At 46.0% G+C, this 72,089-nt stretch overlaps 2 pseudogenes; one reads left to right on the top strand and one right to left on the bottom strand.

Annotated features, from left to right (window-relative positions):
• Positions 1-56,826: 56,826 nt before the first annotated feature.
• On the bottom strand, positions 56,827-56,945 carry LOC134939113 (5S ribosomal RNA; annotated as a pseudogene).
• Positions 56,946-58,128: 1,183 nt separating this feature from the next.
• On the top strand, positions 58,129-58,247 carry LOC134939111 (5S ribosomal RNA; annotated as a pseudogene).
• Positions 58,248-72,089: the final 13,842 nt, after the last annotated feature.

The raw sequence follows: 72,089 nt of genomic DNA, 5'->3' as shown, positions 1-72,089 counted from the left end.
ATCATCGTCCGATTCATCACCCCTTTCACTGTGTACATCCCCCTCCTCACAGATTATTAATTCGTCCCCACTGGAATCCACCATCTCAGGTCCCCGTGTACTTTCTGGAGGCAATTGCTGCTGGTGAATGTCTCCATGGAGGAATTGATTATAATTCATTTTAATGAACATCATTGTCACAGGACGGTACCGTACGAAAGCACTCGCCGCTTTCGCGTCCCGTTGACTGCGCACAGACTGGAAGGTCAAGCCGCACGAGGCCTGACCACATAGGGGATTCCCGCTTACCGCCAGTAACCGCCTGTTACTGACTCCACCCACTGCGTTGTGGGCGGGTTCTCGCTGCCACCACCAAACTCCTAACCTGCCGTGGCGTTTGGAACCACGGTTCTGCTCTGTATGTGCCGACGCACTGCCTTACCACAGCTGTGTGGTGCTGACGAATCCCCACTAGCCACTTGCTAGGCCTCTACCGGTAGCTGGCGGAAGGCGGAGCTTGGAGACGCTAGGTACTTCCCTGGACAGCCGGAGGACGGGGCTAGGTTTGGCCTAACCCTGTTGGTCACAAGATGAAGCAGTCTTCTTGAGGCAAAGATGTTTATTTGCTCAATAGTTCTAAAGAGAACCCTTCCCTATTGCTAGGGGCAACAGCATACAATCAGATGTTTCAGCAGAATAAAGATGGTACAACTACAACTCTGGAGGCACGCAGGTCTCCTTTTTATGTCAGTTTTCCACACAGTATCACAGGGGGGTAAGCCCTCCCTGTCTTCTCCAACCAATCAGGTTATTTTACAAAATACCAATAAATTACATTTTACAAGGATATAAGTGCAATAAAACAATATCCTCCTTCCTGTCACCCAGACAACGTTTGGTATCAGATTAACATTCACTATTGATAAATTTATCACATATCTTCAAAATACAAATGTGTCTGGTCATTCCCATCTGCAGGCAATCCCAGTGTTTAAGATTACAACAGGAATAGCTACAATACAAACAAACAGTCTTCCTTCCTTTATCTGCCATTCACGGATCGTATATCAATTACATCCCCTACATGAAACAGATTCCAAGCCCATAGACCCAGTGATTAGTATCTCTCTCTAAGGAACTTACACATCAAAAGGTATTGTCCTTCACACCTCACTGCTAGGACAGGGCCCTTAGCATGCCACTTCCTATTTCCAGAGGATAAGAGTTGCTTATTCAGACAGCTATAGTAACTGCATTTTTCCTTTAAATATACACCAAGCCTGTCTTGAATATAAAATAGATACAGTTAAACATGCCTTCCTGTAATGGTGCACAGAGCACTACATATGACATGTTAAAAGTAAAACACATCATTAAACAAACTTTTAAACAGTCCGTAACATGGCGCCGGGCACGAGGGTTAACCCCTTCAGTGCCGCAGGCGCCATTACACGTGTGGCTGGCTAGTCTCTCCGGCCACATTCCTCCCCCCCCATTCAAGCGGGTCAACCAGGGACCCATGTCCCAACGATTTGGGTCCTGGTCCCGCAGTCCCTTGTGTTGAAGGGGACGCTACCTAGGGTGTGTAGGCTCCGGCCTAGACAGTTCATCCATAGTGCAGTGGGCCTCTCTTCGTGGGTGCACAATGTTCAAATAGTCCACCTGAAGTCCAAGTTCAAGGCTCCACCACAAAAGTCTGTCCAATTTCCCCAAGGTAGGTTGCAGCCACCTAACAGGTAGGTGGTAAGTCACCACGGTGGGGGGCCGGTTACAAACAAGTGCCACCCACGGTGTCCCAACTGTGGCATACCCCACCTCCCACAATAGCAGTATACTGCTCAACCAGGCCACAGAGTGCTCCTGCCCATATGGCTCTTTCTGGCTCGGTACTGCTCCCAGTCCGTGCAGTGGCGCAATAGTTTGTAACACACAGTCCTGGTCAAGAATGTGCGCCATCAGCACTGGAGCGGGTACCCGAGCCTCCTTTAATGACTGGAATGCCAACTCGCAAGCGGGTGCAAAGTCCACTGACTTGGGAATGCCCTTCCTAGCCATCTCTGTCAAGGGGTTCACTACAGGACTAAAGTCAATGACAACATGTCCGTAGAGCCTTACAGGTTCTAAGGTCAGTACCAGTCTGGGTGATGTGGGTCGGGGACAGCCTCTGGTTGCCTCCACCCCCTCTGGGTTGGGCCTACCCCTGTCTCCTCCCACATGGTGCCCCAGGCACTGCACCTCCGTCATACCTATCTGGCAGCTGTCTGCCCTAACTGTCAGACCTGCCCTCTAATCCTCTTCTGTCGACCTATGACTCGGGAAACCTACCCTGTCACCTAGGCCTACTCTTCCCTCCTCGTCCGCTACCTGTGCCACAGTGATGGCGGCCAGACCACCAGCCTCTGGATCCTGTGTGGCATCCACTACAGGGAGGCTGCGTGTCTTCCCCGATCTACTGTGCACAGGCAAGGGACCTGCTATGTCCACAGCAACTTGCTGCAAGGGTTCTCCTATGGGCAGAGGCCCAGAGACAACACAACCGCTGGAGTGCCCCGGCTGCCAACGCATGGCACCAGCCTTACATTTGGTCTGGGCGTCATCCGACATTCCAGACCAGGGTAAGCTCTGTGTCAGGCACTTCAGGGTACGGTCTGTCTCCGGGTTGCTGTCCAAAGGGGTTTCGCTGGCAACAGACACCGGTTGCGCAGGAACGTTCCCTGAGGGGACCAGTTGGACACATTCCCTATCTGGTCTATCCCCTCCCACTTTCCTGGCTACCCTGTACCTTAACCCTTCCCGCCAGGTCAACCTTCCCGCCCCAACCCTGTCAAGGCCGCTGCCAGAGTGGCGCCTCATGCCTTTCGGGGATGGGTCAGAGAGTTGAGCCTCCCTAAACTCCTGCCTGTGGCCCTCAATCTCTCTAAATTGGGACACTCTACAGGGGGATCTAGGTGGGGACTACTAGGGTCAGTCTGGTAGGGGTCAGTCATGGAAAAATCAGTGTGGTTTCTCATACTCACCGCCGGAGTTGGCAAACCACTTGGGTCAGGAGCATCATTGGGCACCCCCACAGGATCACACGAGCTGGAACCGACATCCTCTGCGTTGCTAGGGGACGTAGGCATACCAGAGGCAAAAGGCATGCGGGGTCGATGTACTGATCTAGCTGCTGTAATCTTTTCCTCTGGGCTGGTTGATGCTGTGGTTGGCTGTGCTGGCAGTTGTATAGCAGCTGTAGTCTTTTCCTCTGGGCTGGGCTGTGCTGGAGTAGCTGATGTCAATGGTGGTTTTGGAACTTGACTCCGGGGAATGGCGCCAACAAACATAGTGACGATCCCACCACCCAGATCATTTCCTAGGACCACATCAGTTGGGAGACCATCCATGACGGCAACTTCTCGCAACTCTGGTCCAGCTCCCCAGTCCAGGTAGACTCTTGCCATGGGAACCGCTTTTTCTGTTCCTTCTGCCAGGGTGACCGTGGCAGTGCGACCCTGCAATACTGCAGCAGGATCTATAAGGTGGGGGCTCACCACAGTGATTGAGGCCCCAGAGTCTCTTAGGCCTTCTCCCTGCAGGGGTCCCACGTGGACTGGCTGCAGGTGCCTCCACATGTTGTGTAGGGGCTGTTTGGCCATGCAGGTGACTCTCTCCGCAGAGTGCACCTGTCTCTCGCCACACTCCATCGGACTGACTGGAGGGGGAACAGTCTCTGTAGGCTCATCTCCTCTCGTCAAACAAGCGATCCGGGCTCCAGCACTCGGATTTGGGGCACGAGTCTGGGGTGCTTGGGATGCAGGACAGTTCATCCTCAGATGTCCAATTTTCCCACAGCCGTAGCACTTCTTCTCCAGTCGTGGCACCGATGATCTCTGATCACTTGCAGGGACGCTGCGGTGCGGTTGCTGGCCAAGAGCACCCGGGTTGGAAGATGCTTGTCTTTGGGGTTGATGAGCTGAAGAGGGGGGTCCCCTTGGTGGTACAGTCTGTTGGAGCTGGCTGCTGGCGGGGCGCTTCTGCCCCCGTGGCCGAATTGCCACATACTTGTCTGCTAATTGGGCAGCCATCTTTAAGCTGGGTGGCTCCCGATCTAGCACCCACTCCTTCACTTCTTGGGCGCACCGGCGGTAGAACTGCTCCCTGCAGATCAGGTCGATCAGTGCGTCCCATGTAGTGGCTTCCGAATCCTTCACCCACTTCACCACGTACTGCCGCAGCTGGGTGGCGAACTGCTCATGGGTGCTGCTAGGATTCTTGGGCAAGTCTCTGAACTTCTTCCTGTAAGACTCTGGAGTGATGAAGAATCGCTGGAGGAGGGCCTTCGCGACTTCGTCGTAGTTCCCACAGTCCTCCGTCGCCACTCCTCGATAGGCCTCCAAGGCCTCTCCATGCAGAGTGGGCACAAGGTGTCTCACCCACTCTGACTTGGGTAGATCGTGTAGTTTACAAGTCCTTTCAAAAACTTGCAAATGTCCATCAATGTCCCCATCACTGTCTGCAAACTTGGCAAACTGTATACGTCCTGATCTGTGTACAACAGCTGACAACGGCTCCCGGGGTACCACGGCCTGTGGTGCCCGCTCATCACGCCACATCTGGATGATGATCAAGCGCTCTTGCTCCGTTGCCCTTTCCCCCAATTCCGCTAGCCGATCTGCTAGGGTATCCGGGCCGCCCCCCCTGGGACGTTGGGATCCTGGCCCTGCTAGGGATTGCTGGGAAACATTGCTGCTGTGAGAGAGGGCGGGGCTTGTGGTTCTCACCGGTTCCTTACGAAGGTCCACTGTTGGGCCGTCCTCTGCGATGCTGACGCCGTCAGTGCTTTCCACCTCCGCCCCATGAGACTCCTCCACGCTCCTGAGCGCCGCCTTCATGACGCTTCTGGACGCGTTGGAAGGGATATCCACACCCTTCCCCTGGCATACGATCTCCAGATCCTCCTTGGACATTCCGCTGAATTCCGCCATCTTGTGCGTTCTCCTGCGCTGCAGTTACTCCTCTCCTGAGTAACTCGGCTTCTCCAATCGGGTGTTGAAAAGCCGCCTGGGAATATCCCACCACTATGCCACCAATTTCTGTGACAGGACGGTACCGTATGAAAGCACTCGCCGCTTTCGCATCCCGTTGACTGCGCACAGACTGGAAGGTCAAGCCGCACGAGGCCTGACCACATAGGGGATTCCCGCTTACCGCCAGTAACCGCCTGTTACTGACTCCACCCACTGCGTTGTGGGCGGGTTCTCGCTGCCACCACCAAACTCCTAACCTGCCGTGGCGTTTGGAACCACGGTTCTGCTCTGTATGTGCCGACGCACTGCCTTACCACAGCTGTATGGTGCTGACGAATCCCCACTAGCCACTTGCTAGGCCTCTACCGGTAGCTGGCGGAAGGCGGAGCTTGGAGACGCTAGGTACTTCCCTGGACAGCCGGAGGACGGGGCTAGGTTTGGCCTAACCCTGTTGGTCACAAGATGAAGCAGTCTTCTTGAGGCAAAGATGTTTATTTGCTCAATAGTTCTAAAGAGAACCCTTCCCTATTGCTAGGGGCAACAGCATACAATCAGATGTTTCAGCAGAATAAAGATGGTACAACTACAACTCTGGAGGCACGCAGGTCTCCTTTTTATGTCAGTTTTCCACACAGTATCACAGGGGGGTAAGCCCTCCCTGTCTTCTCCAACCAATCAGGTTATTTTACAAAATACCAATAAATTACATTTTACAAGGATATAAGTGCAATAAAACAATATCCTCCTTCCTGTCACCCAGACAACGTTTGGTATCAGATTAACATTCACTATTGATAAATTTATCACATATCTTCAAAATACAAATGTGTCTGGTCATTCCCATCTGCAGGCAATCCCAGTGTTTAAGATTACAACAGGAATAGCTACAATACAAACAAACGGTCTTCCTTCCTTTATCTGCCATTCACGGATCGTATATCAATTACATCCCCTACATGAAACAGATTCCAAGCCCATAGACCCAGTGATTAGTATCTCTCTCTAAGGAACTTACACATCAAAAGGTATTGTCCTTCACACCTCACTGCTAGGACAGGGCCCTTAGCATGCCACTTCCTATTTCCAGAGGATAAGAGTTGCTTATTCAGACAGCTATAGTAACTGCATTTTTCCTTTAAATATACACCAAGCCTGTCTTGAATATAAAATAGATACAGTTAAACATGCCTTCCTGCAATGGTGCACAGAGCACTACATATGACATGTTAAAAGTAAAACACATCATTAAACAAACTTTTAAACAGTCCGTAACATGGCGCCGGGCACGAGGGTTAACCCCTTCAGTGCCGCAGACGCCATTACACGTGTGGCTGGCTAGTCTCTCCGGCCACATTCATCTTCTCCACATTTTCTGGAAGTAACCTCGTACGCAGATTGCTGACAAGGTGAGCGGTGGCACTAAACACTCTTTCGGAGTACACACTGGAGGGAGGGCAACTTAGGTAGATTAAAGCCAGTTTGTGCAAGGGCCTCCAAATTGCCTCTTTTTCCTGCCAGTATACGGACGGACGGTCTGACGTGCCTACTTGGATGCGGTCACTCATATAATCCTCCACCATTCTTTCAATGGTGAGAGAATCATATGCAGTGACAGTAGACGACATGTCAGTAATCGCTGGCAGGTCCTTCAGTCCGGACCAGATGTCAGCATCAGCAGTCGCTCCAGACTGCCCTGCATCACCGCCAGCGGGTGGGCTCGGAATTCGTAGCCTTTTCCTCGCACCCCCAGTTGCGGGAGAATGTGAAGGAGGAGATGTTGACGGGTCGCGTTCCGCTTGACTTGACAATTTTCTCACCAGCAGTTCTTTGAACCTCTGCAGACTTGTGTCTGCCGGAAAGAGAGATACAACGTAGGTTTTAAATCTAGGATCGAGCACGGTGGCCAAAATGTAGTGCTCTGATTTCAACAGATTGACCACCCGTGAATCCTGGTTAAGCGAATGAAGGGCTCCATCCACAAGTCCCACATGCCTAGCGGAATCGCTCTGTTTTAGCTCCTCCTTCAATGCCTCCAGCTTCTTCTGCAAAAGCCTGATGAGGGGAATGACCTGACTCAGGCTGGCAGTGTCTGAACTGACTTCACGTGTGGCAAGTTCAAAAGGTTGCAGAACCTTGCACAACGTTGAAATCATTCTCCACTGCGCTTGAGACAGGTGCATTCCACCTCCTTTGCCTAAATCGTGGCCAGATGTATAGGCTTGAATGGCCTTTTGCTGCTCCTCCATCCTCTGAAGCATATAGAGGGTTGAATTCCACCTCGTTACCACCTCTTGCTTCAGATGATGGCAGGGCAGGTTCAGGTGTTTTTGGTGGTGCTCCAGTGTTCTGTACGCGGTGCATGTACGCCGAAAGTGGCCCGCAATTCTTCTGGCCACCGACAGCATCTCTTGCACGCCCCTGTCGTTTTTTAAATAATTCTGCACCACCAAATTCAAGGTATGTGCAAAACATGGGATGTGCTGGAATTTGCCCAGATGTAATGCACGCACAATATTGCTGGCGTTGTCCGATGCCACAAATCCCCAGGAGAGTCCAATTGGGGTAAGCCATTCTGCGATGATCTTCCTCAGTTGCCGTAAGAGGTTTTCAGCTGTGTGCGTATTCTGGAAAGCGGTGATACAAAGCGTAGCCTGCCTAGGAACGAGTTGGCGTTTGCGAGATGCTGCTACTGGTGCCGCCGCTGCTGTTCTTGCAGCGGGAGGCAATACATCTACCCAGTGGGCTGTCACAGTCATGTAGTCCTGAGTCTTCCCTGATCCACTTGTCCACATGTCCGTGGTTAAGTGGACATTGGGTACAACTGCATTTTTTAGGACACTGGTGAGTCTTTTTCTGACGTCCGTGTACATTCTCGGTATCGCCTGCCTAGAGAAGTGGAACCTAGATAGTATTTGGTAACGGGGGCACACTACCTCAAGCAATTGTCTAGTTCCCTGTGAACTAACGGCGGATACTGGACGCACGTCTAATACCAACATAGTTGTCAAGGCCTCAGTTATCCGCTTCGCAACAGGATGACTGCTGTGATATTTCATCTTCCTCGCAAAGGACTGTTGGACAGTCAATTGCTTACTGGAAGTAGTACAAGTGGTCTTCCGACTTCCCCTCTGGGATGACGATCGACTCCCAGCAGCAACAACAGCAGCGCCAGCAGCAGTAGGCGTTACACTCAAGGATGCATCGGAGGAATCCCAGGCAGGAGAGGACTCGTCAGACTTGCCAGTGACATGGCCTGCAGGACTATTGGCTTTCCTGGGTAAGGAGGAAATTGACACTGAGGGAGTTGGTGGTGTGGTTTGCGCGAGCTTGGTTACAAGAGGAAGGGATTTACTGGTCAGTGGACTGCTTCCGCTGTCGCCCAAAGTTTTTGAACTTGTCACTGACTTATTATGAATGCGCTGCAGGTGACGTATAAGGGAGGATGTTCCGAGGTGGTTAACGTCCTTACCCCTACTTATTACAGCTTGACAAAGGCAACACACGGCTTGACACCAGTTGTCCGCATTTCTGTTGAAATAATTCCACACTGAAGAGCTGATTTTTTTTTGTATTTTAACCAGGCATGTCAATGGCCATATTCCTCCCACGGACAACAGGTGTCTCCCCGGGTGCCTGACTTAAACAAACCACCTCACCATCAGAATCCTCCTTGTCAATTTCCTCCCCAGCGCCAGCAACACCCATATCCTCATCCTGGTGTACTTCAACAGTGACATCTTCAATTTGACTATCAGGAACTGGACTGCGGGTGCTCCTGCCAGCACTTGCAGGGGGTGTGCAAATGGTGGAAGGCGCAAGCTCTTCCCGTCCAGTGTTGGGAAGGTCAGGCATCGCAACCGACACAATTGGACTCTCCTTTGGGATTTGGGATTTCGAAGAACGCACAGTTCTTTGCTGTGCTTTTGCCGCAAGTCTTTTCTTTTTCTAGCGAGAGGATGAGTGCTTCCATCCTCATGTGAAGCTGAACCACTAGCCATGAACATAGGCCAGGGCCTCAGCCGTTCCTTGCCACTCCGTGTCGTAAATGGCATATTGGAAAGTTTACGCTTCTCCTTGTCATGACTGAGGTTTTGTGAACCCGGTGTTAGTGAAGTCTGTGCGGGCGACTGGAGAATTATATGAATACTACCACTGACCTGGTTTGGGAGTGTTGTGGACTCGGGGCTTCTTCCGGTGACTGGGAAGAGGAACCGCAGCAGAGATGGCCGAATCTAGGTTCTCCCCATGCAGGATTAGGTCGGCAGACAGGGGGCACGTGTGAACGCTGAAGGTCTCCTGAAAGACAGAACTGGAAAGGCGCTGATGAATCAGTGAAGAATACCAGGTACAACTGCGCTAAAGTGCACTGGATGCTTGGAGACACTGAGGTGCTAGGAGGCACGGAAGTGCTTGGAGACACTGGGGTGCGTAGAGACACTGGGGTGCGTAGATACACTGGGGTGCGTAGAGACACTGGGGTACTTGGAGGCACTGAGGTGCTTGGAGGCACTGAGATGCCGGAAGCACGGAGATTCTGGAGGCACGAGGTGCTGAGGCACGGGGGTGCTGAGGCACGAGGTGCTGGAAGCACGGAGGCACTGGAGGCACGAGGTGCTGAGACACTGAGATGCTGGAAGCACGGAGGTGCTGAGGCACGGAGGCACCGGAGGCACGAGGATACGAGACACGGAGATGCTGGAAGCACGGAGATGCTGGAGGCACGAGGTGCTGAGGCACGGAGGTGCTGAGGCACGGAGGTGCTGAGGAACGGAGGTGCTGGGAGGCACGGAGGTGCTGAGGCACGGAGATGCTAAGGCACGGAGATGCTGAGGCACGGAGATGCTGCAGGGATACGGGAGCTCTGGAGATCACAACTACAACAGCAGTAAAGATGAACCACGGCAGCTGTGGTTTTCAGTTGAGACTATGGAATATAATACTGTGCCTTTAAGATGAACCACTGCAGCTGTGCCTTTACTTTGAGACTCGTGGAAATAGTGATCATCAGTGGCAACACAAAAGTAAACCAAACAGGGTAACAAGGAACAGAGTTTTCACAGGAACTAGAGTATAAAGGTTACCTTTAGGGAGCTCAGCTTGAAGACTCACACATAGCTGTGAGTGTGACACAAGGAACTGGCCCAGTTTCTAACTCAGCCTCCCAACTTATACTTCCTGGTTCTTGGTGATTGGTGAGCAGGATTAGGTGATGCAGAGAGTCTCAGGCTGGCAGAGGATTGGACAACTCTGGATCAGGTGAACAGTCACTGTCATGTGACTACTCCAGACTAGGCTGTGATGTAGAATAAGGCCTAGCAGGCCGAGAGAACACTGAAGCCTGAACTTCATAATACTGAATTCAGCCTCACACAGGAGATCACCACAGGTGGAGCTAATTAACTATTACCTTTCAGGCAGAGAACTCAGGAAAACTCATAGTGCTGACAAGCTGTTTAACTCAGTGAGTAAAAAGACACAGGATCCGGGACAGATGGCAGGGGTAAGTCACCAAATATGAAACCTACAGTCAGGATTGTGACACTCCTCAGACGCTTTTAATTTTGATTTTTGGGTCATTTTTTTACTGATCTTTTGTGTTTTGGATTTTACATGCTCTGTACTATGACATTGGGCATCGGCCTTGGCAGACGACGTTGATGGCATTTCATCGTCTCGGCCATGACTAGTGGCAGCAGCTTCAGCACGAGGTGGAAGTGGATCTTGATCTTTCCCTATTTTTTTAACCTCCACATTTTTGTTCTCCATATTTTAATGCGCACAACTAAAAGCCACCACAGGTATACAATGTAGATGGATGGATAGTATAGTATTATATTCCTTATGGAGGACGAGTGCACTGACGACACAGAGGTAGGTACAGCCGTGGCCTACCGTACTGCTTATATATATAATATACTGTATATAACGGACCTGGTGGACACTGTCAGCAGACTGCTAAACTAGTATGAAGAAAAAAAAACCCACCACAGGTAGGTAGGTATACAATACAATGTAGATGGATGGATAGTAAGTATAGTATTATATTACTTATGGAGGACGAGTGCACTGACGACACAGAGGTAGGTACAGCCGTGGCCTACCGTACTGCTTATATATATAATATACTGTATATAACGGACCTGGTGGACACTGTTAGCAGACTGCTAAACTAGTATGAAGAAAAAAAAAACCACCACAGGTAGGTATACAATACAATGTAGATGGATGGATAGTAAGTATAGTATTATATTACTTATGGACGACGAGTGCACTGACGACACAGAGGTAGGTACAGCCGTGGCCTACCGAACTGCTTATATATATAATATACTGTATATAACGGACCTGGTGGACACTGTCAGCAGACTGCTAAACTAGTATGAAGAAAAAAAACCCACCACAGGTAGGTATACAATACAATGTAGATGGATGGATAGTAAGTATAGTATTATATTACTTATGGACGACGAGTGCACTGACGACACAGAGGTAGGTACAGCCGTGGCCTACCGTACTGCTTATATATATAATATACTGTATATAACGGACCTGGTGGACACTGTCAGCAGACTGCTAAACTAGTATGAAGAAAAAAAACCCACCACAGGTAGGTATACAATACAATGTAGATGGATGGATAGTAAGTATAGTATTATATTACTTATGGACGACGAGTGCACTGACGACACAGAGGTAGGTACAGCCGTGGCCTACCGTACTGCTTACATATATAATATACTGTATATAACGGACCTGGTGGACACTGTCAGCAGACTGCTAAACTAGTATGAAGAAAAAAAAACCCACCACAGGTATACAATGTAGATGGATGGATAGTAAGTATAGTATTATATTACTTATGGACGACGAGTGCACTGACGACACAGAGGTAGGTACAGCCGTGGCCTACCGTACTGCTTATATATATATAATATACTGTATATAACGGACCTGGTGGACACTGTCAGCAGACTGCTAAACTATGAACTATAAGTATGAAGAAGAAAAAAAAACACCACAGGAGTGTTTTTCAGGCAGACAAACGTATACTGGACTGGTGGTCACTGTCAGCAAAACTGTGCACTGTACTCCTGCTATAACTGCTCCCCAGTCCCCACAATTAGGCAGTGTGAGCAGAGCAGTGCACTCAGCACAGATATATCATGCAGCAGTGCAGCACACTGAGCACAGATATGGTGGAGCGTTTTTTTTTAAGGCAGAGAAACAAAGGATTAAACTAACTCACTGGTGGTAAACCCTGCACTGTACTCCCTAACAGCTGCTCCCCGTCCCCAATCCTCCCCACATAACTAAGTCACTCAGTTTACTCTGTTCTTTTCTAATATAACGGAGAGGACGCCAGCCACGTCCTCTCCCTATCAATCTCAATGCACGTGTGAAAATGGCGGCGACGCGCGGCTCCTTATATAGAATCCGAATCTCGCGAGAATCCGACAGCTGGATGATGACGTTCGGGCGCGCTCGGGTTAACTGAGCAAGGCGGGAGGATCCGAGTCGCTCGGACCCGTGTAAAAAAAAGGTGAAGTTCGGGCGGGTCGGATCCCGAGGATCCGAACCCGCTCATCACTAATATTTATGCTGCTGCAATTAAATGATGTGCTGGAGGAGGTGCCCTGATGTAACCGATATGATTAATGCGCAGGAGGAGTTGGCGTGATATGTGACCTAATGTAACCATTATGCTTTGTGCTGGAGGAGAGTGTTCAGAAGTTATCCTAGCTATGTCCCTGCTTTTATGTTAAATAAATTGTTTATGCTGTTTTATGAGATGGCCTGGCGCCCAATTCTTTTTGCGCTGCACCGACACCTGTAGTCCACTTCCACAATGCAACTGTAATTAAACACCTGATTATTCAGGGGACCCTCTGGTACCTGTGCCTTACCCATGACCAGCCAGAGGAGAGAGTAAGTGTGATGCACCATACACAGTGACTGCAGTTTTGCATACCTATTACCAGCGGGGTTTTACAGGTACCGGATGTGAAGTTCCGCCCAGAGAGACAGCCGGTCTCCCATCACCTACAGGGAAAGCTGCTTATACAGGAAGCGGTACCTACAGTGAGTTGGAGAGCCCTATGCTGAGGGTGAGAGTGACAGCTACAGATAGCAAAGGTGTTAGCTAATCAGCACTGATTGGAGTCACCCCAGCAGATATTCAGCAGGTATGTAGCTGCCCAACATTAACTACCCAGTGCAAAATCCCACATTGCAGGGAGGGGTAAGGGACACTAACTGTATAGTGACAGTGACACTTTGCAATTGCACAGCCAAATACACTGACCAGAGGCAGTGACAGTAAAGGGGCGTACTGACTAGAGATGAGCGCCTGAAATTTTTCGGGTTTTGTGTTTTGGTTTTGGGTTCGGTTCCGCGGCCGTGTTTTGGGTTCGAACGCGTTTTGGCAAAACCTCACCGAATTATTTTTGTCGGATTCGGGTGTGTTTTGGATTCGGGTGTTTTTTTCCAAAAACACTAAAAAACAGCTTAAATCATAGAATTTGGGGGTCATTTTGATCCCAAAGTATTATTAACCTCAAAAACCATAATTTACACTCATTTTCAGTCTATTCTGAATACCTCACACCTCACAATATTATTTTTAGTCCTAAAATTTGCACCGAGGTCGCTGTGTGAGTAAGATAAGCGACCCTAGTGGCCGACACAAACACCGGGCCCATCTAGGAGTGGCACTGCAGTGTCACGCAGGATGTCCCTTCCAAAAAACCCTCCCCAAACAGCACATGACGCAAAGAAAAAAAGAGGAGCAATGAGGTAGCTGTGTGAGTAAGATTAGCGACCCTAGTGGCCGACACAAACACCGGGCCCATCTAGGAGTGGCACTGCAGTGTCACGCAGGATGGCCCTTCCAAAAAACCCTCCCCAAACAGCACATGACGCAAAGAAAAAAAGAGGCGCAATGAGGTAGCTGTGTGAGTAAGATTAGCGACCCTAGTGGCCGACACAAACACCGGGCCCATCTAGGAGTGGCACTGCAGTGTCACGCAGGATGTCCCTTCCAAAAAACCCTCCCCAAACAGCACATGACGCAAAGAAAAAAAGAGGCGCAATGAGGTAGCTGTGTGAGTAAGATTAGCGACCCTAGTGGCCGACACAAACACCGGGCCCATCTAGGAGTGGCACTGCAGTGTCACGCAGGATGGCCCTTCCAAAAAACCCTCCCCAAACAGCACATGACGCAAAGAAAAAAAGAGGCGCAATGAGGTAGCTGTGTGAGTAAGATTAGCGACCCTAGTGGCCGACACAAACACCGGGCCCATCTAGGAGTGGCACTGCAGTGTCACGCAGGATGTCCCTTCCAAAAAACCCTCCCCAAACAGCACATGACGCAAAGAAAAAAAGAGGCTTTTTACTGATATTTGGTGTTTTGGATTTGACATGCTCTGTACTATGACATTGGGCATCGGCCTTGGCAGACGACGTTGCTGGCATTTCATCGTCTCGGCCATGACTAGTGGCAGCAGCTTCAGCACGAGGTGGAAGTGGATCTTGATCTTTCCCTAATTTTGGAACCTCAACTTTTTTGTTCTCCATATTTTATAGGCAGAACTAAAAGGCACCTCAGGTAAACAATGGAGATGGATGGATTGGATACTAGTATACAATTATGGACGGACTGCCACGGTTAGGTGGTATAAAAAAACCACGGTTAGGTGGTATATATTGTAATACAATTATGGATGGACGGACTGCCTGCCGAGTGCCGACACAGAGGTAGCCACAGCCGTGAACTACCGCACTGTACACTGGTTGATAAAGAGATAGTAGTATACTCGTAACAACTAGTATGACTGACTATGACGGTATAAAGAATGAAAAAAAAACCACGGTTAGGTGGTATATATTGTAATACAATTATGGATGGACGGACTGCCTGCCGAGTTCCGACACAGAGGTAGCCACAGCCGTGAACTACCGCACTGTACACTGGTTGATAAAGAGATAGTAGTATACTCGTAACAACTAGTATGACTGACTATGACGGTATAAAGAATGAAAAAAAAACCACTGTTAGGTGGTATATATTATAATACAATTATGGATGGACGGACTGCCTGCCGACTGCCGACACAGAGGTAGCCACAGCCGTGAACTACCGCACTGTACACTGGTTGATAAAGAGATAGTAGTATACTCGTAACAACTAGTATGACACTATGACGGTATAAAGAATGAAAAAAAAACCACGGTTAGGTGGTATATATTATAATAATACAATTATGGATGGACGGACTGCCTGCCGAGTTCCGACACAGAGGTAGCCACAGCCGTGAACTACCGCACTGTACACTGGTTGATAAAGAGATAGTAGTATACTCGTAACAACTAGTATGACTGACTATGACGGTATAAAGAATGAAAAAAAAACCACGGTTAGGTGGTATATATTGTAATACAATTATGGATGGACGGACTGCCTGCCGAGTTCCGACACAGAGGTAGCCACAGCCGTGAACTACCGCACTGTACACTGGTTGATAAAGAGATAGTAGTATACTCGTAACAACTAGTATGACTGACTATGACGGTATAAAGAATGAAAAAAAAACCACGGTTAGGTGGTATATATTGTAATACAATTATGGATGGACGGACTGCCTGCCGAGTTCCGACACAGAGGTAGCCACAGCCGTGAACTACCGCACTGTACACTGGTTGATAAAGAGATAGTAGTATACTCGTAACAACTAGTATGACTGACTATGACGGTATAAAGAATGAAAAAAAAACCACGGTTAGGTGGTATATATTGTAATACAATTATGGATGGACGGACTGCCTGCCGAGTTCCGACACAGAGGTAGCCACAGCCGTGAACTACCGCACTGTACACTGGTTGATAAAGAGATAGTAGTATACTCGTAACAACTAGTATGACTGACTATGACGGTATAAAGAATGAAAAAAAAACCACGGTTAGGTGGTATATATTATAATACAATTATGGATGGACGGACTGCCTGCCGACTGCCGACACAGAGGTAGCCACAGCCGTGAACTACCGCACTGTACACTGGTTGATAAAGAGATAGTAGTATACTCGTAACAACTAGTATGACACTATGACGGTATAAAGAATGAAAAAAAAACCACGGTTAGGTGGTATATATTATAATACAATTATGGATGGACGGACTGCCTGCCGACTGCCGACACAGAGGTAGCCACAGCCGTGAACTACCGCACTGTACACTGGTTGATAAAGAGATAGTAGTATACTCGTAACAACTAGTATGACACTATGACGGTATAAAGAATGAAAAAAAAACCACGGTTAGGTGGTATATATTATAATACAATTATGGATGGACGGACTGCCTGCCGAGTGCCGACACAGAGGTAGCCACAGCCGTGAACTACCGCACTGTACACTGGTTGATAAAGAGATAGTAGTATACTCGTAACAACTAGTATGACTGACTATGACGGTATAAAGAATGAAAAAAAAAACCACGGTTAGGTGGTATATATTATAATACAATTATGGATGGACGGACTGCCTGCCGACTGCCGACACAGAGGTAGCCACAGCCGTGAACTACCGCACTGTACACTGGTTGATAAAGAGATAGTAGTATACTCGTAACAACTAGTATGACACTATGACGGTATAAAGAATGAAAAAAAAACCACGGTTAGGTGGTATATATTATAATACAATTATGGATGGACGGACTGCCTGCCGACTGCCGACACAGAGGTAGCCACAGCCGTGAACTACCGCACTGTACACTGGTTGATAAAGAGATAGTAGTATACTCGTAACAACTAGTATGACACTATGACGGTATAAAGAATGAAAAAAAAACCACGGTTAGGTGGTATATATTATAATAATACAATTATGGATGGACGGACTGCCTGCCGACTGCCGACACAGAGGTAGCCACAGCCGTGAACTACCGCACTGTACACTGGTTGATAAAGAGATAGTAGTATACTCGTAACAACTAGTATGACTATGACGACGGTATAAAGAAAGAAAAAAAAATACCACGGTTAGGTGGTATATAATTATACAATTATGGATGGACGGACTGCCTGCCGAGTGCCGACTGCCGACACAGAGGTAGCCACAGCCGTGAACTACCGCACTGTACTGTGTCTGCTGCTAATATAGACTGGTTGATAAAGAGATAGTATACAACAATATACTACTATACTGGTGGTCAGGCACTGGTCACCACTAGTCACACTGGCAGTGGCACTCCTGCAGCAAAAGTGTGCACTGTTTAATTTTAAATTAATATAATATTATGTACTCCTGGCTCCTGCTATAACAACCTGCAGTGCTCCCCAGTCTCCCCCACAATTATTATAAGCTTTTATACATTGATGTGCAGCACACTGGGCTGAGCTGAGTGCACACAGACTGAGTCACACTGTGTGACTGCTGTGTATCGTTTTTTTCAGGTGAGAACGGATATAGCAGAGAACGGATATATTAAATAAAAGTTAACTTAACAACAACTGCACTGGTCACTGTGGTAAACTCTGTCTGCACAATCTCTCTCTCTCTTCTAATCTATTCTAATGGAGAGGACGCCAGCCACGTCCTCTCCCTATCAATCTCAATGCACGTGTGAAAATGGCGGCGACGCGCGGCTCCTTATATAGAATCCGAGTCTCGCGAGAATCCAACAGCGTCATGATGACGTTCGGGCGCGCTCGGGTTAACCGAGCAAGGCGGGAAGATCCGAGTCGCTCGGACCCGTGAAAAAAAAAGTGAAGTTCGTGCGGGTTCGGATTCAAAGAAACCGAACCCGCTCATCTCTAGTACTGACGTGGTGATGTGGAGGGAGACGTGTGCTGAGTGATCTATCAGTGACCGTTCAGCACACATCTCTCCCCCGCTCAGTACAGCGCGATGTATGCTGAGCGAGGGGGGGTCATTTCACTCAGCGGTGAAATGAGCGACCTGCTAGATTGAGCCTGCATGCAGGCCAATCTAGCACCGGCGATAGCGACGCACGGGGCCGCGCATCGCTATTGCTGTGTGGCATACGCACGGAGAGATCCGTGCTTAACTTCTAAGCAATCTAGTCAGACTGTTAGAATTTAAGCACTGATCTCTCCGTGTGTACCCCCCTGATCTCTCCGTGTGTACCCCCCTGATCTCTCCATGTGTACCCCACTGATCTCTCCATGTGTACCCCCCTGATCTCTCCATGTGTACCCCACTGATCTCTCCATGTGTACCCCACTGATCTCTCCATGTGTACCCCCCTGATCTCTCCATGTGTACCCCACTGATCTCTCCATGTGTACCCCACTGATCTCTCCATGTGTACCCCCCTGATCTCTCCATGTGTACCCCCCTGATCTCTCCATGTGTACCCCACTGATCTCTCCATGTGTACCCCACTGATCTCTCCATGTGTACCCCCCTGATCTCTCCGTGTGTACCCCCCTGATCTCTCCGTGTGTACCCCACTGATCTCTCCGTGTGTACCCCACTGATAACTCCGTGTGTACCCCACTGATCTCTCCGTGTGTACCCCACTGATCTCTCCGTGTGTACCCCACTGATCTCTCCGTGTGTACCCCCCTGATCTCTCCGTGTGTACCCCCCTGATCTCTCCGTGTGTACCCCCCTGATCTCTCCATGTGTACCCCACTGATCTCTCCATGTGTACCCCCCTGATCTCTCCATGTGTACCCCACTGATCTCTCCATGTGTACCCCACTGATCTCTCCATGTGTACCCCCCTGATCTCTCCATGTGTACCCCACTGATCTCTCCATGTGTACCCCACTGATCTCTCCATGTGTACCCCCCTGATCTCTCCATGTGTACCCCACTGATCTCTCCATGTGTACCCCACTGATCTCTCCATGTGTACCCCCCTGATCTCTCCATGTGTACCCCCCTGATCTCTCCGTGTGTACCCCACTGATCTCTCCGTGTGTACCCCACTGATAACTCTGTGTGTACCCCACTGATCTCTCCGTGTGTACCCCACTGATCTCTCCGTGTGTACCCCACTGATCTCTCCATGTGTACCCCACTGATAGCTCCGTGTGTACCCCACTGATCTCTCCATGTGTACCCCACTGATCTCTCCATGTGTACCCCACTGATCTCTCCATGTGTACCCCACTGATAACTCCGTGTGTACCCCACTGATCTCTCCGTGTGTACCCCCTGATCTCTCCGTGTGTACCCCCCTGATCTCTCCGTGTGTACCCCACTGATCTCTCCATGTGTACCCCCCTGATCTCTCCGTGTGTACCCCACTGATCTCTCCATGTGTACCCCACTGATCTCTCCATGTGTACCCCACTGATCTCTCCGTGTGTACCCCCCTGATCTCTCCGTGTGTACCCCCCTGATCTCTCCGTGTGTACCCCACTGATCTCTCCATGTGTACCCCACTGATCTCTCCGTGTGTACCCCCCTGATCTCTCCATGTGTACCCCACTGATCTCTCCGTGTGTACCCCACTGATCTCTCCGTGTGTACCCCACTGATCTCTCCGTGTGTACCCCCCTAATCTCTCCATGTGTACCCCACTGATCTCTCCGTGTGTACCCCCCTAATCTCTCCATGTGTACCCCACTGATCTCTCCGTGTGTACCCCCCTTAACACAGAGATACCAGGAGATTCTGGCTACAAGCAGCTGAGGTGCTAGATATAAAGAGAGAGACCTCTGCACTACTGGTCATAATTGTTTATTATACTTTATGTGCCCAGCAGGATTCCCCTGCAGCTGTTCTCCATCCAATGGAACTGACTTATAAGGGGAGATGTACTAAGCAGTGAAAAGAGTGGAGAAGTGAGCCAGTGGAGAAGTTGCCCATGGCAACCAATCAGCATTGACGTTACATTTATAATTTGCATACTATAAAAGTATACAGAGCAGCTGATTTGTTGCCATGGGCAACTTCTCCACTGGCTCACTTCTCCACTTTTATCACTGCTTAGTACATGTCCCCCATAGTCTCCTAGTGCAGCCCTTAAAAGAGTTATCCTGATATCCCCTAGTGCCGAGTGTGCATAGGCACTGCAGGCGCAACCGGCACACTCTCTCTCCCCCACCCCAGCCGCCACCCCGCCGCAGCCTCCCGCACAAACCGGCAATGGCGGCTAGCACCCGCGATCGCTCAAATGTGTCTGCCGCCACCCACCCTCTCGTCTGCAGCTGGCCTGTCCCTTTCACGCAGCTCAGCGGCCAGCTTTGCTTGTGTAATATGCAGAGCTCCGGAACTCTGCCTTGAACTCGGCGGCAGTGGCGGCGCACGTGTGACTGTAGGAGCCGGAGGAAGAGTCCAGCCAGGAGCGGACCGAGGCAGGGTGGGGTGAGTCACAGAGGCGGGGTGGGGGGACATTACAGGCAGCGGAAACACCCACTTGGCTCAGCGGCTCCTCACTGGTGATGTCCCTCACTGTTCCCTACACGCTCCCTACACACCCACTCTCTCTGCTCCCCTCCCTCACTCACCCACCCTCACTGCTCCCTACACTTACCCTCACTGCTCCCTACACTCACCCTCACTGCTCCCTGCACCCACTCTCTCTGCTCCCCTCATTCACTACTCCCTACACTCACCCACCCTCTCTGATCCCTACTCCCACTTGCTCTGCTCCCCTCACTCACTGCTGCCTACACTCCCCCTCCTGCTCCCTACACTCCCGCTCACTGCTCCCTACACCCAGGGCCGTAACTACAGTAGATGTGGCCAGATGGTGCTTCGCACACAGCGCAGTTGCACTGTGGACGCACCATCCATATCCACCACCACTGGCCGCCACCAAACGCCTCGCTCCCTGCTATAATATATAATACTAGCGTTGCGCCCAGCTCCTTCTATGCCACTGCTAAAACATTATAGCCGTCAGCGCTGTCTGTGTTGCCGTGTGCTCCACCCGCTCCCCCCTCTCCTCGACTCCAGAAGCAGTACAAGTCAGCGGCAGCGCAGGCAATGGCCATACAGCACAGGCCGGGGATGCGCCTCCTCGCGGCAGGTAGCCGCACCTGGGATGCCGGGAGCCAGTTGGACGAAGCTGAACAGACTGGCAGTAGCAACTGCGGCGGGTCTGTACCACCGTCACCCACACAGGGACACCATCCGCCGCAGCCATGACCTCCCGCACTCCCAGGAAGATGGCACAGACGGGTGAGTGCACTACTCACTGCCTGTATGTGTAAAAAAGGGGGACTATGCTGCCTAATGTGTAAAAAAGGGGGACTATGCTGCCTGATGTTTAAAAAAAGGGGGACTATGCTGCCTGATGTGTAAAAAAAGGTGGACTATGCTTCATGATATGTAAAAAAGGGGGACTATGCTGCCGTAATGTGTAAAAAAGCGTGACTATGTTTCCGTAATGTGTAAAAAAGCAGGACTATGCTGCCGTAATGTGTAAAAAAGCGGGACTATGCTGCCGTAATGTGTAAAATAGCGGGACTATGCTGCCGTAATGTGTAAAAAAGGGGGACTATGCTGCCGTAATGTGTAAAAAAGGGGGACTATGCTGCCGTAATGTGTAAAAAAGGGGGACTCTGCCGCCTAATGTGTAAAAAAGGGGGAATCTGCCGCCTAATGTGTAAAAAAGGGGGACTCTGCCTGACGTAATGTGTAAAAAGGGGGACTCTGCCTGACGTAATGTGTAAAAGGGAGTCATGCCCCTATATTTATGCGACTACGGCGCATGCTGGCCTTGTTTTGTATATGGGGGGCGCCGATGCTGCTTCTTGCACAGGGCGCTCAAATGGCTAGTTACAGCACTGCCCTAGTGCGCATAGTTAATTGACTGCAGTTGCATGAGGCCATCACATCGCAGCATAGGAAGAGTTAATGAGATCTCACCAGCACATGAGAGGAGAGAGAAACAGTGTTCACCTCTCCATCCAAATATACAGTGTATATATATATATATATATATATATATATAATATATACAGGTTGAGTATCCCATATCCAAATATTCCGAAATACGGACTTTTTTGAGTGAGAGTGAGATAGTGAAACCTTTGTTTTCTGATGGCTCAGTGTACACATACTTTTGTTTAATACACAAAGTTATTAAAAATATTGGCTAAAATGACCTTCAGGCTGTGTGTATAAGGTGTATATGAAACATAAATGCATCTGTGCTTAGACTTGGTTCCTACTGCCATGATATCTCATTATGGTATGCAATTATTCCAAAATACGGAAAAATCCCATATCCAAAATACTTCTGGTCCCAAGCATTTTGGATAAGGGATACTCAACCTGTATATATATAGTCTACATTTGTGTTACAATATGTTTTAACAGGTGTGTTAGGGGAGGCCGGCGGTTGGGGTGCCGGTGGTCACAGGACCATCACTGGCATTCCGACAATTAGAATGCTGACAGGGGATGGGGTAATTATTTCACCCTTCCCCTGTCCCCTACTCCAGTCCCGCTATTCGGATACTGTCCCGCTGTCCCTCCCATGGGCAGCAGTGTCCCGTGGGTGGGAGGGGCAGTTGGGGAGGCTTTGCAAATCAGCGAGTGATCTCTGAATAGATGCCATGTGCACGCATCTATTCAGTGGGCATCTATTCAGTGCTGGGAGGTAGGCAGGGGGCTGCTCAGCTGTTCCGGGAGCACTTGGCATGCCCCCAAAATGTCAGACCATGGGTCAGTGCTGTGAGGCCATGCCCAATTGGGGCAAGGCATCGCTTATTTCCTCTGAGGCCATGCCCCTTTTTTGGGTCACGCACGTCTGCCGTGTGAGCGTCCCGACCCCCTAGACCTAAAAGTTGGGAGGTATGCTCTACTCTAACCCGTCTGGGGTGGCGGCTATGGCTGAGATAGTGGGGGTGGCAGCTAGGGCTAAGACTCGTGGGGTGGTGGCTATGGCTATCCCACCTCTAACCCCAACCCCCCCAGGCCCTTACCCTGACTGCACAATACTTACCTTCCGGTTGCCAGTTGTCGGTGATCCGGCGCTGGGATTCCCAGTGGTGTCAGGATTCCAGCATCGGTCACATGACAACCAGCAACCGGTTTTAACTGCGAACTGGAAGCAGCAACTTATTTCTTGGCAAAGATGGAATACTTTACTGTTTGGACTGGAGTATAGCCAGGTACTCACTGCAGAGCTTGTATATATTTTGCATAAGGCTCTGCTCATACAAAACGGAGAAAACATGTTAAGTAATCAAATATATAGAGAATTGAGTACTCCATCGGAAACTGCTCAGATAACTCTACTTAACATCTGGGGCCCGAACTGAAATTTTTTGTGCATAATGTTATGAGACAGAGGGGTACATTTAGTAAGATTCGTGTTTCAGCCGAGTTTGACCGATATCAATCTCAGTTAGTATTGCCCGTTTTCATGTGTAATATTTTGGAGTCACAATCAGGAATTTACTAAGCTCATGTGTTTGACCAATTTGTGTTTTCCGATGGTCTATGCAGTCGCATTCCTGAGCCGTGTTTTCCTGCCGCATTTCTCAAACTCTGCTGAACATGGATGGATTTAAGTCCGGTTTGTATTTTCCGAGTGTGGCCACATTCAGAGAAATACGGTCGGGCGTGAAAGCACTGTAGCTTTAGACCATGCGTGATTGGGACAATTGTGAGTTCATCTTCTCATCTACAAACACTTAAAAAATCAAACAGAATTACCATTGCTTCTTAACCCTCTCACAATCCTTTTCATTTCTTACAGCCCAAATACATTTCTGCACCCACTTTATCTACGCTTTTGACTCATTTCATACTAAATCAACACCCATTGAGCCTACACTGCTTTTCTCACCTGCATTACTGCAATTCTTCTGCTCTGATTCCCTTACAGTCTCCTCTCCTACTTCCACTTTCCCTCAACCTATTTACCTACTTAACACTATGTCAAGACTTTCTTATACTCCCCACATCACACAGTGTCTACCTAATCATGTGTCTTTATCCTTCCCCCCTAGTCTCCTACACCTCCTCCTCTGTCTCCCCTCCATCTCTCTGTTTCCTTCCCTCTCCTTTCCTGTTACCCCACTTTCATTTACCTCTGCCCCATGGTCCTGCTACCCCACAACTCAGCCCTGCTCCCTCTCTCCCTTCCCTGTCACCTCCCCACTCCCCCATACACATCACACTGACATCCCTCCCTGCCCACCTCCAGCAAGTTTCCCCTCCTAGCTCAGGCACCCTCAACTCACTCCTCTGTCCACCTCCACCTCGTCTCCCTTCCTCACTCTCTGCTCTTGACTTTGCCACTTACTTCACATCCAAAATTGACTCCATACGTCAGGACATCACATCACACCAGACCATCAGTAACCAGCCTTCTCCCATCCCTTACCAACCCTCCCCATCCCTGGCACCTACTCTGACATCTTTCTCCCATGCATCTGGAGAGGAAGTCATGGCCCTCATTCGTTCCTGTCCCGTCACCACCTCCCCACTTGACCCTATCCCCTCCCACCTCATCCGCTACCTCTCTCCTTCTGCTTGTTCCCATCTTTCCCACCTTCTCAATCTATCTCTCTCATCAGGCACTGTCCCCTCTGCCTTCAAGCATGCACTCATCTCTCCTATTCTTAAAAAACCTACCCTTGATCCAAACACTCTCTCCAACTACCGACCCATCTCTCTCCTCCCTTTTGCCTCCAAACTCCTTGAGCGTATTGTCTACAACCGCCTTACTTCCTTTCTTTCCTCACACTCACTGCTTGACCCATTCCAGTCTGGCTTCCGTCCTCTCCACTCCACTGAAACTGCCCTTACAAAAGTATGCAATGACCTCCATGCTGCTAAATCTAAGGGACACTACTCTATACTTATTCTACTTGATCTCTCTGCTGCTTTTGACACTGTGGACCATCCTCTCCTACTGCAAATTCTTCACTCCATTGGTCTGCGTGACACTGCCCTCTCTTGGCTGTCCTCCTACCTTTCTGACCGTTCTTTCTCTGTCTCCTCTCATGACTCCCCCTCCCCCTCACTTCCACTAACTGTAGGGGTACCCCAAGGTTCTGTCCTTGGTCCTCTTCTCTTCTCTCTCTATACGTCCTCACTAGGTAAGCTCATTAGTTCTTTTGATTTCCAATATCATCTCTATGCTGATGACACCCAAATCTATCTTTCCTCTCCAGGCCTCTCCCCTGCTCTCCTCACTTGTATCTCCAACTGTCTCTCTGCTACCTCTTCCTGGATATCCCAGCGCTTTCTTAAACTTTACATGTCTAAGACCGAGCTGATCATCTTCCCTCCCTCCCGCATAACCTCACCTCTTACAATCTCATTATCTATTGATGGCACTACTATCTACTATAGCCCCCCAGTGCGCTGTCTTGGAGTAATCCTTGACTCCTCCCTCTCCTTCAAACAACACATTCAGCACCTCTCCCAATCCTGCCATTTTCATCTAAAAAATATTTCCGGGATCAAACCCTTTCTGACCCAGGATGCTACTAAGACTCTTATCCACTCACTGGTCATCTCCAGACTGGACTACTGTAATCTCCTCCTGACTGGCATTCCTGACAAATACCTCTCTCCACTCCAATCTATCCTCAATGCTGCTGCCCGGCTCATCTTCCTTACCAAACGCACTATGGCCCTCAATCCGAGTTGTTCGCTCGCTAGCTGCTTTTAGCAGCTTTGCACATGCTAAGCCGCCGCCTACTGGGAGTGAATCTTAGCTTTGCAGAATAGCGAACGAAAGATTCGCAAAATAGCGAATAGAATAGCGATCAGAGATTTCTTTGCAGTTTCCGAGTAGCTCGATACTTACTCTGCCACTGCGATCAGTTCAGTCAGTTTCGTTCCTGGTTTGACGTCATAAACACACCCAGCGTTCGTCCAGACACTCCCCCGTTTCTCCAGCCACTCCCGTGTTTTTCCCAGAAACGGCAGCGTTTTTTCGCACACACCCATAAAATGGCCAGAAACACCCACTTCCTGTCAATCACACTGCGAGCACCAGAGCGAAGAAATTTCTTCATTAAGCCGTGAGTAAAATACCAAACTTCTTAGCAATTTTACTTGGCGCAGGCGCGGTGCGAACATTGCGCATGCGCAGTTTGCGGAAAATCGCTGCGATGCGAAGAAAAATAACGAGCGAACAACTCGGAATGAGGGCCTATGTCCACCTCTCCTCTCTTACTAGACCTTCACTGGCTCTCCTTCCCTTTCAGAATCCATTTCAAGCTTCTCACACTCGCTTACAAAGCCCTCACCCACTCCTCTCCCATCTACATCTCTGACCTTATCTCCCTTTACACTCCCACCCGTCCTCTTCGCTCTGCTAATGCATGCCGACTGTCCTGCCTACGGATTACTTCCTCCCACTCTTACCTCCAAGATTTTTCACGTGCTGCACCACTTCTCTGGAATTCCCTACCTCTCCCCCTCAGACTCTCCACCTCTCTACAAAACTTCAAACGGGCTCTCAAGACCCACTTCTTCACCAAACCCAGCCAAATCTCTTCCTAACCCTCTGTTCTATGCTCTCTATGTACCCCATCTGTGTCACCCCTGTCTGTCTACCCCTCCCCTTTAGAATGTAAGCTCTCACGAGCATGGCTCTCTTCCCTCATGTGCTTATCCTTTCTTACTTAAATAATCTTCAACTGCACCAAATCCAGCAGTCTTCTGCCACCTGATACTTATTCCAGTGTCATCTGCTGATGTAACTATGTTTATTTACCCTGTACTTGTCCTATGTCACGCCTAGCAGAGTTTGAGGATCCGGCAGCTGAGATTTGCCCGAGGAGAAAGCAGGCTGTGAATGAACCAGATGAGGGGGCTGGATATAGTTCCTTTGCATGGGACACGGAGCAATGAAGAACGTAGGCCGGGTTTAAGAGTCAATGGAAAGTATTTATTATGTACAGGGCTGAGGTAGAGAACCGAGGCTGGAGCACGATGGTTAAAGACGTGGCTGGAGGCGAAGAACTGTGGACTGTGATTTGAAAGACGAGACTGTAGAGGATGAACTGATGAACTGTGGAACTGTGGATGGTGGTTGAAGGCGTGGCTGGAGACAAGGACTGTGGTTTGGAAAACGAGGCTGAAGATAATAATCTGCAGGCTGTGGTCGGTGGTACAAAGGCGTGGCTGGTGAAGGAGATCTGTGGAGTGTGGCTTGAAAGACGAGGCAGAAGACCCGGGGCCGACTGTACCCAAAGAGTCTTACTGGAGCGGGTTTTCCAGGAGCGCTTCCACAGGCAGTAGCAGGCTAGAAATGGCAGGGCTGCAGCAGCAACAAAGAACTGACCAAGCAGGATCAGGAGGACCCAGAATACAGCAGGAATCCTGGGAGCACAGGCTAAAGCACCTACAACAGGGTTGTAACTTGAAGCACTGGCGTCCCTGTCCTAAACCAGCCCCCTTTTATAGGGAGAGCTTCCCCTGGATTGGCTGGAAGAAACAGGAAACAGGAACTATGCTTAAAACTTGGTCTTCAACATGGCGGCGCCCAGTAATGCAAACCTTTTTGCAAAGCCACATTGCTTACTGCCCCTGGTCTCCAAGCAACGGCTCAGCAAGAGCGACCCACTGTAGCGGCATCCCGCCTCCACGAGCGGACCCCCTCACTGCCGCTACTGCTGCCCACGGATCCGGCGCAGCAGCCCACCTCCGCCACTGCCCGCACAACGACAAGGAAGCCAGCCCCGCGGCCCCAGCGTACCGATAAGACTCCGGACGCTGACAGTACCCCCCCTTTGCGGGTGGACTCCGGACACCTATGTGGTTTAGTTGGAAACTTGGCATGAAATGTCCGAAGAAGTCTTGGAGCATGGACATCCTCTGCATCTACCCAAGATCTCTCCTCTGGCCCATACCCCTTCCAATCAACAAGGTACTGGATGCGACCATAACGTCTGCGAGAATCGAGGATCTTGTGAATCTCAAATTCGTCTCTATGTGCTAATTGGATCTTGGGTGATTTAGGCAGAGCGGCTCTGAACCGATTAAGTACCAATGATTTTAAGAGAGAAATATGAAATGCATTAGGAATTCTTAACTGCGGAGGTAATTTCACTTTGTAAGCCACAGGATTCAACACCTTTTTCGATTGGGTAAGGCCCAATAAATCTGGGAGCAAACTTTTTTGTAGGAACCTTTAATCTTAGGTTACATGTGGAAACCCAAACCCGATCTCCTACCTTAAGGCTTGGTACAGCTTTTCGTTTCAGATCTGCATAGGTCTTATATCTCTTGGATGTCTTGAGCAAGTCTTGTGAACTTGTTTCCAGGCTTCAGTAAATTGTCGAAGTGTTGACTCTGCGGCAGGAACCTCGAGCGTAGGCAAAAGTTGGAAGTCAGGAACTCTTGGATGGTAACCATAATTAATGAAGAATGGAGAAGAGTATGTGGCAGAGTGATAAAGATTGTTATGGGAAAATTCTGTGAACAAGAGGAAGTCCAGCCAGTCGTCCGGTGAGGAGGACATGAATAAACGCAGAAAACTCTCCAGATCCTGGTTCACTCTCTCTGTTTGACCATCCGTTTGGGGATGATATCCTGAGGAGAAGTTTAATTTCACGCCAAGAGCAGAACATAGGGATCTCCAAAACTTGGCCACAAATTGAGGACCTCTATCAGACACGATTTCCTGTGGTAGACCATGGAGTCGAAAGATCTCTGCTATAAACAATTTTGCCAACTGGGATGCAGATGGAAGATTAGCCAGAGGAACAAAGTGTGCCATTTTAGAGAATCGGTCAACTATGACCCATAGGGTGTTCCGCCCACCAGACGTAGGTAAATCTGTAATAAAGTCTATAGAAATATGCGTCCATGGTCTTAGTGGTACCGGCAAAGGATGGAGTAACCTGGCTGGTGGACCTTTGGGACTTTTATGCTGGGCACATTTTGAACAGGCAGCTACGAATTCCTGAACGTCAGTACTGAGATAAGGCCACCAGTAGGAGCCCTGAATGAATTTAAGTGTCTTATGACCGCCTGCATGGCCCATGAAGGAGGAGGAGTGAGCCCATGTAAGAAGTTTTTTGCGAAGATTTGGTGCAACAAAGATCTTTCCTGGAGGAGGAAGCGGAGAGGTATTAGTTGCAGAAAAAGAGGTGGATTCCAGGATAAATTGCTCTTCTTTTGAACAGTCAGAGGGTTCTTCTGAACTTAGGGAGCGAGACAATGCATCTGCCTTTTTGTTGAGGGAACCTGGTCGGTAACTGAGTTTAAAATTAAAATGGGTATAGAAGAGTGCCCATCTTGCTTGGCGTGGGTTCAGACATCGGGCTGACTGTAGATACAGGAGATTCTTCTGATCCGTGGTCACCGAAATTGGATGCTGAGCTCCCTCCAACAAATACCTCCACTCCTCTAAGGCCAACTTAATTGCCAGTAATTCCTGTTCCCCAATAGCGTAATTCTGTTCAGCGGGGGAGAATCTTCGCGAGAAGAACGCACAAGGATGTACCTTCTTGTCCTCGAAAAGCTGGGATAATACTGCTCCTACTCCTACAGTAGAGACATCAACCTCAACCAAGAACGGACGGCTGAGATCGGGTTGTCAAAGAACTGGAGCAGTCGTGAAGGCCTCCTTTAAAGATGAAAAAGCTTCCAAAGCCTCCGGAGACCACTTGGCAGGATCGGCTCCCTTCCTAGTTAATGCGGTTATAGGAGCTATGACAAAAGAATAATTTTGAATGAATCTTCGGTAGAAGTTAGCAAACCCCAGGAAACATTGTATTCCTTTAAGGGTAGCTGGAAGTGACCAATCCTGAATCGCCTGGACTTTAGCGGGGTCCATCTGTAACCTCTGCCCTGAAAGAATGTAACCGAGGAATGGAATCGTGGGTACTTCAAAGGTGCACTTCTCTAACTTACAGAATAACTGATTCCTTCGTAAACGATTTAACACTTCTTTGACTTGTTCCCGATGGGTCTTCAGATCCCTAGAAAAAATGAGGATGTCATCCAGATACACTACCAAGCAGTCATAGAGGAGATCTCTGAAGATTTCGTTAACGAACTCTTGAAAGACGGCTGGGGCATTACATAGGCCAAAAGGCATTACCAGGTATTCGTAATGGCCGTCGCAGGTATTAAATGCCATCTTCCATTCGTCCCCTGGGCGAATACGTATAAGATTGTAGGCCCCCCGTAAGTCCAACTTAGTAAATACAGTAGCTCCTTTAACACGGTCGAACAGTTCTGGAATCAGAGGTAACGGATATCTGTTCTTAACTGTTATGTCATTGAGACCTCTATAGTCAATACAGGGCCACAACCCCCCCATCCTTCTTTTTGACAAAGAAAAACCCCGCTCCAGCCGGAGATGTAGAAGACCTGATGAACCCTTTCTCCAAGTTCTCCCGGATATACTCCGACATGGCCTGTGTCTCGGGATGTGAGAGAGGGTAAATTCGACCACGGGGAGGAGTCTTACCGGGTACTAGCTCAATGGGACAATCCCAAGTACGATGCGGAGGCAAGGTGTCCGCCCCATGCTTACTGAAAACATCTCGAAAAGCTTGTACTCCACAGGAAGGTTGGAAGAACAGAGAGGTCTAACAGAAGGTAAACAGTTCTGAAAGCAGACTTGTACCCAAGAGAGAACATCCATAGTTTGCCAATCTATGTGGGGATTGTGTCTGATTAACCATGGAAACCCTAGGATTAGTTCATGAGAGGCTTTAGGAATTACAAGGAAAGAGATTTCTTCTGAATGGAGAACTCCGACCTTCGTCTTGAGAGGAATAGTACGAAAGGATATAATACCCTCAGGAATATAACTTCCATCCACTGCGGTAACAGAAATGGTATGATCCATAGGAACCATTTGTATTCCAGATCGTTTGACCAGAGCTGACGTAATGAAGCTTTCGGCGGCTCCGGAGTTGAGTAGTGCAGGGATGAGAAGAGAAGAAGGGAGCTCCAATTGGGTTAACAGGACAGACTCTTTCTTGGTTTGTAATTCTGAGAATTCTCCTAGCTTGACCTCTCCAGCACAAACTAGGAGCGGGCGTTTCCCGGAAGTGCAAGTTTTAACAAAGTGATCAGATGCACCACATTACAGGCAGAGGTTCCCTTGTCGCCATCTCTTACGTTCTTCATTGGAGAGGTGGGAGCGATTAATCTGCATGGGTTCTTCCGCAGTTGGTGATGATGGTGTTGGTGGAAGAACAACTCTAGGCTTAGGGCGATCTGACCGCAACCTCTCCATACAGCATTCTCTGTACCTCAGGTCTAACTTATTGCATAAAGAAATTAGTTTATCCAACTTATCAGGTACGTCCTGAGTTGCGAGGTCATCTTTGATCTTTTCGGAGAGACCGCTCCAGAAAGCTGCAATGACAGCCTCCTCGTTCCAGTTCATTTCTGAGGAAAGGGTGCGAAACTGGATCACGTACTGACTGACCGTATGCGTGCCCTGACGCAGGCGCAGGATCTCCAATGAGGCGGCAGAAGTCCTGCCCGGTACGTCGAAGATTCTTCGAAAGGTGGCCACGAATTCTGGATAGTTAGATAAGATGGTATCCATCCTCTCCCACAAAGGTGATGCCCATTCCAACGCTTGCCCGGTAAGTAAAGAAATTATATAGGCTACTTTGGTTCGTGTTGATGGGAAGTTGGCCGACTGTAGTTCGAACTGGATTTCGCACTGGTTAAGAAACCTGCGGCATTGTTTTGGATTCCCATCGAATTTACTGGGAGGTGGCAAATGCAACCGTGGAAGTGGTACTGGTACAGGAGGAAGCGGGACCGGAGGTGCTAATGTGGGAGCAGCTGTAGATACTTGAGGGGCCGTCATGGCAATACAGAGAGAATCGAGACGTTCGGACATACTCTGCATGAACTGCACGATTTGAGATTGTGTGGCCTCCTGCTTACTTAAGTGAGACCAGATATCTGCAGTTGAATCCCCTCCTGAGGCCTGATCACCCGTCAAATCCATTGGGCCAGTGCTTACTGTCACGCCTAGCAGAGTTTGAGGATCCGGCAGCTGAGATTTGCCCGAGGAGGTAGCAGGCTGTGAATGAACCAGATGAGGGGGCTGGATATAGTTCCTTTGCATGGGACACGGAGCAATGAAGAACGTAGGCCGGGTTTAAGAGTCAATGGAAAGTATTTATTATGTACAGGGCTGAGGTAGAGAACAGAGGCTGGAGCACGATGGTTAAAGACGTGGCTGGAGGCGAAGAACTGTGGACTGTGATTTGAAAGACGAGACTGTAGAGGATGAACTGTGGAACTGTGGATGGTGGTTGAAGGCGTGGCTGGAGACAAGGACTGTGGTTTGGAAAATGAGGCTGAAGATAATAATCTGCAGGCTGTGGTCGGTGGTACAAAGGCGTGGCTGGTGAAGGAGATCTGTGGAGTGTAGCTTGAAAGACGAGGCAGAAGACCCGGGGCCGACTGTGCCCAAAGAGTCTTACTGGAGCGGGTTTTCCAGGAGCGCTTCCACAGGCAGTAGCAGGCTAGAAACGGCAGGGCTGCAGCAGCAACAAAGAACTGACCAAGCAGGATCAGGAGGAACCAGAATACAGTAGGAATCCTGGGAGCACAGGCTAAAGCACCTTCAACAGGGTTGTAACTTGAAGCACTGGCGTCCCTGTCCTAAACCAGCCCCCTTTTATAGGGAGAGCTTCCCCTGGATTGGCTGGAAGAAACAGGAAACAGGAACTATGCTTAAAACTTGGTCTTCAACATGGCGGCGCCCAGTAATGCAAACCTTTTTGCAAAGCCACATTGCTCACTGCCCCTGGTCTCCAAGCAACGGCTCAGCAACAGCGACCAACTGTAGCGGCGTCCCACCGCCACGAGCGGACCCCCTCACCGCCGCTACTGCTGCCCACGGATCCGGCGCAGCAGCCCACCTCCGCCGCTGCCCGCACATCGCCAAGGAAGCCAGCCCCGCGGCCCCAGCATACCGGTAAGACTCCGGACGCTGACATCCTATACTGTCATCAACTGTAAGTTGCTGTTTTCCTGTTTGATTATTTGTTTATGTACTCTGTAATTGGGCGCTGTGGAACCCTTGTGGCGCCATATAAATAAAGGATAATAATAATAAATTGGTAGAAAGTGTAAGACATGGGAGGGTCATGTCACAGGCATATAAAAGCGCCCCAAACTGTCTGAACCTGGTGGATTTAGTTAGAGGCGTGTGGAGAGGTTGTGGTTTTTGGAGTTGGGGGGTTGGTTTGTTCAATTTCTGAGTGCTGTATTGTGTGTGAAAGTTGTCTTGTCTTATATTGTCTTCTTTATTAATAGGTTGTCTTCTTTTTCTGTCTGTGTCTATTTTTAAAGATCTTTTGTCATTGTGTGTGTGTGTGTCTGTGTGAAGTGTGCTGTTTGTGTAGTTGGAGAGGAGGAGTGTGTTTGTCCTTTCATTTTATTTGTTCTGTGTTTTGTCTGTTATGTCGGTGGCTGAAGGTAGTGAGATGGGGGAGGTAGAGGAGGTGGTAGTTGAGGAACCCACTCTTCTGAAAAGGAGACTGATGAAGTGCCCCTGCAGCGCACCAGGACCAAGACAGTTCTAAACAATAAGTTCCCGTTTGCTGAAAATGTGGCCCAGGTGCATAAGGTGGTAACCGCTGTTCATTGTGAAGGGGTGCTGTGCAGGATGGATGACCACTGCAGGAACCACTTCTATGGCATCAAGTGCCGTGTCAAGGCAAAAATAGTCAAGGAGGCCAAGGCGGCACGGCAGACTGAAGGTGGTTCCCCTTATGTGGCCTCCTACCTGGAGTATGAGCAGCCGCTTCAAGTCCTGATACCTCCTGAGGTTGTCCGGAATACTTATGTGAGGGACTCAGATGTGCAAAGGAAGGCTGGTAATTATTCTCACACTTTGCTGTATGTATTTGTGCGAATCAAGGCCCTCATTCCGAGTTGATCGCTCGCAAGGCGATTTTAGCAGAGTTACACACGCTAAGCCGCCGCCTACTGGGAGTGAATCTTAGCTTCTTAAAATTGCGACCGATGTATTCGCAATATTGCGATTACAAACTACTTAGCAGTTTCAGAGTAGCTTCAGACTTACTCGGCATCTGCGATCAGTTCAGTGCTTGTCGTTCCTGGTTTGACGTCACAAACACACCCAGCGTTCGCTCAGACACTCCCCCGTTTCTCCAGCCACTCCTGCGTTTTTTCCGCAAACGGTAGCGTTTTTATCCACACGCCCATAAAACGCAGTGTTTCCGCCCAGTAACACCCATTTCCTGTCAATCACACTACGATCGCCGGAGCGAAGAAAAAGCCGTGAGTAAAAATACTATCTTCATTGTTAAATTACTTGGCGCAGTCGCAGTGCGAATATTGCGCATGCGTACTAAGCGGAATTTCACTGCGATGCGATGAAAATTACCGAGCGAACGACTCGGAATGAGGGCCCAAGTTTTTTATTTAATATTTTTTTAAACTGCTACTTATATGCATACTGTGAGTGTAATGGATGGTAATGTCATGTTTAGTTAGTGGTGTGTACTTAGGGCCTTATTCAGGGTTGTTAGCAAACCAAAAAAGCACACTAACATGTGCAGAGAGAGTTAGATTTGGGTGGGGTGTGTTCAAACTGAAATCTAAATTGCAGTGTAAAAATAAAGCAGCCAGTATTTACCCTGCACAGAAACAATATAACCCACCCAAATCTAACTCTCTCTGCACATGTTACATCTGCCCCACACCTGCAGTGCACATGGCTTTGCCCATCAGTGTGCTTTTTTGGTTTGCTAACAAACCTGAATAACCCCCCTTATACCGCATGTTAGTTGTAGCCTTGTTTATTTGTCCTTATTTTTTTTTTTTAGTGAAGCTGGTTTTTTTTTGCATTCCAAATATGTGTTTTATTTTGTCATTTACTGTATAATTGTTTTGTTTGTATTGTGTTATGTAATGTTTTTTTTTGTTGTTGTTTTTTTTAAACAGTGTTTTTCTAAATCTGTGGCTACATATAATTGTGGTAATGTGCATGTCATTGTGTCCAGGATTTTCCCTTTCTGTTATTAGTGTTGTAGTGGTTTGGTGGTTTTCGTGATGTGGTCTGTGTTAGTTATGCAACTTCTTATTTTGGTCATTTATTTTGGTGGTCATTCCGAGTTGTTCGCTCGCTAGCAGTTTTTAGCAGCCGTGCAAACGCTATGCCGCCTCCCACTGGGAGTGTATTTTAGCTTAGCAGAAGTGCGAACGAAAGGATCGCAGAGCGGCTACAAAGTTTTTTTGTGCAGTTTCAGAGTAGCTTCAGACCTACTCAGCGCTTGCGATCACTTCAGACTGTTTAGTTTCTGATTTGACGTCACAAACACGCCCTGCGTTAGCCCAGCCACGCCTGCGTTTCTCCGGGCACGCCTGCGTTTTCTCGATCCCTCCCTGAAAACGGTCAGTTGACACCCAGGAACGCCCACTTCATGTCAATCACTCTGCTGCCACCAGTGCGACTGAAGAGCTTCGCTAGACCCTGTGTGAAACTACTTCGTCTGTTGTGAAAGTACGTTGCGCGTGCGCATGCGCAGAAGTGCCGTTTTTTTGCCTCATCGCTGCACAGCGAATGAATGCAGCTAGCGATCAACTCGGAATGACCCCCTATTTATGTGTAGGCTGTTTTTGTGGCTCCTTTGGTAGGGTGCAGTTATATACATCACGTGGAGCTTTTTATATTGCAGTGTTGATCTTGTTTTGTCTGACCAGACATACATGTATGTTAGCAATTGTTTTTGAAACCATTTTTGTTTTTAAAAATATAATTTGATCAAATATTTACTACGTTCACCTATTTTCTCATAGCCCATAAATGTATTATGACTACTCATTGGATAGAAGAGACCAACACCACCTGTGAACCAGTATTATTGTTTTGTTTGGTATCTTTTTTAGAAACATTCTGTACTACACCATCCATGTTTTTGCAAATAATAGTGCACATTATGGGCCTTTCTGACCTGATCGCACGCTGCCGTTCATCACAGAGCAGCAATCAGGTCATAAATGTGCCGACGGCTGTCATAGCCTAGCAATCGCCAGAGGCGTAACTAGGGTTTTTGGAGCCCAGGGCAAGATGCAAAATGGCCCCCCCCCCAAAAAAAAAACATAGCAAAAGAAGTATGTGCGCGCGCCGAAGGTGTGCGTGGCAAAAATGGGCGTGGCCACACACCAGAAGGGGTGTGGCCATGCTCCAGAAGGGGTGTGGCCACTGAAATGGCCCACAGTGCCAGTTACATTGGCCCACACTGCCAGATACAATGCCCCACAGTGCCAGTTACATTGCCCCACAGTGCCAGATACAATGCCCCACAGTGCCAGTTACATTGCCCCACAGTGCCAGATACAATGCCCCACAGTGCCAGTTACATTGCCCCACAGTGCCAGTTACATTGCCCCACAGTGCCAGATACAATGCCCCACAGTGCCAGTTACATTGCCCCCCAGTGCCACATACAATGCCCCACAGTGCCGGATACATGCCCCACAATGCCAGTTACATTGCCCCACAGTGCCAGATACAATGCCCCACAGTGCCAGATACATGCCCCACAGTGCCAGTTACATTGCCCCACAGTGCCAGATACAATGCCCCACAGTGCCAGATACATGCCCCACAATGCCAGTTACATTGCCCCACAGTGCCAGTTACATTGCCCCACAGTGCCAGTTACATGCCCCACAGTGCCAGTTACATTACCCCACAGTGCCAGTTACATGTCCCACAGTGCCAGTTACATGCCCCACAGTGCCAGGCCCCACTCAGTGCCAGTTACATATGCCCCATTTGGTGCCAGATACATGCCCCACTGTGCCGCCAAGCCCGCCCCCCCCCGTCACTCACCGCTTGCTCTATGTGAGGGGAGTAGAGCGCAGCGCAGCGCCTCTCCTTCCCCTCACCGCTCCAGGTCTCCGGCGGCTGTCTGGCGCCACTTCACTAGCCAATCAGAGCTCGCGGATTGGCAGCACTGCTAGTGCTGGCAGCGGCCGTGAGGGGAGGGAGAGACGCTGCGCTCTCCTCCCCTCACATTTAGGGTTGACGGGGGCGAGTGGGGCATGATGCCCTGGTCGCCGGCGGCGACCCCCTCTCCTGGGCCTGCCAAGGCGCCCAGGGCACGTGCCCCACTCGCCCTACCCTAGATACGCCTCTGATCGCCTGTGCCTGATTGACAGGCAGAGGCATTTGCTGGGCGGGAAGGGGCGGGACGGCAGCGCGGTCCAGCCAACGCAGCCGCTGCGACCCGGGCAGTGACGAGTAGCTCCCGGCCAGCGTGCAGGAGCTGCGCTGGCCGGGAGCTACTCCTGAAGTACAAAAGCATCGCCGCCGTGCGATGCTTTTGTACTTCTGGGGGGGGAGGAAGGTCGGGCCTGACATGCGGGGCAGACTAGCCCTGTGGTGGGCGTCCCCCCGCATGTCAGTGTGCTTGATCGTAGCCCTGCAAAAATTTCCAGGTCTATGATCAGGTCTGAATTAGGTCCATTGATAGCTAAACTACAGTTTTTGAGATTTTAGGCCCAGATATACCAAGCCTTGGTGAGTGATAAATAGCACTGTGATAAACTACCAACCAATCAGCTCCTAACTGTCGTTTTTCAAACCCAGCCTGTAACATGGCAGTTAGGAGCTGGTTGTTTGGTACTTTATCACCGTGAAATTTATCACTCTCCAAGGTTTGATAAATCTGGGCCTTAGTTTTTTATTAAACTGATGTGTGATTGCAGAGGCGTAACTAGGGTAGGGCGAGTGGGGCACGTGCCCTGGGCGCCTTGGCAGGCCCAGCACAGGGGGGCGCCGCCGGCGGCCAGGTCATCATGCCCCACTCGCACCTGTCACACCGCAATGTGAGGGGAGGAAAGCGCATCGTGTCTCCCTCACCTCACCGCCGCTGCCAGCCCCAGCAGCGCTGCGTGTGTCCGGTCTCCGGCGACGTTAGCCAATAAGAGCTTGCGGACCGGCTCCTGATTGGCTGCCGGTCTGTGAGCTCTGATTGGCTAGCGAACCGGCGCCACATAGCCGCCGCTGGAGACCTGGAGTGGTGAGGGGCAGGAGAGGCGCTGCGCTCTCCTCCCCTCACATAGCACAGCCACGGGAACCAGTGAGTGAGTGGGGGGCATTGTGGGGCATTTATCTGGCACTGTGGTGCATGTATCTGGCACTGTGGGGCATGTAACTGGCACAGTGGGGCATATATCTGGCACTGTGGGGAAGTGTAACTGGCACTGTGAGGCATGTATCTGGCACTGTGGGGCATGTATCTGGCACTGTGGGGCATGTAACTGGCACAGTGGGGCATGTATCTGGCACTGTGGGGCAATGTATCTGCCACTGTGGGGCATGTATCTGGCACTGTGGGGCAATGTATCTGGCACTGTGGGGCATTGTAACTGGCACTGTGGGCAATGTATCTGGCACTGTGGGGCAATGTAACTGGCACTGTGGGGCAATGTATCTGCCACTGTGGGGCATTGTAACTGGCACTGTGGGGCAATGTATCTGGCACTGTGGGGCAATGTAACTGGCACTGTGGGGCATTTTCAGTGGCCACACCCCTTCTGGTGTGTGGCCACACCCCTTCTGGTGCACATACTCCTTTTGGTGTTTTTTTTTTTTGGGGGGGGGGCACTTTTCATGTTGCCCTGGGCTACGAAAACCCTAGTTACGCCTCTGTGTGATTGCCATTCTTATGCTGACACCATGCAGTATGTCTGGTTTTGGTCTCATTACAAGTGTATTAAAAAGTAAAATATCATATATGATATACAACAAAAAATGTAAAATGAAACATACTGTAGGTTGTTTAAAACGTAAAATCATATTATTTTACATTTACAGTCCAGAAGAGGTCTATCACCACCTATGTCTCAGACTCTGCACAGCTCCATGTTGAGGAAGAAGTTGCTGGTAATTTAATCGATAATGTATGTTTGGTGAAGGCACAAAAAATACAAAGTTGCAATTGTTGTTAACTTGTCTTTAGGGCCTTTAGCCAGCGGTGCAAGTATGTAGGTACGTTCAGGTTCAGAGTACCCAGGGGCATCGGAACAGGGGGGCAAGGGGGCAGCTTGCCCCCCCCCCCCAAATATGACAGAGGCGCAGGGGAGCCGGCGCTGCTCGCTCAGCAAGGGTATGCAAAGCAGGGAGGTGCTTTCCCTGCTTTGCTACCCTGCTGCTGCCGCAGCGTCTGTCAAACTGGATGACAGGTAATGCCAGCGCTGGCCCCGTGTAGCGCTGCTCCCTCCCCCAGTGTGCAGCCTCTGCCCACACACTGCTAGACTGCTGCCGCCGACTTCCCCTGCTGCCGAGACGTTTTGGGGGTTGGCCTAACCGTGGGAGGCGTGGAAAAAGTGGTGGTGGTGGGGATCTGTGCAGTGCCTGACCCCTGACTGAGTCCCCAGCCCTGGCTCAGCCCCTCAGCCAGGGTCAATTCGAGGGGAGGAATGTGATCAGTGTGATCACCCCCCCCCCTCCCCTTCCACCTATACAGGAAAAGGCAGAGGCTGAACAAGGTTAAATAAAAAAGAAAAGAAAAAACACTCGGCGCTGACTTAGCAAGGAATCTCCTGTAATAAACCACTAATTTTCCGGATATGCTGCAGCTCTATCAAGGAGATCACTGAATCTCCCAAAGAAAAAGTAAAAAACTGCAAGATAATTAATAAATAAAGCGCTGCATAGCCGGAATCATTTCATGCTTTTTAATCACACAATATTGAGACAAATGACAAATAACATACACATAACACACACACATAGACCAGGCCGGTATTAAAATTACCTTAAATTTAAATGATAAAACTCATCAACCCATCGGTTCCAAATCTCACAACATGCCCTCTAATTCAATCATGACCTGTCAATGATGCATCACTGGTATGTTAATCAATTGATAACATGTATGTAATTTAACTGAGGGGCCCCTGATGACTAGGATTTAACCCTCAATTACTTTGCAGCATATGGCATCCAGTATTCAGTCACAATTGTGTCCATATAAGCAGATAGAAAGCTAAGCACATGTGCATCCAGATATTAGGTTAGTTTGTTAGTGTAGCCAGCAATGTCCATAACCTAGGTTATATCAGATTTTGGTTAGTAAGTCACTGTAATCCACCAAAATTAACATGGGCATGCAACCATATTATTGTACTGCCCTCTAGATGGGGCTCTCATAATCTGTCCGGGGCACTGGTTACTGAGCGGGCTTGATTATTAGGGGTTCTCACCGACCAGCTGATTATCTGCTGTGCCAGAATCTCCGCAGCTGACTCCTCCTTTGAATACCGCCACACCTCAGATCCGTTTGTATATATGTGTCCCAGATAGACGTACTACCAGGTCCGTGTGCTTAGGACCTCTCTCAACGCGTTTCTCCGCCTGTAAACTCAGCGGCTTCCTCAGGAGAAATATTGTACCTGCTCCAATTAGCCTGTTTAAATAACCCACAGGTCATCCATTTCCGGGCGCTATTAGATTGCGCACGTGCACCCATTGCGTGCCAGGTGCGTTCCAGGATCCAGAGAACAGCTGACTTCCGATCACCCAAAGAAGTGCGCACGCGCGCTAGCTGCGTCTCACGTGCGGTTCAGATTCTATTAAGCTCTAATTATCACTTCCTCTTACATGCTCTTATATGTATCCGCCCCTCCTATACACGTCAGCACTATTGCCCAGTCACTAAAGCCACCCGAAAACATCCTAAAACATTAGAAATATATTGGTTGATGACATTAATAAACCAAAACTTAGTTTAAGGGAGCCATCACTTAAAACCACTCCCAATAATATTCATATGTAAATTCATAAACATATGAAATAAAAAAATATATATATTATAATCAAAAAATAAAAATAAAAGAATCTTACAGAGAGATCCCTATACTACTATAATGCACAATGTCATGACCTACATTATTTCATTACATACATACATAGAAAACTTTGCTTATATTCTTATACTCATTAACGATCTCCAATGTCCCAAATAGGCTCATATAGAAGATTTAACCCGCAAGGCAAGAGGTAATTCCAATCTCTTACGAATAGCCCTTTTAATACTCATAGCATTAACATAACAATATAAATATAAAGAGAAAAATTGAGGGGTTCATTTATAGAACAGGGATACCCCCCTAGGGTGGTTAATAAAGCCTATAAGGAAGTATGCCTCATGGATAGAGGCTGCTTACTACAAGGTAAGAAAAAGAATGTTAAGGAAGGTAATATTGGGGAGGATGATATAGGTAGTTCAGCGCATTTTATTACTAAATTTAATTCTCATGCGACCGAGATTAAGGCCATTATTAAGAAGAATAGTCAATTATTACAGATGGATGAAATTCTGAACATGGGGACTGGGTGCAGTAATAGAGTGATCTTCAGAAAATCCAATAATCTTAAATTAAAATTGGCACCTAGTCATATGAAAAGTGCCACCTCACGGGAGAATCCGAAGCACAGTTGGTTACCTGTAAAACCAGCTGGGTTTCATAGATGTGGAAATATCAGATGTCAGACATGTTCCTTCACTAGTCGTAAAGTCAACATGTTTAGTTCTAGAATTACGGGTTAGTCTTTTCCTATAAAGGAATTTATCAATTGTAAATCCTCATTCATAATTTATTTACTTATCTGTGGATGTGGAAAGCAATATATTGGTCGGACCACCAGAATGTTACACGACAGGTTGATGGAACATAAAAGGAATATCACTAATAGGACAAGAAAACAAAGCCTCTATAATCACATCAGCAATTGTGAACTGGGAAATGTAAAGAACATCCAGATGTTTGGGATAGAACAGGTTCACAAAACGGCTAGAGGCGGTGATCGTTATGGGCTTCTCTGTAAGAGAGAGGCTTACTGGATATTCTGTTTAGGGACAATGGTACCGGGTGGTTTAAATGACACAGTTGAGTTGAATAACATCCATTAGACCACTGTTTGATTGAACCATGAATTTCCATCTTGAGTCCCCAGTTGGCCAGTTGGCCAAAATAGGGGTACCTTGTCTTATTGTGATATTTGGAGGTTATCCCTCTATATATGTATGTGTACATGCATGTGCACACATTTTTTGGTGTGTGTATGTATGCATGCATATGCATCATGGGTACTGATTATGTAATATAATGAGTTATATGGTATGGGGGGAAGGGTTGGTGTTATTGTTATTTAAGGGTTTTCGTATCTATCACGTGCCATATTTATAGTAAATCCATTTAGTAGTGGTAATTTAGCTATATGTATGTCTTTAGCATCATTTAAGTGTATGACGATTAGAGGGTTGATATATAAGTGGGTCTATGTTCTCTTTATATTTATATTGTTATGTTGATGCTATGAGTATTAAAAGGGCTATTCGTAAGAGATTGGAATTACCTCTTGCCTTGCGGGTTAAATCTTCTATATGAGCCTATTTGGGACATTGGAGATCGTTAATGAGTATAAGAATATAAGCAAAGTTTTCTATGTATGTATGTAATGAAATAATGTAGGTCATGACATTGTGCATTATAGTAGTATAGGGATCTCTCTGTAAGATTCTTTTATTTTTATTTTTTGATTATAATATATATATTTTTTATTTCATATTTTTATGAATTTACATATGAATATTATTGGGAGTGGTTTTAAGTGATGGCTCCCTTAAACTAAGTTTTGGTTTATTAAAGTCATCAACCAATATATTTATAATGTTTTAGGATGTTTTCGGGTGGCTTTAGTGACTGGGCAATAGTGCTGACGTGTATAGGAGGGGCAGATACATATAAGAGCATGTAAGAGGAAGTGATAATTAGAGCTTAATAGAATCTGAACCGCATGTGAGACGCAGCTAGCGCGCGTGCGCACTTCTTTGGGTGATCGGAAGTCAGCTGTTCTCTGGATCCTGGAACGCACGTGGCATGCAATGGGTGCGCGTGCGCGATCTAATAGCGCTCGGAAATGGATGACCTGTGGGTTATTTAAACAGGCTAATTGGAGCAGGTACAATAATTCTCCTGAGGAAGCCGCTGAGTTTACAGACGGAGAAACGCGTTGAGAGAGGTCCTAAGCACACGGACCTGGTAGTACGTCTATCTGGGACACATATATACAAACAAATCTGAGGTGTGGCGGGATTCAAAGGAGGAGTCGGCTGCGGAGACTCTGGCACAGCAGATAATCAGCTGGTCGGTGAGAACCCCTAATAATCAAGCCCGCTCAGTAACCAGTGCCCAGGACAGATTATGAGAGCCCCATCTAGAGGGCAGTACAATAATATGGTTGCATGCCCATGTTAATTTTGGTGGATTACAGTGATTTACTAACCAAAATCTGAAATAACCTAGGTTATGGACATTGCTGGCTACACTAACAAACTAACCTAATATCTGGATGCACATGTGCTTAGCTTTCTATCTGCTTATATGGACACAATTGTGACTGAATACTGGATGCCATATGCTGCAAAGTAATTGAGGGTTAAATCCTAGTCATCAGGGGCCCCTCAGTTAAATTACATACATGTTATCAATTTATTAACATACCAGTGATGCATCATAGAGGCTGAACAAGGACAGCAGCCTCTCTGCCTCAGTGCAGCACAGCACACTGCAGCATGTGCTGTGCTGCTAACATGAGATCTTATGCTGCTGCCCAGTAAGGAGGGAGAGGGGTGGGATTGCAGTGCACCAGGGCCCCCGGCGGACCCCTCCATCAGTCCCAGGTCTGGGTAATTAGTACCTGCTTCCCCCCCTTCTCTCGGCGTCTCACTGATGACATAGGATGGAGCTGCTGGAGTAATGGAGCCTGCGAGACACCGGAGAAGAGAGAGGAGAGTCAGCGCCTGAGCCGGGACCTCCTGCAGGTACTGGGGCCGCACTGTGGAGGGAACGAGGGCTGTACCTGGCATAGGGGGTTATTCAGAGATGAAAGCAGATTGCTGCATACGCAGCCAGATCTGCAGTCATCCCTGCACATGCTGAGGGCCGCCCAGCATGTGTAAGGCCGCCTCCCGATGCATCCGCAATTAGATTGCGGACACATCTGATCTAAGGTTGTACTGGCTGGCCGCGCTGTCAGGCGGTCAGCAGACTTTTTTTTTGGGAGCGTCTGTGTGTGACGTCATGCAGCTGCCCCAAAAATGGTCCCGGCCTGCCCCTGTTTTTCCGGCACCACCCTGCATTAACCCCGCTACACTGTCACCTGTCAATCACATTGTGGTCGCATCCATCGGAGAAGCGACCCCAATGTGTATGGCCTCACGCCCACTGCGCATGCGCAGTTTGCTGCCACCAAAAAACTGCGCTGCGGGCCGCTATTGCTGCGGGGTCTGAATGACCCCCATAATGTGTATAATGGGCTCTACCTGGCAAATGTGTATAATGGGCTCTAGCTGGATAACGTGTATAAGGGGCTCTACCTGGCATAACTTGTATAAGCAGCTCTACCTGGCATAACATGTATAAGGTGCTCTACTGTGGTGTAACGTGTATAAGAGGCTTTTACTCTGGCATAACTTGTATAAGGTGCTCTACTATGGTGTAACGTGTATAAGAGGCTTTTACTCTGGCATAACTTGTATAAGCGGCTCTCCTGTGTGGTGTAACGTGTATAAGGGTACTACTGTGCGGTGTAATGTGACTGACGGACACTACTGTACAGGGTAATGTGAATTGGTACTATTCTTTGGCCCTAGATTTTTTTCGCACGCCTTCGGCGCACACTGTCCCTGTTTTTAGCATGGCGGGTACCAAAGGAAACTTTCGCCCTGAGCTCCTCAAGGTCTAGAACTGGCCCTGTCATCGATTTTTTTTTTTTAACTATCTTTTTCTTTTCAAATGCAGGATGCCCCCAATTCAATACAGAGGAGGTGGCGCTGAAACATACCTTTGCTCAGGGCACCATGGCACCTAGCTATACCTCTGATAAGGGGCACTACTGTGGGCATTGTGTATAAGGGATAGTACTGTGTGGCGTAACATATATAAGGGGTAATGTGAATAAGGGGCACTATTTTGCGGCATAATATAAATCAGGTGCACTACGTTTGGGGTAATGCGAATAAGATTGTAATACTGTGTGGCATAATTAGAATTGCCTGCAGATCCACGTGGGCGGCATCTCCTTTAAAATCAGCCTGCTACCGCAGGGTGCTGTGTCCTCCTATCTTCGTCCGTTGTGTCCTAGCTGCCGCCGGCTGTCTCTCCTTCACAGTTGCATTACTGGGAGGAGGCGTGGCTATGGTCCCGGGATGTCCCAGCCTAGCCACGCTTCCTCCCAGTAATGCATCTGTGAAGGAGTGACAGCCGGCGGCGGCTAGGACACAACGAAGATAGAAGGACACAGCACCCGGTAGCAGGCTGTTTTTAAAGGAGATGCCGCCCGCGTGGATCTGCAGGTAAGCGCTCATCCGCACAGCGCCCCTGGGAGTACCCATAAGAATTTGGCAGTGGGTACTCAGTACCACCTGTCACACACTTTGCTATTACCACAATTATAATGTGCCCCAAAGCACCATGACGGCTCCTCCCACTTTGTCAGGATTACTGGGAGTGCGACAGTGGCTGTATTTCCTGTTATAATGGGGGCATTACTATATATTGTTATTAAATTGGGGGCATTACTATATATTTATATTATACTGGAGGCATCACTATATATTTTTAGGCTTGCCTCCAGATTCCCCCCAAAAAGGGCTTTGTCGTGTGGCCACACTGCCAGTGTCATGTAGCCACTCCCACTACCAGCATGTGGCTACGCCCCCTCACAACACATGACCATGCCCATTTTTTTTGCCACTCAGTACCACTAAGAAAATATTTCTACTTGCACCACTGCTTTTAGCCAACATCTGCCCTCCTCAGCGCTGCGTGTCTCAGGTGTCGTCAAGGCCACCAGGCCAAATCCTGGACACCCCAGTAAGCCTGTCTCCTCATTCTCCACATCTTGTTGGTGAGTATCATTCAGATGTTAGCTATTATCTTAGCTAGATTAGATTATATTAGCTAGAAGGTGCAAAATAAATGTAATTTAGAATATGATTGGTTGCTATGGGCAACATCTCCACTTCTAAAAAATTTCCACACCTACATTATTTAACACATTAAGATGACCATGCTTAGGGGTACATTTACTAAAGGTTCAAAATAAGAAAAGGAGAGGTGTTGCCCATAACAACCAATCCAAATCTATCATTTTTTTATCATGCAAAAGTGAAATGATAGAATCTGTTAGGGTTGCTATGGGCAACACCACTGCTTTACAATATTTAGAAGCTTTAGTAAATGTTCCCCTTCAAACACTTTCACAGAACAGAGCAGATGACATTACAAATTGAAATTTATACACAACTCTACTTTACTTCCAGAGGAGAACATTAAAGGGGAACCGCAGCCTGCCTGAAATGCAAGAAACATTTACCCACAATCTGACAGCAATTCTACTACCAATGCCAACACTACCTATTTTGAGGAACCCAGTACCCCAGATCAGTCCGGCTTCACCTGCACCACCCAGGTCCACCTGGGCCAACCAACAAGCAAGTAACCTTGAATGGCTCAAAAAACAGGTAGCATACATGGGAAGCCAGCCCACTAGCACCCACAAACCTAATAGAGATGCTAGTTGGCAAAACATACAACTGACATGACTGGCTAATACTGTTGAGCTGATGCGGGATGATCATAACAGGTTCCATGACAGTTTTGTTAGGCTCATGGAGGATAACCAAAAAGTACATCAAAGTTACCTCCATTTGCTTCAGGCAAACCTCTTCACTCAACAAACTATGTTACGCCTCATGGAGTCCCATAACACAGCCACCAGAGACCTAAATGCCACTATAGCTACTTTGACCCAACAGCTAGTGGTCCAACATACTGAACAGCAAACAAGTAGTTCTGGGGGAAGAACCCCACAAAGCATCCCAATTACCTCTCCTCGAAGGTGGTCATCCCACATCTGCACCAGCAGCACAACACGAGCGAGAGGGCGGGATGGGAGGCAGTAGGAGTGGACACCTACCAGTCATTTGAATATAAAGGTTATTAGACAAAAGAAAAAAAAATTTTTTTTTTTTATTGGGTGACTGTATGCTGGAGGTTGGGATGATGGTGCTTGAAATACCAGCGCAGGAATCCTGACACATGGCAAATTCCCAGTGCCAGAACTCTGACATCAATTGTAATGCTGACGACCGAATCCCGAATGCCGGTATCCTGAACGTAAGTATTAAGGGGTTTAATAGATTTTAGCTGTAGGGGAGGTTAGGTTTAGGCTGCGGGGGGAAGGGTTAGGATGAGGCTGCGGGGAAGGTAGAGTAAGGGTTAGGCTGTGCCGAGGGAGGGTTAGGTTTAGGCACCCCTGGGGAGGGTTAGGTTTAGACTGCAGGGGAGGGAGGGTTACGGTTAGGCTGCGAGTAGGGAGGGTTAGGTTTAAGCACCACCGAGTATGGTTAGGGTTAGGCTGTGGGGAGGGGGGTTAGGGTTTGGGCGGTATGGGGGGGAGGTTAGGCATATTTACGCGACCTCTGTTTGGATTCTGTGCATCGGGAGAACCGCTGGCATCCCATCGGTTCCGGTATAAAAGATAGATAGTGTCTAGTTAGACAGTCAAAAGATAGACACCATATGTTAGACAGACATTAGGTCGACAGGGTCAAAAGGTCGACAGGGTCAAAAGGTCGACATGAAAAAAGGTCGACAGGGTCAAAAGGTCGACATGAAAATGGTCGACATGAAAAAGGTAGACACCATGTTTTGTTTTGTTTTTTTATTTTTGTGGTTTGTGTGGATATTTTTGTCATCTGGGACCCCCAATTGTAGAAAGGCATACCTTCGCATGCCACGCTTCGGGCACGGTGGCTCGCTGTGCTCGCCACAAGGTTTATAACCAACTCTATGCCGACATGGATAAAGAAGGTATGAAATAGTCCAAAAACATGTTACATAAAAAATTTTTTGTCTATCTTTTTTATGTCGACCATTTTCATGTCGACCTTTTGACTATGTCGACCTTTTGACCTGTTGACATTTTGTACTGTCTACCTTTTTCATGTCGACCTTTTGACCCTGTCGACCTTTTGACCCTGTCGACCTAATGTCTGTCTAAGGGGCCCTACACATTTCCCGATGCGCCGCCGAGGTGCCCGACGGCCGATACGGCCGACGAGCGACCCGGCGGCGGGGGGGCAGTGACGGGGTGAGTGAAGTTTCTTCACTCCCCCCGTCACGCGGCTGCATTGAAGTGCAGGCAAATATGGACGAGATCGTCCATATTGGCCTGCATGCACAGCCGACGGGAGACCAGCGATGAACGAGCGCGGGGACGCGCATCGTTCATCGCTGGAGTCTCCACACTGAAAGATATGAACGAGTTCTCGTACATTTATGAACGAGATCGTTCATATCTTTCAGAAAATCGGCCAGTGTGTAGGGCCTATAACATATGGTGTCTATCTATTGACTGTCTAACTAGACACTGTCTATCTATCAAACGGATACCCATCCCATCTGCCGGGATTCCGTATGTATTATGTTTAGGTAATGTTTGTAATGTATAATTATTTTACAATACAATTTCAAACAGTCAATTTGATAACAATCATTATGTTTCTGCACGAACATTATGTAAAAAAAAAAAAAAAATGTTGTTTGTTTCTTAATATAAACTCAATTGTCTTAAGTTGCTTTGTTATTTGGCCTGATTAAGAAAAGTGCATACAGGTTAATAACACTGACAGCAGTTTTGGGGTACTTATGTTGAGAAGCGGTCCATAACAAACAAAGTAATAAAAGCACAAAACACAAAAACATTATTCATTGATGTAAGACATATTTAAAAAGTGTGTTTGGTATGGACAACATCTGATCCAATTAAAAAAATATATTTGAAAGTGTATGCACAACATTAGTACAACAATACTATAATGTTTTTAAGACACATACTTACCACATATGTTAGAAGATTTTACCACATTTTTTGGCTAAGGTATGACTATATTACTTTGTAGTGATGAGCGGATTCGGTTTTACTCGGTTTTACTCGGTTCTCAAAACCGAATCTTATTGGCTCACTGATGTCACGTGTTTTGGATAGCCAATAAGATTCGGTTTTGAGAACCGAGTAAAACCGAGTAAAACCGAATCCGCTCATCACTATTACTTTGTTTATCTTTTGTTATCACTTACCGCTGAAGTGTTCATCAATGACTTGCTGCTTTACCTGCCTCCATAATTCTGTACTGAAACTGTCTCCAGATGGTACTAACTCCCTTACTTGCTGACTGTCTTTTTCATCGTCATGTGGCGGATGTTGTTACCAAGACATTATGAAAAAAACAGTAGCTGAACACAATTCTACTCACCTTTAAGGGACTATATAAGGAAAGGCCAGCCGATTTAGCCGAAAAACTAAACCGAGATTTCAGCACACCAAAATATCTTTCTATCGCTGACCTACTGACCATATATGCATTATTGTATTTGTGTTCAGCAGGGAAATTAGAAAGCAACAATGGAGTCAGAAGCCAGAAGAAATAGCCATACCGCGCATCACCTGAAACACACGGATAGTATAGTTTGAAATGTAGGTATAGAGTAGTGGTTGGTGTGTTTGCATTACATGAACAATGATATAGTTACATACCCAGTTATGATTGAGCTGGGACATCTGTATCACTTTGCCATCTGCCAATGCGTCTAGGTTCAAACATCCCCTAAAAAAATGATGCTTGCGTGGCCTCCGTGGTACCTGTTTCATGACCCTGTTTTTTAACAGCCTGGTGGCAGAGTCTCGGGAATCCCCCAGCACCCAGCATATCTCCAACTGCTAAATATTCTGCCATTCTGTGATCAGGGAAGTGGATGCGGGTTGTTAGTCCTATTTTATAGGCATCACAATTGAGTTGTCAGTAATGGTTAAGTATACACACATATCTTACACACCAACCAAAAGGTGTTCTATTTGAAAGTTCTATTTTGGTTTTAATTTTCTCCTTAAGAAAATTACCATGTTCTATGGCGTCTGGGACTCAGGGTCGACAACAAAAAGGTCGACACACCTTAGGTCGACATGGACAAAAGGTCGACATGGACAAAAGGTCGACAGGAACAAGGTCAACATGGAAAAAGGTCTACATGAGTTTTTTATGTTTTTTTGGTGTCGTTTTCTTCGTAGAGTGACCGGGAACCCCAATTAGTGCACCGCGTCCCCTCGCATGGCTCGCTTCGCTCGCCATGCTTCGGGCATGGTGCCTTCGCTCCGCTACCGCTTCGCTCGGCACAGATTACCGTTCCAATCGTAGTCCACGTGGATCGTTAAGTATGAAAAGGTTAAAAAAAAGAAAAAAATCGTGAAAAAATCATGTCGACCTTTTTCCATGTCGACCTTTTTCCTGTCGACATTTTGTCCATGTCGACCTAAGGTGTGTCGACCAATTGGCGTCGACCTAAGGTGTGTCGACCTTTTTGTTGTCGACCTGGAGTCCGGATACCGTTCTATGATGTGTATGAGCACAAGCAACCGAGTTTGGCCGATGGTGTGTTTGTTCATACATGTCTTTTCTACCGTGTTTTTCATGTCTATTAGAGCAAACACTGCTGTGTTTTGTGTTTAGTAAATTCAGTGATGCATTTTACAACTCTGAATGCAAACTCAAATGAACACGAATAATAGTAAATGTAACCATTTATACTGCTTCTTAGCCATGGCTCAAAGGACTGAAAAGAGATTTACCAGTGAAATTCCGGTCATTAAAAATAGGCAGAGAATTTTTAAATTCATAGCCATACCTTCATTTCAGTCATTTCAGTGTCAAACAAACAGAATTGATATAAAAGTAAATAATAACGTTAATCACTAGATGGCAGCAAAAAAATATCTTAGCATACAAGTTAAAAATCTAATAACGGCAGAATTATTGTGTTAGGAATTGTAACTGATTATCACACCTCCGAAAACAAGTGTTCACTATGTGTTCTTGATTTGCTCTTAGTTTTGCCCTCATCCAAGATGGAATCCACTGCGCTAATAGGTCTGATAATTAGATACAATTTTTACCAGATTGATAATGACGTGTAAAATTGGGATATATTTAGCATCCTGGCTGTTGGGATGCCGGCGGTCATGTGGCCGATGCCAGTATCCTAATACCACTCGGAAGGCCGACGCAGGAAAACTGACACAGCCGCCATCCTGAAGTTAAGTATAGGGGTAAATTTTAGAGCTAGGATGCAAAGGAGGTGGGGGCTTACTTTTAACCACTAGCAGGGCCGGATCTAGGCCTTGTGGCGCCCAGGGTGAAAAAATAGGGATGTGGCTTCAGAGAAGGGGCATGGTCAGTTATGCCCCCTGTAGCTGTGCCCTCAGTAGTTATGCCCCCACTACTGTGCCCCCAATACTGTTCCCCCAGTAGCGCCGATCACCCAAAAAAATAAAAAAATAAAATAAAAAAATACTCACCATCCCCGCTCCTGTTTCCCGACCGCTGCTGTCCTCTGTCTCCGGCCGCCGGCGCCGCTCCTCGGATCTATGGGAGGGACGTCATGACGTCTCTCCCATAGCACAGCATAGACACTAGAGGTCAATTATGACCCCTAGCGTCTATGTGCCGGTCCCACAATGCCATGCTGTGCGCTATGCCATCATCGCGCACCACACAGCACCGGGGGGCACCACCAGTAGCGGATCTTGCCACGGCGCCCTCCGGAAGGCGGCGCCCCGGGCAAAAATCCTGCGTGCCCATAGCAAGATCCGCTACTGGCCACTAGGGGGGTTAGGCACTGGGGTGGGGGTTAGCCCTAGCCGCCAACCCCAGAAGTTTAGAGTTAGGGAAGGGGAGAGAGGGGGTACAAATACTTACCCTCTCTGACATCAGGATGTTCAAGGTCGGGATGCCGGTGTTGGTCATGTATGTATTGAATCCGTATCATCCACAGAGATAAGTAAAAGCAGGACCGGCTATACCCAGCATGTAACTGATGCTGACATTCTGAGACTATGGTATTACCAGGGAGTTTTTTTGCAAAAGGCGAAAAGAGAGAGAAACCTCTGTTTAGGGGGTACACTTTTGCAATATACTTATTGCTTAAAACTTACATTTTTTTTGGTTATGGCTTAAATTTTTTTGCATACGTCTGACGGTGTTTGTAAATTGCCTTCTAAGTCCATTATAAAGTTTAAAAGATCTTATCTCCTTATTGTTCTATGATATCTCCTTTTGCAAAAGGTATTTGACATGTGACCTTTTCATAGGCATGTCGTCTTATAGAGAAAAAATAACTTTCAAATCATAGAGACATTTTTTTTGGGGGGAAATATAGAAAAGAGGACCCATAGGAAATGTACAATTGTCTGGGAAAAATCCCCATATGGGTTAATCATCATAGATACACACATAGGTGTGCGCAGAGCATTTTGTTAGGGGGTGCACCATCGGTGGGGTGTGTTTAGTACCACCTACTGGGCGTGTCTAGCACCGCTTATTGGGCATGTCTAGCACCGCCTATTGGCACTCAAGGCAATATAAATCACATTTCACAAGGGGCGTGGCCACTGCAAACGGGGGAGCGTCAACATGACACGCCACTTGTTTCACATCACTATGGGGGCATTCGTTTTCACTCCAAATGCACCTTACTTATATGGTGGTTTCTCACAATGGGGAATCTCTGAAGAAATTTCCTCCTTGGGCAGACAGAATCTTCAGTCAGTAACATGTAGGAAATTACATGGTCCAAAAGATGCCTGTTTGTGTAGGAAAATAACCAAGATCATCATCATGCAACAGAGGTTCAACCAGACATGTGTCACCTCCTGCCCTCTGTGTCTCTCAGCCACACCATCATCTCGTCCCTGTGTCTCTCAGCCACACCCTCCTCTCCCGCCTGCATCTCTCAGCCACACCATCTTCTCCCCTCCCTGCATCGTCTCTCACCTCCACCTTCATCCCCTTCCTGCGTCGTCTCTCAGCCACACCATCATCTCCTCCCTGTGTCTCTTAGCCACACCCTCATCACCCACCTACTTCTCTCAGCCACACCATTTCCTCCCCTCCCTGCATCGTCTCTCACCTCCACCTTCATCCCCTTCCTGCGTCGTCTCTCAGCCACACCATCATCTCCTCCCTGTGTCTCTCAGCCACACCCTCATCACCCACCTGCTTCTCTCAGCCACACCATCTCCTCCCCTCCCTGCATTGTCTCTCACCTAAACCTTCATATCCTTCTTGCGTTTCTCTCATCCACACCATCATCTCCCGCCTACGTCTCCCTGCCACGTGTCTCTTACAATCCACCTCCCTTCACGCCTGGAGTGCTACACCTTTGGAACTCTATATTGATGGCCCTGTGCTTTGTGCGGGCACTCGACGCAGTCATATGCTACAGGGAGAGCCGGACCACCTGGACATACAGTATATATCAGCGCCATAACTACCTATGTGCCAGGTGTGCCTGGCACACAGCGCAGTTACACTGAGGGCGAGCGGCATGTAATGAGTCAAATTGACTCATTACATGCCGCCTCTGCTGGGTGCCGTGCGCCGCGCTGGAGGGAGAGCAGCGCCGGAGGCAGAGAAGGAGGAGGAGGGAGGGGGACTTGAGCCGCAGCAGCGCTATGTCATTGGTAGCGGTGCCGCTGCAGCACTCCCCTCTCCTTCTGTACTGGCTACCCAGCGCTGCTGTGAATGCTGGGATGCGGTTCCCTCATCCCAGCATTCTCAGCAGCGGCCAGCCAATACGGAAGGAGAGGGGAGTGCTGCAGCGGCACCGCTACCAATGACATAGCACTGCTGCGGCTCAAGTCCCCCTCCCTCCTCCTACTCCTTCTCCACTGCGGCTGCCCGGGATCTCTGCCAGCACGAGGAGCCTGAGAGATGGTAAGTATATAGCTCTCTCTGTCTTTCTGTCTCTCTCTCTCTTTCTCTCTCTCTGTCTCTCTCTCTCTGGTGTCTGTCTGCCGCAATGTGTTAAAAGGGGGACTGGCTGCCGCAATGTGTAAAAAGGGGGACGCTGTCTGCCATAATGTGTAATAAGGGGGACGTTGTCTGCCGTAATGTGTAAAAAGGGGGACGTTGTCTGCCGTAATGTGTAAAAAGGGGGACGTTGTCTGCCGTAATGTGTAAAAAGGGGGACGTTGTCTGCCGTAATGTGTAAAAAGGGGGACGTTGTCTGCCGTAATGTGTAAAAAGGGGGCCGCTGTCTGCCGTAATGTGTAAAAAGGGGGACGCTGTCTGCCGTAATGTGTAATAAGGGGGACGCTGTCTGCCGTAATGTGTAATAAGGGGGACGTTGTCTGCCGTAATGTGTAAAAAGGGGGACGCTGTCTGCCGTAATGTGTAAAAAGGCACGCCTTCTGCCGTAATTTGTAAAAAGGGGCTCTACCTGGTGTAGTGGCTCTACTGTGCAGCGTAATTTGAATAATGGAGACTACTGTGCACCGTAGTATGAATTGGCATGATTTTGTGGCCACGCCCCTTCCCCTTGAAGCCACGCCCGGATATAGCGACCACTGGTGTCGAAATAAATTAATCTAACAATATATGAATATAAAAATAGTTCACAATTTATTCAAATACAATAAAAATTTAAATTTGTACAGAACATCTCTTTAAAAAAAAAAATGGGATAAAAAACAATATACACAATAAATACGTAAAGTACCAGTTGCAATAAAGTAAAGAGATTTTGCTTATCTGAGTAATAGGTCACTATCAGGTTGCCCGATATATATTAGAGATGTGCACCGGAAATTTTTCGGGTTTTGTGTTTTGGTTTTGGATTCGGTTCCGCGGCCGTGTATTGGATTCGGACGCGTTTTGGCAAAACCTCCCTGAAAAATTTTTGTCGGATTCGGGTGTTTTTCTTCAAAAACCCCTCAATAACAGCTTAAATCATAGAATTTGGGGGCAATTTTGATCCTATAGTATTATTATCCTCAATAACCATAATTTCCACTCATTTGCAGTCTATTCTGAACACCTCACACCTCACAATATTATTTTTGGTCCTAAAATTTGCACCGAAGTCACTGGATGACTAAGCTAAGCGACCCAAGTGGCCGGCACAAACACCTGGCCCATCTAGGAGTGGCACTGCAGTGTCAGACAGGATGGCACTTAAAAAAATAGTCCCCAAACAGCACATGATGCAAACAATAAAGAGAAAAAGAGGTGCACTGTGGTCGCTGGACGGCCAAGCTAAGCGACACAAACACCTTAATATCACAGGAATTATTTGTTCTAATCAATGGTATTATTGGTCCAAATCACTGGAAGAAAATGACAAAATTACAGGAATTATTCGTTCTAATCAATGGTATTATTGGTCCAAATCACTGGAAGAAAATGACAAAATCACTGGAATTAAATGGCAGTAATGTCGGGAATTATATCAAATGGCAGTACCACTGGACATATACGGAAGTGTCAGACAGGATGGCACTTAAAAAAATAGACCCCAAACAGCACATGATGCAAAGAAAAGAGAAAAAGAGGTGCACTGTGGTCGCTGGACGGCTAAGCTAAGTGACACAAACACCTCAATATCACAGGAATTATTTGTTCTAATCAATGGTATTATTGGTCCAAATCACTGGAAGAAAATGACAAAATCACTGGAATCATTTGGCAAGATCACTGTAATCAATAATTAATTATAAATCACTGATATTAATTGGTAAAATCTCGCTATCGCCTGCCTAGTGAAGTGGAATCTAGATGGGATTTTGTACCGGGGACACAATAACTTCATCAATTGCCTAAATCCAAATGCACTAATGGCGGAAAACGGGCGCACGTCTAACAGCGCACTAATTATACTGAGAACTGATTATACTGATCAATCACTGATTATACTGAGCACTGATTTTACTGCGCACTGATGATACTACGGAGAACTGACACTGAGCAGCGAGAACAGCACTGGACTATTGTACTGTAGTATACTGGTCACCACAATGCTGCATTGTACTACTATATTACTATATGTAATACTACTATATTGCTCACAACAATGCAGCACATATATGGAATGGATACTTGAAGTGACACGGAGCTGCAAGATACAGCAATGGACTACTGTACTGTACAACTATATTCTGTTGGTCACCAAAATGCTGCACTGTACTACTATATATACTGCTCACAACAATGCAGCACAGATATAGATGGATACTTGCAGTGACACGGAGCTGCAAGATGCAGCAATGGACTACTGTACTGTACTACTATACTGGTGGTCACCAAAATGCTGCAATGTACTACTATATATAATATATATATATACTGGTCACACAACAATGCAGCAGATATTGAGCACTGATGATCAGGATACTGTCTAGAACTGAGTCTGACAGGGTGCTGTATTGTTTATAGAGAAAAAGAGAGACTCTGTGTTGGGGCACGCTTAATAAAACTTAACTTTTAATTTGGAATATGATAAAATATAGTACCTTGACAAACACACACATATATATCTATACACCTATAGTCCTAAAAGAGAAGGACAAAAATTAAGGGAGATTCTGAATCTCTCTCTACTATTCTCATGAAAATCTAAAATTTGATTTTAATAAAGTAATGGATGAGATGATAGTGACACCTAAGATGAAAATATCGAAATTGAATTCAACATAAGAAGAAAAAAACAAAGTTTCTGATAGGAATCACAATGGCATAGGATGTGACCACAGTTTGTAGTAAATTTTTAGATATAGGTATATTAACCAATGCCAAATGTGATAAATTTATCCTGGTATCCTAATAGAGGTAAATTGCCAATTCTAGCTTTCACGTCAGTAATAAGCGTATAAGGTAATATATGTAAATTCAGATAATGATATATTTAACAAGTCTGTAATCAGACACTTAAGAGAGGGAAAAAAAGGGGTGAAATTCAGTAGGGTCAAAGGTTGCTCCAACACTTCTGCTTTTCACACTTGGATACAGGTATCAATTACTGCACCCGATATTCCCTAGTAGTCTCCCACCTAGGTACTATTCAGGCTCCTCACTGCTTAGCTTCCAAGATCAGGCGAGATTGGGCGTAGCCAGAGAGATATGGCAGTAATATTACCTAGATTGTGAATGAGAGAGTGTATGGTTATTGGCACATACCAAGAGAGCACTTCTATTTTAATGAGTGCTGAATGAGTGAGGTATAGGAAACATTTAAGCACAAGGCCCGCCTCCTGTTGTTCGCCGCACTATATATGAATAGTGGACGAAGGGGCGGGTTGCCTGTGCTTATAGGAAAAAAAGTGAGAGGGATGAAATTACACAGGTATCTTAAAGTTTTCTTTGATATTCAAAGATTCAAAGTAGGGATCATAAGATCATATGTTATCCTAGGTGATAATTTGTATCTCTTGGAGTACCTGAGGTAAGTTTTGAAAATATATGAGGAGAACTGAATTACCAATATTGTAATATATTACTTGTTTATCACACTGATCGTCATTTAGTAAAAGAGAATGAAAAAGTTGACAAGAAAGAATAATTAAGCAATTTTACCTGTTGGTAGATCAAAGATTAAATATCAAATCTCAAATTTTCAAAATTTAACATAAATGATACGATACCAGGTAAGGTGGTGGGCTGAACCGTGCACTGTTCAGCACCACTTAACACAGACGGCCGTTTCACCTGAGGTGGCTTGTTCACAGTGAACAAGCCACCTCAGGTGAAACGGCCGTCTGTGTTAAGTGGTGCTGAACAGTGCACGGTTCAGCCCACCACCTTACCTGGTATCGTATCATTTATGTTAAATTTTGAAAATTTGAGATTTGATATTTAATCTTTGATCTACCAACAGGTAAAATTGCTTAATTATTCTTTCTTGTCAACTTTTTCATTCTCTTTTACTAAATGACGATCAGTGTGATAAACAAGTAATATATTACAATATTGGTAATTCAGTTCTCCTCATATATTTTCAAAACTTACCTCAGGTACTCCAAGAGATACAAATTATCACCTAGGATAACATATGATCTTATGATCCCTACTTTGAATCTTTGAATATCAAAGAAAACTTTAAGATACCTGTGTAATTTCATCCCTCTCACTTTTTTTCCTATAAGCACAGGCAACCCGCCCCTTCGTCCACTATTCATATATAGTGCGGCGAACAACAGGAGGCGGGCCTTGTGCTTAAATGTTTCCTATACCTCACTCATTCAGCACTCATTAAAATAGAAGTGCTCTCTTGGTATGTGCCAATAACCATACACTCTCTCATTCACAATCTAGGTAATATTACTGCCATATCTCTCTGGCTACGCCCAATCTCGCCTGATCTTGGAAGCTAAGCAGTGAGGAGCCTGAATAGTACCTAGGTGGGAGACTACTAGGGAATATCGGGTGCAGTAATTGATACCTGTATCCAAGTGTGAAAAGCAGAAGTGTTGGAGCAACCTTTGACCCTACTGAATTTCACCCCTTTTTTTCCCTCTCTTAAGTGTCTGATTACAGACTTGTTAAATATATCATTATCTGAATTTACATATATTACCTTATACGCTTATTACTGACGTGAAAGCTAGAATTGGCAATTTACCTCTATTAGGATACCAGGATAAATTTATCACATTTGGCATTGGTTAATATACCTATATCTAAAAATTTACTACAAACTGTGGTCACATCCTATGCCATTGTGATTCCTATCAGAAACTTTGTTTTTTTCTTCTTATGTTGAATTCAATTTCGATATTTTCATCTTAGGTGTCACTATCATCTCATCCATTACTTTATTAAAATCAAATTTTAGATTTTCATGAGAATAGTAGAGAGAGATTCAGAATCTCCCTTAATTTTTGTCCTTCTCTTTTAGGACTATAGGTGTATAGATATATATGTGTGTGTTTGTCAAGGTACTATATTTTATCATATTCCAAATTAAAAGTTAAGTTTTATTAAGCGTGCCCCAACACAGAGTCTCTCTTTTTCTCTATAAACAATACAGTATCATTGACTCTGGGTGCACCACCAACCACAACAAATTCCTTGAATACCATTCACAGGCATCTTTGATGTAAATGTACTGTTGGTCACAAGGGACAAATTTCATTAAGAGCCCCTGTCAAAAGAATATTTTAGTCCTGTGCGGCACCCAACCAACTTTTTCTCTGACAGGGTGCTGCAAGATACAGCAATGGCCTACTGTACTGTACTATAATACTGGTGGTCCCCACAATGCAGCACACTGATCAGATATTTGCAGCACACTGAGCACAGATATGGAGCTTTTCAGGCAGAGAACGTAGATATTTGCAGCACACTGAGCACAGATTATTTGCAGCACACTGAGCACAGATATTTGCAGCACACTGAGCACAGATATTTGCAGCACACTGAGCACAGATATGGAGCTTTCCAGGGAGAGAATGTAGCCACGTCCTCTCCGTTCAATCTCCAATGCATGAGTGAAAATGGCGGCGACGCGCGGCTCTTTATATAGAATACGAATCTCGCGAGAATCCGACAGCGGGATGATGACGTTCGGCCTCATTCGGGTTAACCAAGCAAGGCGGGAAGATCTGAGGCTGCCTCGGACCCGTGTAAAACACGTGAAGTTCGGGGGGGTTAGGATCTCAACGAACCGAACCCGCTCATCTCTAATATATATATATATATATATATATATATATATATACTAAAGGATATGGCACTCACTATAAACGCTGTTACTTCACCCCATTGCCATCCATGTAGATGAAGCATACAGAACACTCTGCATAAGTAGAAATAGACAATAAAGACACAAACACCACCAGGTTGATGCGTATATATATATATATATTGAGAAGGTCTGACACTCCCAATCAGTTAAAATAACTGCTGCCCTCACATAACGATAATTATAGTAAGAAGAGGGTGCAGCACTCGGGACTGGTGAAATATTTATTATTATAATTATTATTATTATACAGATTTTTTATTATAAATGATAAAACCCATATTTTAAGACATATTAAGCAGTATATATATATATATATATATATCAGGATAGATCAGGATATTAAGCATGCAAATTAAGGCAGGGTGAATTCATATGATTATAAACTATAATCATATATATTCACTCTGCCTAGCCCGCTCCCCCCTCTTTCATTAAGAACTTGAGGACATGCTGCTGCTCAGTGATCACAGTCCCAAACCTATGTCCACAACTTATATACTATTCTAGGTGAATCATCGCGCCCTACGGGCGCTCTTCACACCGTCGCAAGAGGATACGCCCCCTTAACCCTTGCATGCCTTTGTGCCGTGCAATATTTTTATTATATGGCGTATTGTCACCAATCATAATTCTGTGAGTAGTTAAATATTGCATGGACAAAGGGTGTGCGTGTTTAAGGGGCCGTAGCCTCTTGTGACGGCGTGTACAGTGCACGCAGGGGATGATGAATCACCTAGTAGGTGCTGTGGTTGGGGGAGTGGCGGGTGCGGGGGAGACGCGGATGGGGGAGGAGGTCAGGGGGTGCCGTGGGTGGGGGAGGGGCTGTTGTGGTGGAGCGGGGTGTGGGGGAGGGACGGGTGCGGGTGTGCCGTGGGTGGGGGTAGGAGTCTGGAGCCACTGCGGATGGGCGGGGGTGCCGTGGGTTGGGGAGGGACGATTGCAGGGGTGGCGCAGGTGTGGGAGGGACGGCTGCGGGGGTGTCGCAGGTGGAGTAGGGGGTCCGAAGGTGCCTCGGGTGGGAGAGGGGTGGGTGTTGGGGTGCCGCGGATGGGAGAGGTATGGTGTGCAGTAGAGATGAGCGGGTTCGGTTTCTCTGAATCCGAACCCGCCAGAACTTCATGTTTTTTTTCACGGGTCCGAGCGGCTCGGATCTTCCCGCCTTGCTCGGTTAACCCGAGCGCGCCCGAACGTCATCATGACGCTGTCGGATTCTCGCGAGGCTCGGATTCTATCGCGAGACTCGGATTCTATATAAGGAGCCGCGCGTCGCCGCCATTTTCACACGTGCATTGAGATTGATAGGGAGAGGACGTGGCTGGCGTCCTCTCCGTTTAGAATTAGAATAGATTAGAGAGACACTTGATTTACTAATTTTGGGGAGCATTAGGAGTACTCAGTAGTGTACAGTGCAGAGTTTTGCTGATAGTGACCAGTGACCACCACTTTTATTTATAATCCGTTCTCTGCCTGAAAAAAGCGATACACAGTGACTCAGTCACATACCATATCTGTGTGCACTGCTCAGGCTCAGGCCAGTGTGCTGCATCATCTATTATCTATATATAATATTATATATATCTGTCTGACTGCTCAGCTCACACAGCTTATAATTGTGGGGGAGACTGGGGAGCACTACTGCAGTGCCAGTTATAGGTTATAGCAGGAGCCAGGAGTACATAATATAATCCGTTCTCTGCCTGAAAAAAGCGATACACAGCACACAGTGACTCAGTCACATACCATATCTGTGTGCACTGCTCAGGCTCAGGCCAGTGTGCTGCATCATCTATTATCTATATATAATATTATATATATCTGTCTGACTGCTCAGCTCACACAGCTTATAATTGTGGGGGAGACTGGGGAGCACTACTGCAGTGCCAGTTATAGGTTATAGCAGGAGCCAGGAGTACATAATATATTATATAGTGAGTGACCACCAGACACACAGTGCAGTTTATTTAATATATCCGTTCTCTGCCTGAAAAAAGCGATACACACAGTGACTCAGTCAGTCACATACCATATCTGTGTGCACTGCTCAGGCTCAGGCCAGTGTGCTGCATCATCTATATATATTATATATCTGTCTGACTGCTCAGCTCACACAGCTTATAATTGTGGGGGAGACTGGGGAGCACTACTGCAGTGCCAGTTATAGGTTATAGCAGGAGCCAGGAGTACATAATATTATATTAAAATTAAACAGTGCACACTTTTGCTGCAGGAGTGCCACTGCCAGTGTGACTAGTGACCAGTGACCTGACCACCAGTATATAATATTAGTAGTATACTATCTCTTTATCAACCAGTCTATATTAGCAGCAGACACAGTACAGTGCGGTAGTTCACGGCTGTGGCTACCTCTGTGTCGGCACTCGGCAGCCCGTCCATAATTGTATATACCAGTGACCTAACCGTGGTTTTTTTTTCTTTCTTTATACATACATACTAGTTACGAGTATACTATCTCTTTATCAACCAGTCTATATATTAGCAGCAGACACAGTACAGTGCGGTAGTTCACGGCTGTGGCTACCTCTGTGTCGGCACTCGGCAGCCCGTCCATAATTGTATATACCACCTAACCGTGTTTTTTTTTTCTTTCTTTATACATACATACTAGTTACGAGTATACTATCTCTTTATCAACCAGTCTATATATTAGCAGCAGACACAGTACAGTGCGGTAGTTCACGGCTGTGGCTACCTCTGTGTCGGCACTCGGCAGCCCGTCCATAATTGTATATACCACCTAACCGTGGTTTTTTTTTCTTTCTTTATACATACATACTAGTTACGAGTATACTATCTCTTTATCAACCAGTCTATATATTAGCAGCAGACACAGTACAGTGCGGTAGTTCACGGCTGTGGCTACCTCTGTGTCGGCACTCGGCAGCCCGTCCATAATTGTATATACCACCTAACCGTGGTTTTTTTTTCTTTCTTTATACATACATACTAGTTACGAGTATACTATCTCTTTATCAACCAGTCTATATATTAGCAGCAGACACAGTACAGTGCGGTAGTTCACGGCTGTGGCTACCTCTGTGTCGGCACTCGGCAGCCCGTCCATAATTGTATACTAGTATCCAATCCATCCATCTCCATTGTTTACCTGAGGTGCCTTTTAGTTGTGCCTATTAAAATATGGAGAACAAAAATGTTGAGGTTCCAAAATTAGGGAAAGATCAAGATCCACTTCCACCTCGTGCTGAAGCTGCTGCCACTAGTCATGGCCGAGACGATGAAATGCCAGCAACGTCGTCTGCCAAGGCCGATGCCCAATGGCATAGTACAGAGCATGCAAGAGAAAATCCCGCACCTGGATCTACAATAAATATAAGTTTTAATGTTAGGGATTGTATATTCACTCATTTATGTGTCTAATACCCAATATATACGAATATTGGTGCTACCCACTGATCTAAAAGTAGATATGAAAAGGAAAATTGCAGTAGAGATCAGTTTCATTGGGTGCACTCCATCCCTTTTACCAATAGTTTGTAATTTAATAATTCCATACATTCATTATTGGATGTTTATCCTTCAACAAGAAAAAACCAATATCCACGTGGAATATTCCTAGCTTGTGTTCCACATGTGATATTATTATGGTCTTATTAGGCCATACTAAAGCGAAATATTTAAAACTGATAGAAATAGAAAAACGTGAAGAAAGAAAAAATCTTTATTAGACAGATTTCTGTCTTGTGTAAAAATAAAACAAAAATTTGATTTAAAACCAAATTGTGTGCCGCCTGTTTTATGCTTCTATACTCTCAATATACTCTTATGATGAGTACAATGTGTAGCCTGTATTACTCGTATATACACCTGCTATAGATAGTAGTATAATCCCATCTTTATTCTGAATTGCTGTGTGTCATATATATTGACACCTATACCAGTGTAATGTTCTACTTATTATATATCTGGACCTTATGTATTGGTCCCAAAAAATTAACAAATTAGTGTAGGGAAAAAAACTAGTGTAGGGAAAAAAAAAAAAAAAAAACGTCCGTTTCATATTAAATCATAGCCTTTGTGCTTATAGCGTATTCAATCACCCTCTTGCTCTGGTCACTCTTGTATTGTCAGTGTACTGTTGCCAAGTATGCATAAAGTGGCAACAACAGTTTAGTAACAATTTTGATGTTAATACTGTGTCAATTCTACATCATCTGCAACAAATGTTGCCATGTGGATAGTGTTTCATAGTTCTTAGTACTCTGTCCCTGTTAATGTGCTTGAGACATTCATGCAGGCTTGACACATGCCGATTTATTAATTATGCCTCAATTCTCATGTTCCAGTTGCTCTTTATATATATAAAATTCCTTGTGGATGATGTACCTTCAGAATTCTAATTATTAAAGGAACTGTTGTTAACCCCTTATATACATAATCTATATAAGTATTTACAGGAATCAGAGATTTTTCATTCACACGTATTTGTATGGATATTCCACACCCTCCCTATCATAGGGATTATTGTTGTTATTCTGATCTGTTACTGACATACACAAACCCTGATGGCATTTACAGGGATCTAAAGTTTGAAATTTAGATGTGTGCCTATATTGGCACTCCACACACCATTTATTCCAAAAACTGCAGTTTTGTTGCTAGTACATACACATGATGTTAAAGCACACACAAGTACACAAGAGTCTGTAAGTAATCTCTATGCATATGCTGATGATAATTTGTGTACCTATACACCACGTTTCTGATATAATATATACAAGAGTCACATGACCTGCATAAATTCCAGTGTCTGTGTACTGCAAAACGGATTATACTAATCCTGTTTGCGGTAACTTGCTCTTGTCATACACAGTCTATTCATTCTGAGTGGTGAATGTACATGAGACGGATCTTTACACATGCACGTCTCATAGACACACAGCTATGTTTCCAATAATACGGTCTCCTTTCTACCTTCTATAGTTTATTCTTAATATAAAGTTGGTGATTTAGGCTAAACATTAATGAGCATCGGCGACGCACAGCTAACCTATGCGCATTTCGCTCTTTGTTAGAGCTTCCTCTGGGCTCTAGCGTGCGGCGCCCGCCTCATGTCGGTGTTTTAAACGCTGCAGGGACCAATCGTTTTCCCTTCCCTTCGTACATGTTACTTTCATTGGCGGGCGGGAGATTTTCAAACCTCCCGTCCGTTACTCCTTTCTGAAGCATCAGAGAATAATCTTCTCGGCTTACTCTACTCGTGACAGCTGTGTCCAATAATGCCATCCTTCAGTATTATATTACACTCGAACTGCCCAGATACCCCGTAATGTGTATAGTGAGAATTTTTATGTACCACTGACTGCCGAATTTATGCCAAATACACGTTCTCACTTGTTCCTATTATCCAGATGGGTCACAATAGGGAGGAAACAGCAAATAATTATGTAATCCTAATTAATATCCAAATAGGGGATTATGGAATGTACAGATCTTTCTTTATAGACAGAACTCCTATTAAATTACCAGTCATGTCTTAAATGTACATGTATTATTATCAAGAATAATTTTTCATAGTAATTTTCAGAGAATACGTGCCCTGATTTAAATTATGGATCTATATTCAAAATAAATAAGATACAATAAATTAGACAGAAATCCTTATATTTGTGCCATGTGTCTTATGTTTTTAATATATAAAAAAAGGGGTTGTCTTCAATTAATATAACCGTATTAGTGTGTGTCTATATTCCTCTTCCATCCTAAATTATTTCCATCCAACATGTGCTCATAAATGTGTTTACCGTGCTTAATAATAAGTGTTTGTCTCCCTATTGTGGATATGTCACAATAATACATCTCCTATACCTTTGGTTAGTGCCAAAATCAAAAAAATATAATTTTTTTATTTTTTTAAAAATGTTCTTAATTATTTTATATATACTCATTTATTAGTGTATATGTAATTAACAGTGATTCTATGAATAAAAATGTTTGCATAGTGTCAAACAATTCCCACTACATTCCCATGTGAAAATTGTGTGAAAAATATAAAACAAAACGGTGTCCCATCTTATATACCAGAATAGGCAAAAACCCAAAAAGATTTGTAACCCAAACCTGTCAAACAGAAAAATGTAAAATGTACTGGATCACTGATATTTCCCTTAACGTGATTACATTTGATGTTATTAAAACACCTCACATTGTTTATCATGCCTCTTATGTGTTTTCAATCCATAGTGTATTTCCTCCCGTGTACAATAACCATTTCTCTCCCTTTCAATGCCATATCTATTTTTGTCCATACTGTATTCCTTTCCTCAATAATACCAATACCCATATATGGAGTTGCCTATGATCTATTATATAGGCTTCAACATGTTCTCTATCCAAAGTTATTGCGCACCATCTCCACTAAGAATCCTTCCATATCTCTACTTGTCGTTCCTCTTTATGTTGATGTTGCCCTTGGCATGTTAGCATATGTCAGCATGTCATTTATATGCTAATCACCCCACAATCCTGTGGGGTGACTGTATAGCACCTAAATGCTCATGAATACCTGGTCTCCCTACATGAAAATTGTTGTTCTTAAATAACCCTGTACTCTGCTACTACTCATTGTATGGAGGTATATTACAATAAAAATTCCCACGTTCATACTACTAGTGTGCGTGGAATAAAAGTGTGTCAGAGAACATATTAATTCTGAATATAGGAAGGCATTATATATCCTTGTTGGTACATATTCATGTCAGGGTTCTGTGTTCTGAAAGTATTGTCATAAATTCTTTTTGTCCTTTACTAATTCCAGGAGATGGTATATAAACATTACCTCCTCTTCATTAGAGGGAAGGACTAATACAGTTAGACAATACTGTCAGTAATAATCCTCATTAGATTCCAACTTAGAGGAATGCAGAGTACTGTATCTCCTCATTCAATCCATGTGGAGTCAGACTATTCATCAAGAATATCTGTCTTGATTCCCTCTTGAGGAGTTCCTTCATTATATTTCCTCCTCTTAATCCCAATTCAACTTTTTCAAGGCCAAAAACTCTCATCTGACTTGGATCACTGGCATGTTTCCTCATGAAATGTCTGGCCACACTGGTGAGTTTTTTTCATGTTGGTATGGTCCCTCCTTGCATGATTGATGTTACCAACGTGTTCTAAAATCCGTTGTTTAAATTGCCTTTTAGTCATCCCTATATAACTCAAACCACAGGGACACGTGAGGCAGTAAATGACTCCTTGAGTCGTACAATTTATGTAGCCTCGGATTTTAACCAATTTGTTGTACCTGTTGGTATATTCTTTGGTTACTTTCACATACCGACATGCCTTACACTTGCCACACGTGTGGCATCCCTGGACTAATGGCTCTCGTTTTTTCTTTCTAATGAAATGACTGTGGACTAATTTGTTATGCAGGTTGGGTGATTTTCTCCAACTCGTGAGGATCCTCTCACCAATTTCCTTCTGTAGATCCTCATCAGTTTTTAGTATGTGATGATGTTTCTGCAATGCCTTGTTAATGTCTCTCCATTGTTTACAGTATGTACTGATAAACCTGGTGGGTACAGCCTCCTTTCTTTTGTTTTTGGGATTAAGTAAATTGGCTCTAGGGATGCTCTTGGTTTCCTTATAGGCTTTTCGTAGCATTTTCTCACTGTAACCTCTCTTCTTCAAGCGGTTTTGCAATTCATTGGCTCTCTTCTTGAAGGTCACCTCATCCAAGCAATTACGTCTGATTCTGATGTATTCTCCTTTGGGGATTCCTTTTAGTGTGGCTGGGAGGTGTGAGCTGGTATGGTGCAGTATGCTATTCGTCGCCGTTTTTTTACGGAAAACATCAGTGGCAATTTTACCTTCCTTTATTGTAATACTCAAATCTAGGAAGGTTATTTTTTCCTGACTGATATCAGATGTCAATTTCAGGTTAAAATCGTTATCATTGAGGATAGATATAAATTCTTCTAATTCCTCCTTTCTTCCTTCCCAGATGATCAGGATATCATCTATAAACCTATGCCAGCTGATGATGTGTTCCGTATACTTGGCATTGATGTCGTTGAAAACCCACTCCTTCTCCCACCATCCTAAATAGATATTTGCATACGTCGGGGCACAAGTACTCCCCATAGCGGTGCCCCGCACCTGGAGAAAATATTTGTCATCAAATAGGAAGAAATTCTTCGTCAATACAAACTTCAATAGTTGTACGAGAAAGTCATCAAAATCTTCATGTCTACCCCTGCTCAGGAAGTACTTCACCGCTCTTATACCTATATCATGGCTGATGCTCGTGTACAATGATTCCACATCACACGTGCACAGCCACGTGTTGGGTTGTAAGTGGATGTTTTCAAGCTTGTTCAACACATCCATAGAATCTCGTGTATAGGATGGAAGTTCTAATACAAAGCGTCTCAAATGAAGGTCTATGAAGATGCTGGCTTTTTCAGTCATGCTATCAATACCCGATATAATCGGTCTTCCAGGTGGTCGTTCTTTGCATTTATGCACTTTGGGTAGCATATAGTAGGTGGGTACTTTCGAGTCTTTCACTTGAAGGTATTCCGCCTCAGTTTTCGTGATGATCTCATCCTGTAATGCATTGCTGATGAGAGTACTATATTCCTTCAAAAAATTGGCTGTAGGATTGAATATAAGTCTTTTGTACGTTGAAGAGTCAGAGAGTTGCCTGAAAGCCTCCTCCATGTATAATTCTTTACTCCAAATGACGATGTTACCCCCTTTATCCGAGGGTTTTATGATGACATCGTCCCAAGAGCCTATCTCCCTAAGGGCCTCCTGCTCCTCTTTAGTGATGTTATTAGTCTGATTCATCCTTCTCTTCTTAAATATTTCATCGAATTCTTTTGACATCAATTCTACAAATACATGTACCTGCGGGCAGATATGTGCGTTAGGAAAAAAGGTTGATTTCTTTTTGACTGAAGGTCTAGTATGACTCATATTCTGTTCTTCAGTTGTGGCATATTCTCCTGCTAGTTCTTCTAACATGATTAGAGCCTCTCTTTCTTCTTCGCTCAAGGAGGACAAATCCTCATCTGTGCCTTCCTCTGAAGTATTGAGTTCTTTACTTCTATTACTATGAAATTTGCGAAGAAGTAATTTTCTGGCAAATAAATGTAGGTCCTTCTGAATCTCAAATCTATCTACACTGCGATCTGGTGAAAAGCTTAGACCTTTAGATAATATTTGTGTGTGTATTGGTTCCAAAATTCTGCCAGAGAGGTTGATAATCTGTAATTCTTCTGAATTTAGGTCCTCCTGTATGGGCGTCTTATCCTTTGTGGGTATCTGTCCCACTCTCTCACTTCTTTCTTTCTTCGGGTGCTTTTTGCCTCCCCGTCTGATCTTCTTCCATCTTCCGGTCCTCGATCTCCTTCCCTCGCCTTGGGGCCTTGACCTAAAAAACGGGCTCGTTGCCATCTATCTCCTCCTCTGTCCCCCTCTCCTTCAGAGGACTCTAGTTCAGATGAACTGTAATTGGTGGAGTTGTCATGATCCCTCCTTTGTGATTTAAGGTTCCATTTGTAGACCTTATCATGAACATAATCATTTTTATCTCTGGCAAATTTAGAACGTTTACGCTCCATCAGTCCTTTCTCGAACCGATCTAGTTCTGTCTTATATTTTTCATATTTCTCTTGAAATTCTTCTTCTCTCTCATGTGTCTTAAGCTTTTCACTGATCTTATCTATCTCTGTAGTGCAGTGATCCAAAATTCGAGTGTCATGTTTAGTTAAGATAATCATGAGGCTCTTTGAACATTTGAGGAGAGCTGTCTCCCATTCCTTTCTCAGGTCTTCCTCAAGTTCAAAGGATGGGAACAGTTTGGGTCTTAACCCTCTGGGGGTCATATCACACCTAATATAATTTTCAAAGGTCGATTTGCTCCAGTAAGCTTTTGTCTGTTTGTATAACATGTTTTTCAATTCAATAAGGTCATCCATCCAATGGATTGATTTACTGGAACTTTGAGTGTCCCCAAACAGGGATCCTTGCTCCTCGTTCCATCTCTCTCTCCTGCTACCTAGATCTTTGCTGAGGCTGAAGCTGCTCATCTTGTGACCACGTGGATAAATTAATATAGAGAAATATTATATATTATCTATGTTTCACATCAGATGTCATATGATCGTAGAATTTGATATCCTAAAGTCCAGTGCCGGGTAGAAGGGGTATATAGAAGAACCCTATAGGTAAGTTTTGCAAGAGAAAATCCCGCACCTGGATCTACAATAAATATAAGTTTTAATGTTAGGGATTGTATATTCACTCATTTATGTGTCTAATACCCAATATATACGAATATTGGTGCTACCCACTGATCTAAAAGTAGATATAAAAAGGAAAATTGCAGTAGAGATCAGTTTCATTGGGTGCACTCCATCCCTTTTACCAATAGTTTGTAATTTAATAATTCCATACATTCATTATTGGATGTTTATCCTTCAACAAGAAAAAACCAATATCCACGTGGAATATTCCTAGCTTGTGTTCCACATGTGATATTATTATGGTCTTATTAGGCCATACTAAAGCGAAATATTTAAAACTGATAGAAATAGAAAAACGTGAAGAAAGAAAAAATCTTTATTAGACAGATTTCTGTCTTGTGTAAAAATAAAACAAAAATTTGATTTAAAACCAAATTGTGTGCCGCCTGTTTTATGCTTCTATACTCTCAATATACTCTTATGATGAGTACAATGTGTAGCCTGTATTACTCGTATATACACCTGCTATAGATAGTAGTATAATCCCATCTTTATTCTGAATTGCTGTGTGTCATATATATTGACACCTATACCAGTGTAATGTTCTACTTATTATATATCTGGACCTTATGTATTGGTCCCAAAAAATTAACAAATTAGTGTAGGGAAAAAAACTAGTGTAGGGAAAAAAAAAAAAAAAAAACGTCCGTTTCATATTAAATCATAGCCTTTGTGCTTATAGCGTATTCAATCACCCTCTTGCTCTGGTCACTCTTGTATTGTCAGTGTACTGTTGCCAAGTATGCATAAAGTGGCAACAACAGTTTAGTAACAATTTTGATGTTAATACTGTGTCAATTCTACATCATCTGCAACAAATGTTGCCATGTGGATAGTGTTTCATAGTTCTTAGTACTCTGTCCCTGTTAATGTGCTTGAGACATTCATGCAGGCTTGACACATGCCGATTTATTAATTATGCCTCAATTCTCATGTTCCAGTTGCTCTTTATATATATAAAATTCCTTGTGGATGATGTACCTTCAGAATTCTAATTATTAAAGGAACTGTTGTTAACCCCTTATATACATAATCTATATAAGTATTTACAGGAATCAGAGATTTTTCATTCACACGTATTTGTATGGATATTCCACACCCTCCCTATCATAGGGATTATTGTTGTTATTCTGATCTGTTACTGACATACACAAACCCTGATGGCATTTACAGGGATCTAAAGTTTGAAATTTAGATGTGTGCCTATATTGGCACTCCACACACCATTTATTCCAAAAACTGCAGTTTTGTTGCTAGTACATACACATGATGTTAAAGCACACACAAGTACACAAGAGTCTGTAAGTAATCTCTATGCATATGCTGATAATTTGTGTACCTATACACCACGTTTCTGATATAATATATACAAGAGTCACATGACCTGCATAAATTCCAGTGTCTGTGTACTGCAAAACGGATTATACTAATCCTGTTTGCGGTAACTTGCTCTTGTCATACACAGTCTATTCATTCTGAGTGGTGAATGTACATGAGACGGATCTTTACACATGCACGTCTCATAGACACACAGCTATGTTTCCAATAATACGGTCTCCTTTCTACCTTCTATAGTTTATTCTTAATATAAAGTTGGTGATTTAGGCTAAACATTAATGAGCATCGGCGACGCACAGCTAACCTATGCGCATTTCGCTCTTTGTTAGAGCTTCCTCTGGGCTCTAGCGTGCGGCGCCCGCCTCATGTCGGTGTTTTAAACGCTGCAGGGACCAATCGTTTTCCCTTCCCTTCGTACATGTTACTTTCATTGGCGGGCGGGAGATTTTCAAACCTCCCGTCCGTTACTCCTTTCTGAAGCATCAGAGAATAATCTTCTCGGCTTACTCTACTCGTGACAGCTGTGTCCAATAATGCCATCCTTCAGTATTATATTACACTCGAACTGCCCAGATACCCCGTAATGTGTATAGTGAGAATAGCATACTGCACCATACCAGCTCACACCTCCCAGCCACACTAAAAGGAATCCCCAAAGGAGAATACATCAGAATCAGACGTAATTGCTCGGATGAGGTGACCTTCAAGAAGAGAGCCAATGAATTGCAAAACCGCTTGAAGAAGAGAGGTTACAGTGAGAAAATGCTACGAAAAGCCTATAAGGAAACCAAGAGCATCCCTAGAGCCAATTTACTTAATCCCAAAAACAAAAGAAAGGAGGCTGTACCCACCAGGTTTATCAGTACATACTGTAAACAATGGAGAGACATTAACAAGGCATTG

This window comes from Pseudophryne corroboree, chromosome 6, assembly GCF_028390025.1.
Source record: "Pseudophryne corroboree isolate aPseCor3 chromosome 6, aPseCor3.hap2, whole genome shotgun sequence".
Lineage (NCBI taxonomy): Eukaryota > Metazoa > Chordata > Amphibia > Anura > Myobatrachidae > Pseudophryne > Pseudophryne corroboree.
The sequence above is the reverse complement of the archived record's forward strand: the minus strand, read 5'-3'. Positions and strand labels throughout refer to the sequence as shown.